This window comes from Anomaloglossus baeobatrachus, chromosome 4, assembly GCF_048569485.1.
Source record: "Anomaloglossus baeobatrachus isolate aAnoBae1 chromosome 4, aAnoBae1.hap1, whole genome shotgun sequence".
Taxonomy (NCBI): domain Eukaryota; kingdom Metazoa; phylum Chordata; class Amphibia; order Anura; family Aromobatidae; genus Anomaloglossus; species Anomaloglossus baeobatrachus.
In genome coordinates, this window is record NC_134356.1 from 73,586,657 (window position 1) to 73,658,745 (window position 72,089).

Below are 72,089 nucleotides of genomic sequence, written 5' to 3' on the forward strand. Positions count from 1 at the left end.
AACTACAAGAAACAGGAGGCAGACAAGGGAATGGAAGGTAAGGTGAGCATAATATGTGTGTGTGCGTGTTTGTGTGTGTTTGCGCGAACTGCAAGAGCGGGCCAGAGAGCGGTGAAAGTACGGAACCGGAAGTGTGTGCGGTGAGTATTTGCTCGTACAGCAAAGCTTGTTCGTAAACTGAGTTACAAATTTACAGCAAGCTTTGCTCGTATAGTGAAATACTCTCACACCAAGTTACTCATAAACCGAGGTTCTACTGTGTGCTGCCCCCTTGTCGGCAGCCTGCCGCTGGTCGGGTCCGGGCCTTCCGGTGGGTAGCTCGAGGGTCTCTGGACCTGGGGGATCCCGCGGACACTCCGAATGAAAAGAGTTGGGGGCATGGTGGATGTAGGATGTATATGTACGTGCTGGGCCATACTAGGTTTGTGATGCCACCCACGGTATGTGGTGAGTTTGGACACCACCGCTGCAGTTATGGGGGAGATGTTGTGCAGCAAGTTGTTAACCCCTCCGTGGGCAGGGATGGTGGCCCGAGGACCCGTTGGGTGCTTTGTTGGTGCACGGAGATGGGCAACCGTAGGGTGCTGGTGTACTCACTATTGAAGGAAACACACGAGTCTCTGGTAAACCAAGGTGATTATGGTCCGTGCCCGTAGCCGGCTGCGCTCTGGTTCCCCCACCCGGCTGGTGGTCTCTGTCTTTCTCCTGCACCTTTGTGTAATGGTGGACTGCCTGTGCTTGCAACTTCAGGAGTCCGGTCCCGGCTGGATGTGGCCTAAGGAGCCCTTGCCCGCAGACGCTGGCCCATGGGATCTCTGAGCCCTGGCGGTGGCCTGTTATCCCCCTCGTTGGGCTGTTGTCTTCTAATAGGGACTTTGGGTGGGACAGGACCTCTAGTCCTGGCCTCAATCGGTTAATTAGCTGGTTCCAGTCGCTTCTGGTCCCGGCTTCAGGGTCCGAGTACCCCCCTGTGTGCTCCGGTTTCCGAGTCGGTTCCCCGGGTCGGTACCGGCGGGCCACTACCCTGTCCCGGTCCACCTCGGTTCCACCGAGCCGTCTTCCTGGCTCCTGCCTCCTAGCCAGTGGCACCAGGGCTCCTACCCTGGTGCCGTTCAATTTGGGGTATTCGCCTCTGCTGGAGCTGGACACAGATCCAGCCCACACTCCTCTCCCACTTGAACTCTCACACTGTACTCAACTGAACTCAACTGACTACTTTCCCGCACCGGGCTCTCTAGACTCCTTGGTGCGCGTCTTACAACCGCCTAGTTCCGCCCCCTGGTGTGTCCATTTAGCCCTGAGGGGGGTGACTAGGGTTTTAAGGTTGGCTGATGTCACCAGTAAGGGAAAGGTGTAGTGCAGGGGCCTATCTGTGACTACCTGGCCCGACCAGGGCGTCACTCCCCCCCTTTGTTAAACACAGACCGTCCGCGGGCTGTCTGACCACCACCGGTTTATTTTGTTTAATTGAAAAAGATAAAAGGGGTAAAACATTTACAAGCATGATAACATATTTACATTCACTGATACTTTGGTTTCTTCCCTTAATGGGAGGCATGTTACTTTAACGTTGCATAATATTTTTATTAACCAGTACGGGACCGGGTCCTTTTCACCTTAGCCCACCCAAACAAACCTAGCCCTGGTGCCACCGCTAAGCATTGGTGCGCAACCCTTTTCCCCAGTCCAGGAAATGGGTTCGGGTCCGTGTTGTGCCCACACGGGCCGGGTAATAAGTTCCTTACAAGTCAGTCTCTCTCAGAGGCCCCATGTCCAGGGGACCCCTGACCCGGAGGATAGTCACCAGTTTCCATGGTGACGGGACCTCGGCCTACTCTGCCGCAGGCCCTTCCTCCAACCAGCCTCTCCGGAGACTGCGGCATGATGAAAAGGGTGGTCTGGGGTTTTGTACAAGACCCAATAGTTTTTGGGTTGGCCTGCAAGTTCTCAGCCATGTCTTTTTATAAGTGTATTGAAATGGGAAACATCAAAGGGTCCCAACGGGGAACTGAACTTGTCGGTAGCCGGGAACCACTACCTCTTTAACATTCTGAATCAGGTGAGAATTTCAGTCAATTGGCATTCATTCATACACCTATTTTCACAATTAACATGCAACACCCCTAGATTGCGGTCTCCCTGTATCTGAGCGGGGGCTGACCGAAATTAGGGCGTGTGGACCTTCTGGGCCCAATACTCTCGTGTGGGACTGGTGGGGGAGAGGGGACGACAGGTCCCTCTTCCCGAGTGTCGGGTATGGCTGGCAGAGATTTGCGGGGGCGTGGTGTAGGTGACGGGCCTCTCTGGCTCTATCTCTTGCACGGGTTGTGGGAACATTATAATGGGAATAATCACCGCGCCATTCTGCATAGGCCAATCAGCTGGAAAGTCACCCATCACTGTGTGGATCACCTCTTTCTTCTTTTCCACGCTCGGTGTAGGAGGGGGAACTTCTTCTACTAACATCAGGGGCTCTGGACACTTCTTCAGGTGGTCCCTGGAAACTGTGGCCGTGGTCTTCCCCTGATCACGACTGATTAGATACGTCCTCCTATCCTTCCATCCGGTAGGTTGGATGAAGTATGGGGTCCTTTCCCACTGATCATCGAGCTTGTGCGTCCTCCTTTTCCTCTTCAGCACCACATCTCCGGGTCCGAAAGGGGCAGCCTGAGTCCATTTGTTGAAGCGTTGCTCTTGCTTCTCCCGGCTATGGCGCAGGTTCCTTTCCACATACTCTTGGATCTGCCGGTACTGCTTCTGTCGCTTGATTTCCTAATTGGCAGTGGAGGGAAGAGTTTTAGGTACCTCGACATCCAATTCCTGATCCACCGGCAGTCTTCCAGGCCGGGCTCTCATCAGGTACGCAGGCGTGCACTTAGTGGAGATGCAGGGGATATTATTGTACATGTCCACCAGGTCGGGCAGCTTCTCGGGCCACAAATTTCGTATTTCCAGGGGCAGGGTCTTGAGGAGGTTAAGGACCAGGTGATTCATCTTCTCACACATCCCGTTAGTCTGGGCATGGTAGGCCGTGGTCCGGATTTTCTTGCACCCGTACAAGTTGCAGAACTCTTGAAACACCTCCGCCTCAAAGACCAGGCCCCAGTCCGTGAGCACCTTCTCCGGGTAGCCATGCGGCCGGCAGAAGTACGCCTGAAAGACTCTGGCTGCGGTGCAGCCCATTAAATCCTTGACGGGGACCACCACCATGAATCTTGAGTTGTGGTTTACGTTGGTCAGGGCATAGGTATATCCACTTTGGCTAGGCGTGAGCTTGACATGGTCCAGAGCGATCAACTCCAATGGCTGGCGGGTGACAATCGGCTGCAGCGGGGCCTTCTGACTAGTCTCATCCCGTCTTCTCAGCGCACAGGGGCCACACTCTCTGCACCAGGCCTCTACGGACTCTCGCATTACACTCCAATAGAAGCGCTCCCTCAGCAGCATCTCTAATTTCTTCCAGCCGAAGTGTCCGGCTCCGTCATGGTAATCCTGCAGGACCTTGGGTACATACGCCTGTGGCATCACCAGCTGGCAGATCTTCTCTTGCGTTTTCGGGTTCATCAATCCTCTGTACAGCTTTCCTTGCTGCAGGTAAAGGCGGTCCCTCTCTTTCCACAACCGCTGAGCTTCGAGGGAGGCTGTAGGCCCTAGTCGAGAAGCACCTGGGGCAATCATCATTTTGACAAGCTGGACCGCGGGTTCCTGATCTTGAGCTTCCTGCCACCCCTGGCACGGTAACGGGTCAAAGTTCGCTTGCTGGTGGCCAACATAGGGCTTTTCGTCCCTCGGCTGATGGAACGGGGGCAGCTCGATCTCTTCCAAACCATCTTCCTCCACCCCTTCATCGGATAGGTGCGGCATTCGGGACAATGCATCCGCATTGGTGTTCTTGCGGCCGGCCCTTTACTTATTGGTGAAGTCATAGTTGGCTAGCCTGGCCACCCATCGCTGCTCCAGGGCCCCAAATTTTGCCATGTCCAGATGCGTCAAGGGTTGTAGTCCGTGTAAGCGGTGAACTTCGCCAATGCTAGGTAATGTTTGAACCTTTCTGTTATTGCCCAGACGAGTGCCAAGAACTCCAACTTGAAAGAGCTGTAAATCTCGGGATTCCTTTCTGTCGGCTGAAGTTTCCTGCTTGCGTAGGCAATCACCTTCTCCCTGCCATCTTGCATTTGGGACAGGATAGCACCTAAGCCCACGTTGCTGGCGTATGTGTAAAGAATAAACAGGAGTCCATAGTTGGGATAGGCCAGGATTTCCTCCCCCGACAGGGCCGACTTCAATTGCTGGAAGGATTCCTTTTTTTTTTTGCCCCAGGCAAACGGGGGTCCGGGAGTTCTGCCATTCTTGGTCTGTCCCACGAGGAGGTCTTGCATGGGTTCGGCCATCTTGGTGTAGCCCTTGATAAAGCGACGGTAGTAGCCCACCAGGCCCAGGAACTGCCTCACCTCTTTCACCGTGGTAGGTTACGGCCAACTCTGGATGGCGATGATTTTCTCGGGGTCCGGGGCCACTCCTTCTGCACTCACCACATGCCCAAGGTACTGCACTTTGGGCTTCAACAGGTGGCACTTGGAGGGCTTTAACTTCATCCCATACTTGGAGAGGGCCACAAACACTCCCGCCAGGTGCTCCAGATGGGCTTCATATGTCTTGGAATAAACGATCACATCATCCAGGTACAGCAGAACGGTCTCGAAGTTGAGAGGCCCCAATCAACACTCCATAAGCCTCTGGAAGGTTCCCGAGTCATTGCACAGCCCAAAAGGCATACTGTTGAACCTGCAGAGTCCCATTGGGGTAGGAAACGCAGTCTTCTCGCGGTCCTCTTCTGCAACTGCCACCTGCCAGTAGCCACTAGTGAGGTCAAGGGTAGAGAAATAATTAGCAGCCTTCAGTGTGGCTAACGACTCTTCGATGCGAGGTAGGGGGTATGCATCCTTATGCGTTATCTGATTAATCTTCCGGTAATCCACACACATTCTCATGGTACCATCTTTCTTCTTTACCAGGACCAACGGAGCTGCCCAGCAACTACAACTATCATGGATGACCCCGGCCTCCTTCATGTTCCTCAACATACCTTTGGCGCACTGGTAGTGTGCAGGTGGGATCGGCCTGTACCTCTCTTTAATAAGTGGATGTATGCCTGTGGGGATATGGTGTTGAACCCCCTTAATCCTTCCGAAATCTAACAGGTGTTTACTGAATACCTGCCCGGACTCCTGCACTACCCGATACACCCCCTCCTTGTGATGTGTGGGTGTAGATTCGGTGCCGACGTGCAGCTCCCGGCACCACTCCTCTACTTGTTTGGGCGGGGTGTCACTATCTGACTGTGATGCTGTGATGGTGGAGGTCGCTACATGGATGGCGTCTGCGTCTACAGGGAACAGCTTAGCAATGGTGGCATAGCGGGGCAATCTAACCTCTTCCTCTCCGCAGTTCATCACTGTCACGGGCACTCTCCCCTTCTTGACATCAATCACCCCTCTGGCTGCCATTACTGTGGGCCAATGTTCTGAAGGCAAAGGCTCCACCACTGCTGGGTAATCCTGTCCCTGGGGGCCTACTGCTGCCCGGCACCAAATCATCATTTCGCTCCGCGGAGGCACCACTAGAGGCGCTGCATCCATCACTCGCACACCACCGATCTCTCCACCTGTCATTCTCACCTGTTGCCGCTGCAGGAGAGCCTGGATTTCGTGCTGCAGAGGCCTCTGCCGGCTCCCTCCCGCAGTGGCAGACAATTGTTGCAACAGATGTAGTACCTCCCTCATGCAGTTCTCAATCACGTTGGTCCCAAGGACCACCTTTGGGTTACGGTCACTGGGGTCATTCTGCACCACAATCATCCCCTGACGTTTCAACTCCACTCGCCCCACTGCCAAAGTCACTTCCTTGAACCCCACTTGGGTCATAGGGAGTCCATTGGCCGCAATGATGGTCAGACTGTCATTCGGAGGGGCAAGTTCACTGTCAGACCAATAACGTTGGTATAATATATAGGGTATAGTCGTTACCTGCGATCCGGTGTCAAGAAGGGCTAAGGTCGGGATACCGTCCACAGCCAGGGAGATGATGGGGCGAACTCCAACATACCGATCCCGCCAATCAGCTGGGCCTTGAGGGTCTATTCCTAAGGATTGGCCCTTGGCTTCAGGGGTTGCTCGTTTAAAGGACACCAACGGGAGTAGTGACCGGTCTTGTTGCACTTGTAGCAGACAGGTGGTCCATACTGGTTTTCGTTGTTCCTCCTCCGCTGCATCCACGGGACATCTTCCGGGCTGTCGGCGAGCTGTATCTTCTCCGCTGACTTGACTTTCGTCGGTAGCTGCTGGGCGGCGAGGATTCTGGCGACGTCATCACTCAGGTGCTGGACTTGCGACGACAGATTTTCCAGAGCCCCAGGGGTTGCTGTAGGGGCTGGCAAGGCCAACAGGGGGGGTGCTACCGAGACAGGAGCGGTGTCAGCCGGCCAGGATGGTGGGTCGGGAGCACCAGCATCTGCCGTCTGTAGTGCCTTAATAGCCCTCTCCTTTAGGACTGCAATGTTCAAGTTTGTGTGTTCCAGAGACCACAGCCGTAGTTGCTTACAGTATTCAGCGGACCCCAGCCCCTGCAGGAACTGTTCTACCAGCATTTTGTTACTGTCAGTCTCATTGATGGGGTTCACCCGCCTCAGCGTACGCAAGGCCGTTTGTAGCCGCAAGGCGTAGTCTCGGATACTGTCCCGCGGCCACAGTCGGCAGTTATAGAACTGCATTTGTAACTCCGCTTCCGTGCGGGTCTCAAAAGCAATCTGAAGTTTATAAAAAATGGCGGTTACCGAGACCCGGTCCGCGTCTACCCAAGTCTCCACCTCCTGCTTGATGGCGCCGGTCAGCTGCACAAGTACTACTGCTGCACTCTACTTGCCAGTCATGGCGTACAAATCGAGAATCGTGCATATTTTCTTCCGGAACACCTGCAAATCATCAGGCTTCCCATTGTACTGGGGTAGCCAGGCAGCACAGGTCACGTAGGGCAAGGTGATTGGCATTACCTGGGTGACCGTCGGGGCCGCAGCTCACCCCACTCCTGCGAGCGAGAGCCATCACATTCCCGTCGTCAGGCGCATCTGCAGGCGCCACCGCTCCAGCGGCCGGCGCCACTCCGCCATCGGGGTTTAGCGCGGACATCTTCCCACTTTTCCCCCTTGGTCTTTTTCCTGGCACTCCTCTTTCAGGCCGGTAAGTTTCGTTTTTCGACTTCCGGCCTTGATTTTCGGCCGTGTTCCCAGGGGGCGGGGCTTCGGCTTTTGCGCCCTTTTCTCGGGGAAGGAGACTCTGGGCGGGAATCTTCGCGCCAAAAGATGGCGGTAAGATGGCGGTTTCTGGCAATTTTGCAGCGGATCACCTCTGACTTCAATACAAGGCGCACTTCCACAAGGTAAGTAGATGGGTAAGTATCCTGTTCGTGACGCCAAGTTTCGGGGTGTGCCGCCCCCGTGCCGGCAGCCTGCCGCTGCTCGGGTCTGGGCCTTCCTGTGGGTGGTTCAAAGGTCTCCGGACCTGGGGGATCCCGCGGACACTCCGAATGAAAAGGGTTGGGGGCATGGTGGATGTAGGACGTATATGTACGGGCTGGGCCGTACTAGGAACGTGACGCCACCCACGGTATGTGGTGAGTTTGGACAAAACCACTGCTGCAGTTACGGGGCACCCGGGGGAGATGTTTTGCAGCAAGTTGTTAACCCCTCCGTGGGCAGGGATGGTGGCCCCGGGACCCGTTTGGTGCTTTGTTGGTGCAGGGAGATGGGCGACCACAGGGTGCGGGTGTATTCACTATTGAAGGAAACACACGAGTCTCTGGTAAACCAAGGTGATGGTGGTCGGTGCCCGCAGCCGGCTGCATTCTGGTTCCCCCACCTGGCTGGTGGTCTCTGTCTTTCTCCTGCACCATTGTGTAATGGTGGACTGCCTGTGCTTGCAACTTCAGGAGTCCGGTCCCGGCTGGATGTGGCCTAAGGAGCCCTTGCCCGCAGACGCTGGCCCGTCGGATCTCTGAGCCCTGGCGGTGGCCTGTTATCCCCCTCATTGGGCTGTGATCTTCTAATACGGACTTTGGGTGGGACAGGACCTCTAGTCCTGGCCTCAATCGGTTAATTAGCTGGTTCCAGTCGCTTCTGGTCCCAGCTTCAGGGTCCGAGTACCCCCCTGTGTGCTCCGGTTTCCGAGTCGGTTCCCCGGGTCGGTACCAGCGGGCCACTACCCTGTCTCAGTCCACCTCGGTTCCACCGAGCCGTCTTCCCGACTCCTGCAGACAGAGACCGCCGTCTGCCTCCTAGCCAGTGGCACCAGGACTTCTACCCTGGCGCCGTTCAATTTGGGGTATTCGCCTTTGCTGAAGCTGGACACAGCTCCAGCCCACACTCCTCTCCCACTTGAACTCTCACACTGTACTCAACTGAACTCTGACTACTTTCCCACCCCGGGCTGTCTAGACTACTTGGATGGCATCTTCCAACCGCCTGGTTCCGCCCCCTGGTGTGTCCATCTAGCCCTGAGGGGGGTGACTAGGGTTTTAAGGTTGGCTGATGTCACCGGTAAGGGAAAGGTGTAGTGCAGGGGCCTATCTGTGACTACCAGGCCCAGCCAGGCCAGGGCATCACAACTGTAATACCCAAATATAGGCCAATAAAATATTTGGTTAGGCCATTTATTTGTGACTCCCCCACGTCAGCAGCAGCCGGGCTGCTCGGATCTGGATCCGCAGTGTGGCTCGAGGGATTCTCCGGACCCAGGGGTCACACGGACACTTCAAATAAAAGGGGACGTATTTGTACGGGGTTTGCTGTAAGCACTTTGTGACGCCACCCACAGTGTGTGGTGAGGTGTAGCACCACCGCTGCTCGGGGGCGATGGGATATTAACCCCTCCATGGGTAGGGATGGATGCCCCGGGGCCCAGTGTCTCTGTGCTGAGGATGATGGCAGCTGGGGCCGGCGCACCCGATCGGACCGGGGAATGTTAGTTTATTCACAGTCAAATGAATCACACAAGTCCAGCAGTAAACCAAGGTGTCAGTGGCTGGCCTCCGCGGCTGGGTGTATTCTGGTCTCTCACCCGGGGTGAACGTCTGTGTCACATTCCTCTGCACTGTCTTTAGTTCTCTTTGGACTTCCCGTCGTGGAACACTGGAGTCCGCTCCCAGAACTACGGGTGGGAGCCTTGCCCGCAGATGCTGGCCCGTCGGATCTCTGAGCCCTGGCGGTGGCCTGTTATCCCCCTCATTGGGCTGTGATCTTCTAATACGGACTTTGGGTGGGACAGGACCTCTAGTCCTGGCCTCAATCGGTTAATTAGCTGGTTCCAGTCGCTTCTGGTCCCAGCTTCAGGGTCCGAGTACCCCCCTGTGTGCTCCGGTTTCCGAGTCGGTTCCCCGGGTCGGTACCAGCGGGCCACTACCCTGTCTCAGTCCACCTCGGTTCCACCGAGCCGTCTTCCCGACTCCTGCAGACAGAGACCGCCGTCTGCCTCCTAGCCAGTGGCACCAGGACTTCTACCCTGGCGCCGTACAATTTGGGGTATTCGCCTCTGCTGGAGCTGGACACAGCTCCAGCCCACACTCCTCTCCCACTTGAACTCTCACACTGTACTCAACTGAACTCAACTGACTACTTTCCTACCCCGGGCTGTCTAGACTACTTGGATGGCATCTTCCAACCGCCTGGTTCCGCCCCCTGGTGTGTCCATCTAGCCCTGAGGGGGGTGACTAGGGTTTTAAGGTTGGCTGATGTCACCGGTAAGGGAAAGGTGTAGTGCAGGGGCCTATCTGTGACTACCAGGCCCAGCCAGGCCAGGGCGTCACAACTGTAATACCCAAATATAGGCCAATAAAATATTTGGTTAGGCCATTTATTTGTGACTCCCCCACGTCAGCAGCAGCCGGGCTGCTCGGATCTGGATCCGCAGTGTGGCTCGAGGGATTCTCCGGACCCAGGGGTCACACGGACACTTCAAATAAAAGGGGACGTATTTGTACGGGGTTTGCTGTAAGCACTTTGTGACGCCACCCACAGTGTGTGGTGAGGTGTAGCACCACCGCTGCTCGGGGGCGATGGGATATTAACCCCTCCATGGGTAGGGATGGATGCCCCGGGGCCCAGTGTCTCTGTGCTGAGGATGATGGCAGCTGGGGCCGGCGCACCCGATCGGACCGGGGAATGTTAGTTTATTCACAGTCAAATGAATCACACAAGTCCAGCAGTAAACCAAGATGTCAGTGGCTGGCCTCCGCGGCTGGGTGTATTCTGGTCTCTCACCCGGGGTGAACTTCTGTGTCACATTCCTCTGCACTGTCTTTAGTTCTCTTTGGACTTCCCGTCGTGGAACACTGGAGTCCGCTCCCAGAACTACAGGTGGGAGCCTTGCCCGCAGATGCTGACCCGTGGGATCTAAAGGGGCCCTGGTGGATGCCCTATCCCTTGCGGTGGGCTGCTGGTCTGCTTTTCTGGGACTTTTGGTGGGACAGGACCTATAATCCTGTCCTCAACTGGTTAATTAACGAAGCTGGTGGTTCCGGTCCTGCTTGAGGGTCCAGATACCCCCTCTGTGCACTGTTTCCGGGTCGGTTCTCCGGTGTCGGTACCCGCAGGCTCCTACCCTATCCCGGTCCACCTCGGATCTCCGGCCGCCATCTTTCTGTCTCCTGACAGACACGACCACCGTCTGCCACCTAGCCAGCACGCCAGGGACTCAACCTCAACGCCTTTCCTCTCTTGCTTCCACTTGAACCTCCACTGCACTTTCTCCTCTCCTCTCTCACTCCTTTTTAAAACTACTTTTATGAACTACTTCTTTGAACTACTTCTTTTTCCACCCCGGGTTCTCTAGACCCCAGGTGGGTCTTTTCCTTCCACCTAGTCCCGCCCACTGGTGTGCCTTTCCTACCCTGTGGGGGTGACTAGGGTTTTGTTGGCTTGGTGTAACCCTATGAGGGAAGGTGTTGTGTGGGGGACTATTTTGTGTGTGACCACCTGGCGGCGCCAGGGCATCACACTTGGAAGCGTTGTCCCAACTGGTATTATGGATTGGGGTTCTTTTTCTCCCAACCCCCTTCACAAGCTTAATAGATCAGCTTCCATGTACTTGTATGTCTCCTTGCAACAGCATTTAGCTGTTTGGTCTGTATCTGTGCTATAGACCAAGATTTCTGGATGAATAGTTGTCTTCAAGGTGACCAAAAATAGTGATTTGCATTCCTCTACCTATACTCCAAAAGTATGGATTCCATTGGGGAAGCTGTTCTCACCCTAAGCTTGTTTGATACCTATGGATGCATCCTATTTAGCTTTTAAAGTGACTCTGTCAGGTGCAATATGAACCTAGAACCATGAGCAGTTCTGGGTGCATATTGCTAATCCCTGCCTAACTGTCCCAGCATTTACTAGCATACATAAAGAGATCTTTAGAAAAAGTATTTCTAAAGATCCTTTAGGATATGCTAATGAGCGCAGGGACTAGTTGCAAAGGCGTTATGTCCCCTGACTAGTTCGCCCTCTTAGCATGTTAGTACGCTCACCGGGGTGTGCTAACATTCTATTCAATGCCCCTTGCCCTGCATCATAGACGGAGACGCATGTACTTGTGTCCATTCTGACTGCCTCAGACGCTGGGTTTAGGCTCAGTGCACATGATCAAAAGTCCCCAGTACTTCCGGTCATGCACACTAGACCTCTCTGAAGCACACGCACGACCAGAATGTCTTTCAGGGTTTTTGCTCACATCAGGTGGCAAGGGTGAAATGTTTGTTTGCAGCGTGGACCAGACGATTCTTGCTGCTGCTTTCTGTCGCCTATGGGCCCCCTCGTTGCTGCGTGACTCCGGACTCTGTGTGTGGTTGGTGGTAAGCTTGCAGTGCTCCTACCGGTAGGTGAAGCAGGCCAACTGAATGGGCCCTTGCTCTGGGTACCTGTACCCCGTGCGGGCAGGGTCTCCTGGCAGTCCCCGTTCTCAGCCACCTCTCTCAGGTGGTTTTCGGGCGGCACTACCAGTAGCCCTTTCTCCCCCGTCAGCAGCCACGTACGGTGCAGTGTCTGGAAGGGCTCTGCTCCACTTTGCTCTGCCCTCACCAGACATGACTTCTCTCCTCCACTTCCTCTCACTGACTGCCTCTGCACACTCTCTGTTCCCAGTGACACCACCCACTAGCTGGGAGGCGAGGGCCACGCCCCCTCCCTGAGTCTGCTCAGGGGTCCCCTCTAGCAGTGTGTGTGCCCATGGTTACTGAGTGTTCCGTGTGTCCACACCCTATTCAGCCTCTGGGATTACCTGTGTTGTACTGCCCCCAGCATGGGTGCAGTACTCAGTGGTGCCTGACCAGGTTAGGGGCGCCACATTACCACGTGATGTGAAAGCCGCAAGGTATTATAGGGTAACCGCCTGTCTAAGCCCAAAATAATTTGACCCTTTTATAGCTGATGCAATCTGCTGCAATGTGTAAAATGGTGGTGGGTATGTTAGGAGATTCGCACAAAGTGAATTATATATTGTTCAACTTCGATGGGTTTAACAAATTACTAAAAGTTCGACACAAATTCAGTTTGCATTGCATTTACTTGCTCATGTGTAGTTTCATCTATTCATTTTCTGTGAAGCAGCTCTCTTCTGGTTCCAGCACATTGTTTTCTTGATCAATGGCTTTTGCATTTCCTTCACAGAAAGTAATTTTGAGATCTATTGTGCAATTAGTAGACAAGTTTACGATTAATGTTTATGATAAACCTACTTTCAAGAAAGGTTTCCAAACCTTCTAATAAATTAACCATCGCATTATTACATGGTAGAGGTTTTAATAGCTTTGCTTCCAATGCTCCATCTGCTTCTTCCTTCTATTAATTGGTGCTGAAATCTGTATCAAATATTACAAGAGCATTTTGATTAGTGATTTACATAAAGCTGAAACTATTGTGCCGCCCCCACGTCAGCAGACGGGCTGCTCGGATCTGGATCCGCGGTGGCTCGAGGGGCGTCCGGACCCGGGGGTCGTGTGGGCACGCGAATTAAAGGGATATTTACAGGGTATGGTGTATTTACAGTTCGTGACGCCACCCATGGTGTGTGGTAAGGTGGAGTACCACTGCTGCAGCTGGGGAGTACCCGGTGGTGATGGAGTGGGCATCCAGGTGTTTAACCCTTCTACGGGTAGGGGTGGGAATGCCCCAGGACTCGGTGATGGTGACAGGGATGTGCCGTTGGGGCGGTAAGGGTCACTTGCCTACTCACTCAGTCCAATGGTTCTGACACCGACAACTTAGTAAACCAAAGTTCTGGACACCACTGCTGCTGAGGGGGAGCACGTTTGGGACCCGTTTCTGCTGGTGTTGCCTGTTGATTTGTGACCTTTCCCTTGGCACTTTGTTCTATTCTTAGTTGGCCACTATAGCTTGAAACTAGTCAGGTCCCGCTCCCCAGTGTGGCTAACTGAGGGAGCTTGCTCTCCGGGTTCACGCTTTAGTATTTCCTGGACCGTTTTAGTGGAAATTCCTATCCCCCTCGTTGCGCTAGTTCCCCGATTTTGGAGCGGGTGGAGAGCGGATCTTGAAGGCTTCGTTCTCATCGGGTGAATTGTCAGGAAGCTACTCCCTGACCTAGAGTCCACATACCTCGTCGTGACCTGGTCACAGCCGGTGATGGTACAAGGCCGTTGGCTGTCCTCCACGAAAATACCGTGCACCTTGTCACGATCCCCTGTGACTGGGGGTTCAGCTCCTACCAGGCCCAGACCAATGTCTGCCACCTAGTACTTCCAAGGAGCCCAGCTCATGACCTCCTCTCTCCTTCACTTCCAACACTACACTGGCCTACTCTACACTCCTGACCTTCCCTTACCAACACCCCAAGTGGGCAACCCTATTCCACTCAGGCCGTCCACTAGTGTGTCTGGTGGGTGTGGTGCAGAGTGTTCCTAGGATTTTGAATAGCTGGTTTTGGCAACACCATTGGTTAAGGACCCGTAACCAAAGAGGAGGTGGATATTGCACAGAAGGGCAGATTGCACAATACCCTGTGATGACCTGTTAGGCCAGGGCGTTACACTATGTTTTCATGATATGCACAACATTTTTAAATTATTGTGTTGGTCTTACCATCAGCTACCTGGCATTGATTAGTATACCGTGTTTCTCTGAAAATAATATTTTTTGCTCCAAAAGATGGGCTAGGGCTTATTTTTTGGGGATGTCTTATTTTTTCTCCATGAACAGCAATCCACATTTATTCTTGAAGAAAAAAAAATGGTAATTTTTTCAAATATAATCATATTGCGTTTTAGAACATCAACATAACTCTCCAAATGGTGTAAGTAACACATTTGTCTGTCTGTCCACCCACACACTGCGGTGTACTGCTGTAGAAGCATTTGGCTACAGAAACTGCTCCCTGATATTATATTCTTCCGTTTGTGATGTAAATGGTATCCTATGTAACTTCTCTGCTTGGGGTTTATACCTTTCCTGTTAGGACCCTGCAGATATCATCACCTTTCAGCTACTAATCATCATCACTTCATCTTGTGTCTTAAATACTCATATCTTCCTTGGATGTTTGCTGGTGATAAAGTTATATTCCTATACAGGTCTTGCATGCAAGCAGGTGGCTTGCAATCATCTGAAGAAACATTGTCATTTGTTACTGTTTCTCTCTGAGTCTTCTTGGAAATAAGTTATTCGTTCACTCCTCCTGTTTATGCCACCTATGTCTTCTTTAGAGCTTAGTGGGGTTGATTAAGTTCTCATCCCATTCATTCCTTACCTAGGCCCCAGATCAGGGTTAGCCAGGGCCAGTTATCCTGCTTGGCGCAGAGGTGCATGACCTATCTAGTGTGGTCAGGGAAGCCAGGGACCAGCGGAAGGTTTGGTCACGGGTCACCATCTCCCCCTTTCCTACACACAGGGACTCTCTTCTCTTCCCTGTAGCTGTACGTGTGGTATTTACCCATGACTAGCGTGACACACACACACTGCAAATACATATCTACTTTACTCCTCTTCATCTTTAGACTCCAGCAATTAAGAGATCTTTGTTACAACTTTCTTACGTGATGTCAAAAAGGTCCTTAAGCAGTCTTATAATCGGGAAATAAACTCTGGGGCCCTTAGGAGAGAGGGAACCCTGTGAAATTGGCCAATTTTCACTTCCTTCTCTCTAATGCCAGTCTTGCATACAAGGCTGTCTCGTGTTCAGGTCTTTTCAACTCCTGCAATTAAGAGACCTTTGGTCAGATGACTAAAGTCACAAAGGTCCTTAAACACTCTTAATCTCGTAATACAAACCTTGGAGTCCCTAAGGGAGTTAATGACCTAAGAAATTGCGCAGTTTGACTCCCTTTAACGCTGACCCTGGCTGTAATTAGGGATAATTTTGGAAGTGGGGCTTATATTAAAAACATACTCCAAAACTACTGTAAAATCATGCTAGGGCTTATTTTCAGGGCAGGTCTTATTTTTGTGGAAACAGGGTAGTTGAGTTTACTACTACCAATAACATCCATCCACTAAGTATGGGCAACTATTTTCATGTTATTAGTAGAGATGAGTGAATTTTGTAACATTCGAATTTACAAGATTTGCCAAATTTCTAAGGAAATTTGTTTCAGAAGAACAGGTCACAATTTTCTTGTTACTAGTGCATAATCTATTCAGTTATAGTTCCAGTGTGTCGCCCAGGGCTATGGGGTACTCCGGTCAAGCGAGGTTAGAATAAAGTTTATAACGTGAAGCCACTTTCGGGTTGCGGCTATGTAAATGGAGCCGCCGCTGCACAGTTCTCACTACTGGGGCTGGTGTTGGTAGTAGCCTGGATGTTAGGCCCTCCGCAAGCAGGGCCAGGCCCCAGAGGATAAGTGATGTTGATGGGTGCGGAAAGAAGGTAGGCCACACAAGGGGTTGCAGTATAACTTGTGTCTTTACTCACAGTCTCTAGTGAACTGCGCACCTGAGGAAGGCTGGTCTTAACCACTGGTCTCTTTAGTCCCAGTGCTATTGCTGTTGACCTGGTGGCTTCTTTCCCCTGCACCTGTGTCAGTTTGGTGGGTCCCCGTGGCTTGAAGCATCTGGAAGGCCCCTCCTGATAGTCTCTCAAAGGTAGTCTGTATGATGGTAGTGTCGTGGGCGGCGAGGACGCCGTCGCTGCTGCGCTCTCGCTAACGCTCGGGTCCGGCGCTGCTGCGGCTGCTGCTGCTGCTCGGTGGCTCGAGCGGTGGGCCGGATCCGGGGACTCGAGCGGCGCTCATCGCCCGTGAGTGAAAGGGGTGGTTGGTTTGGGGGATTTAGTCCGTGACGCCACCCACGGGTCGTGGTCAAGATGGGCACCACCGCTGCTGGTGACGGGGATCCCGGGAGCGATGGTAGGGAGCAGCTGAGATGTTGTTTTCCCCCTCCGTGGGTAGGGGTCGGTGGTCCCGGGGCCCGGTGATGTTGTGACGGGGAGGTAGGGTCGGTGAGGTGCAGGGTTGCAGAGACAGCGTGGCGCGGTGCTGGATGGCACGGGTGTACTCAGCAAGAAAGGTACAAAGTCCTCGGTAAACCAAACGGCTGGATGGACGGGTCCCGCAGCCGGCTGCAGTGCTTCTCCCCGGACAGGTGATGGTGGCTGTCTTTCCCTGCACCTTGATGTTCTCTTTCTGACTACTATGGATTCCCAACGGTAGTCCGCTCCCCAGTGTATGGGTACGAGTGGAGCCCGTTTGCCCGCAGACGCTGGCCCTTGGGACTCTAGCCTTAGGCGGTAGCTGTATACCCTCACGGTGTGGGCGGTTGCCTTCAATCGGGACTTTTGCTGTTGTGAAACCCCTGGGGTTCCAGTCACATTCGGACATGACTATTGTCGGCGGCTCCAAGCCTGGTCGGGGTCCGATGGCCCTGCCTGTGTGTGCTGGCTTCACTTCGCTCCCCGGTCGGTACCAGTGGGCCGTCGCCCGTCCCCGGTCCTACGGTTCCACGTTGCTCCACCACTTCTGCAGACGGCCACCACCGTCTGCCAACCTTGCTGTTAGTGCCTGGGCCACAAACCCAGACACCCAAGTGCTTACTCCTCACTCCTCAAACTCCAACACTCCACTCCTAACTGTCACTTTCCTTGCCTCCAGGCCTGTGAACTCCTCGGTGGGTGGAGCCAACCGCTTAGCTCCGCCCCACCTGGTGTGGACATCAGACACTGGAGGAAGGCAACAAGGATTTTGTGTTTGGCTGGTGTCCCTGTCTAATGGGGGTGGGGTTGTTTGGATGTTATCTGTGACAACCTGGCTAGGCCAGGGCGCCACAGTAGCTTGAACACTTTGGGGTCAGAGTCTCTTGTCCTGCTCCCCAGTCTCCCGTTGCTACTGTGTACCGAACTTAAAGGTCAATGGGGTCCTTGATGGTCCCCTCACTGTGCAGATTTTATCAGATCTACCTGGAGCGTTAGCCTGACCTAGGATTCTGTACCCCATTGGTGCTATGATTCCGGGAGTACTCCACCATACTCCACCGGCAACCACACGCTTGATCCTTCAGGTCACCGTCCCACTCCTGTCAGTGCTTCCACACTCCTTCACTGTCACCGACTGACTACCCACTCTCCACTGTCTGCCTTCCCAACTGGTCGTCTAGTGGACTGGATCAGCTCCACCCTGTAGGTGGCCATCCACTGGGTCCAACCCTAGTCTGTCACCAGTCTTTGGGGAATTTGGGGACAAAACAAGGTTTAACTGGAATGTTTTGGTGTTACCGGAACTAGTCTTCTAGGTCCCTGGGGGTAGGCCCTGCATCCCAGAGGGGATGCAGTACCTTTTAGCTCCCTGATGGCTTCAGGGGCACTACACCAGCATATATTTATCTTGATTGATGACTTTTCTACCACTTCCAGATTCATTGCTCCTGTAGGTACTGGAAGGGTTTATGTTTCTTTAGGAGAAAATACATAAGAATAGGGTAGATGCACTCCAGTAGTTTTCAGAAGCATCATTGACAGCCAGTGTTTTGGTCTGTTCCACACCTCGATCATGGCATGTGTCGTATGGTTCATAGCAGATGCAGGAGGTGACTGAGCAATTAACAATTGTATTTACTAAGAACCATAGTACATAGGTTATGATCAAGTTCTGAGACAGACTGAAACGTTGATCGCCCTTTCTCTTTCCCCATGCTGATTTACCAATAAAACTTTAATTGCATATTCTGTTGTGTTTTGCCCTATTGTTTGGAGAGACGTCCCCTACTACAGGACACCAATGTTTTCTAGCTACGAGTGCCGACCAGAAATTTGATTGAAGATTGGGATTTAACTGGAGAGGTCCAAACCATACATTAAGTGGGCCGAAAGGCTAAGTAGAAGGCTTATAAAGAATCAGCTAATCCCTTCATCTATGCCTTTTATATCAGCTAAATGTGTTTACTCATTGCTTTATTTTACTTTATAAAACCCACAGCTGCAAGAGGCAGTGAATATACACTAATTATACCATACCGGGAATGTTGAATCAACTATAGCAACTCTGACTCATCTACAGTATGGCAGAAGCAAATCAGCAGATTAAACTCAGAATTAGATTGGATTGAAGGAGGAACACATCACTTTATACATGTTAAGTCATTCATTGGAATATGCATTTAGCCTGAATCCATAAAGTGCTCCAATTAATTCTTACCCTACTTGTATAATGCGGCATTCTATACTGTGAACTTAGCGGAAAATCTTTACTTATCGACACGATACTAGAATACTTATTCATCTCTTCCCACTGCTATCATCTGCTTTACCTCCTACATTATTGAACACAATCCTTATTCCCTGAGCAGAGATTATTGTATGAAAAGTTTTTACTTGCTGTAACATCAGATATCATCTCTACCCACTGACAACATCCATTGCCAACAGAACCCACTAACACCCGCACCGCACGATGAGTTGTCATCCGTACAAGGTTACATAACATGTCATTATAAATCTTCACTGTTGAGATAACCATGAATCATTCACATCAATAACAAAGTGCATAACTAGTAGAAAACTATCTAAGCTTCCAAAAAAATAATTGTTTATATGGCCTTGTAATGCCATCGAGGGGCAGTCATGTCAGAAGCCATGCCCTTCCAATTTACGTTTGCCTGTTTTGTTGTGGAACCTCAAAACTGAATATGTGGCCTGTTGAATCATTTATGGTCATTATTATTATTATTCTTATTGGGCTTGTTTTTTAAAATGGAAGAAATAAATTCTGCATGGAGAACTATTTTTTTTATTCTATAAAAATAGAGACCAAATGGCAACATGTCACTTTGGGAAAATGCTTCTTACCTGCAGATATGGGGTTCATCAAAATGCATAGCTGCCTAAATTAAAACACGGCCATGGGAGTTAATTAACTTATTTCCTTCTGGAAGTCACCAACTCTCTGCCATGTGCGTGTACATGAAGCGGCTACAGTCACCGCTCACATCAGTGAAGGGAGGTGGGCACGCCTGCCTGGAGCAGCTCCACACTCCTTTGGCAGAAAGAGTGCATGTCTGTATATCACGTCTTCTTCTGAGATGTGTGACACTTACTTTTCTATTCAGGATTAACCACCACCTTGCAGCCAGGCACCATTATGCATGTAGAATTGCCACAGACACGACATGGGTATTCTCTGGGCAAACCAAACTTAGACTCTTTATTTTCTCTTCTACCATAGCGACAGATATGGTCTCCTTTTCAATGGTTCTGCTATGGTTACTTCCTTGGGTACTCTTTCTCAGCCTATCCCCGTTTTCCTTGGCTTCTTGTCCGTAAGCTGCAGGGCCTTTGCCTCCATTCCCCCACTCTTCTTAGCACTACTGTCCACTGTTGCAACGGCTATCCAGTCACGTGTGTTCCCTAAGCATGTACGGTGTGAGCCATAGGCTCTGGACCCTCCAAGGTCCTGACTGGCTAATCTGCCTTGCCACATCTTCCTTACTTGAACCCTTCTCCAAAACCAGCACGTCCCAAGACCTGTCTCTCAACCCAACCCATTGGTCATCTGTCACTCCTCGCCTCTTGACTCTAAGCTTCCCAATAACCAGGAAGTGTCCACCAGCTATACAGGCTAAAATCTTCATATCACTCTAATATTTATCCAGCTAATATATTTCACTATACATCATTAATACATTAACAGCACATAAAATATCACATAACAATATATTTTGTCTTACCAGTCTTCAGTGCTAGATGACACCGGCTACTGTGTGAGCCCAACTCTGCTATATCAAAACACCACATCTAACACATACCGCACACTTAATTAAAACTCTTCTATAGGACCAAAGGGAATGGCAAACCACGATGGGGGTAAATGTGTGACGCCCTGGGCAAGCCAGGGGTCACAGGTCATTACACCACTACACCCTACACCCCAGTTAGGAACACACAGCTAACCACAAAATCCTTGTTGCCTTCCTCCAGAGGCTGATGTTCACACCAGGGGGTGGGCCAGGCGGTTGGCTCCGCCCACCGAGGAGTTCACAGCTCTGGAGGCGGGAAGAACCAGGCAGATTAGCTCATGGAGAGCTTGAGTGAGGAGTAAACAAGTAGTGAACAAAAGTGGTGAAGGAGGAGTAAGAGAAGCTGAAGGAAGGCGAAAGGTGACAGAAAGAAAGCCTGAAGTGAGTCCAGCTGTGTGCAGGACAGGGTCAGCAAGGTCAGCAGACGACGGTGACTGTCTGGAGAGGTGACTGTTCGGGAGTTCCTGGAAGGACCGCGGACGGGTGGTGACCCGGCGGTCTGGAGCAGCGTGCAAAGGACAGTCAGCACCAGGGCAGGGGCCTCTCGGACCCCGGCAAGGCTAGGAGTCGCCAAATTTGCCGAATCCGTCAGTGAAGGGGACGTAGATCCCTCAACAACCAAGTCCTGATTGAAGGCAACAGCTCAACCATTACAGTAGAGACACCGCCACCGCCAGGGCACCAGTTTCTAAGGGCCAGCGCATGCGGGCAAAGAGTAGAGCTCCTCCGGTCCAGCTTGAAGCCGGGGAGCGGGTTACCGGTGGGGACCCATCGAAACCAACACACGAACATTAGGTGCAGGACAAAGGGACATCACCGTTACCTACTGGGGACCGCAAGTGCAGCCGTCCGTGGGAACCGTCTTTCCAGCCGTGTGGTTTACCGTAAAACTGTGTCAACGTCTCAGGCTGAGTGAGTACCACAGTGCCGCAAGGCACAGCGCTGCCCCCGCGTCCCCGCTCCCACCAGGCCCTGCATCTAACCCCATCACCGGGCCCCGGGATCACCAACCCCTACCCACGGAGGGGCAACACAACAACTCGCTGCTATACATCATCACTCCCGGGATCCCCATACCAAGCAGCGGTGGTGAAATCACCACATCCGTGGGTGGCGTCACGGACAATATCCCAACACCCAAATCCCCTTTCACTCACGGGCGAGGAGCGCTGCTCGAGAACCCCCGGGATCCGGCCCACCGCTCGAGCCACCACTGAGCAGCAGCCGCCAGACCTGAGCAGAGGGGTGAGCGCAGTGCTGACACCCTCCTCCCCGCCCGCGATAACTTGGCGTCACGAACAGGATCTTACCGCTCTGTCGTTTGGTAGAGGTGCGCCTTGTTACCCCCGGAGGTATCTGGCTGAAAAATTTCAGAAGCCGCCATCTTTGGCGCGAAAAGTCCCCGCTCGAGCGTCTTCTCAAGCAGTAGAGGCGCGAAGGCCAAAACCCCGCCCCAAAAGGGGAGTGGCTGAAGAGAAGCTAAGGGGGACGCGATGGCGGCTGGCTGCATGTAACCGCAGCTATAAAAGCAGGGACGCCAGGACTCTGCGGACATACCGTTCCTGGAAGAAGAAGTCACCATGTGGATGCCGTCCCGCGACACCGTAGCCCCCGCGCCTGGAACCGCGGCGTGGGTGGAGATCCGGACCACGCAGCTCTACCAACGGCTGCAGGTCAAGATGCAGCTCCTCATGGAGGAGTGGGAGACCGACATGGCGGACGTTATAGCAGCCGTGCGGAGACGCGAGGAGGAAGCGGAGAACGGGAGGGTGAGTGACCCACGCCCCTATGTTCCTGAGGGACCGGTCGCTGCGGCTGAGGGATCCGGTCCAAGCCCTCTCCCCCCGCTGCCTCCCTCGCCACCCGTTCCGGAGGCCGTGACCCCGCCATTAGGCCTGCTACCACCGCAACCGGTAGCAATACCCAGCGACTCCGCCCAGGCGGGCCGACCTGTAGCCGGAGCCCGTGGCAAGCCGGAGGTGTTGCCGTGGAAGGTCCCGAAGGTTGAACCGGAGGCATCCCCTAAAAAGTCCCCCGAGCCGGAGCCGATGACCCGCTCCGAGCCGAAGGCCCAGCAGCGGAAAGCACCTAGGCCCATCCCCCACACCTCGGCTGAGGTAGCGCCGGGTTGTTGCTGTAAGGCAGCGCCCAAGGCCAAGACACCGCGGGACACGCCGCCCAGATTCCTGACAGTGGGCAACGTACAGGATGTCCCGCGGGGCCCGACCCAAGCGCCGGAGCTCACAGCAGCGCCATATTGGGATAGGGAGCCGGTACCGCTGGGCCTGGAGATCGGTGAGAGGGAACGGAAGAAGGCCGAGCTGGTGGCCAGAGCGATAAGGGAGAAGGAGAATCTCCGCCAGGCCACGTTCCGTGTCCGGGGCCCGTTGTACGAGGGGCAGGTGAGGCGGTTTGATGTCCGCCGGGGCTACGGGTTTATTTATGAACCGGGCCTGGAGGCCGAAGTGTTTGTAGCCCGGCGGGATGTGAATGCCCACCTGCCTGAAGAACATCCCGGCCGCAACCTGATGCCGGGCGACATCGTGCAATACACCCGGCACTGTGGGGAGCCGGGGTGGTTCGCGCTGGACGCTAAGTTAAGGGGCAGCAAGGAGTCCCAAGTGAGCGCCGCGCCCCCTCCCTTGGAAGAAGCTGAAGCCGATTATCCGGAGTAGGGCAGCGGATGCCTGCAGCCACAGTCCCCGTTGGGACCACCACTGAGTTTAAAGAGTTGTTTTGTTTGTTTGAAAGTTTGGAAAAATGATAAGAAAAATGATGCCGTGTACCTAACCTGATTAACTACCGTGATTTGCAACCGGCCGGAGCCGGCACCGTTGTCCCCGTGGGGACCGTTTGAAAGTTAGCATGGGAACTATCCATGGACAAGCCCGTGAACTTGCAGGGCAACCACAAACGTTAAGTGGCTTGTAAATAATTGTTTACCGTTACCGTTTTCCGCAATGCCGCCTCCGGAGAGGCAGGTTGGAGGGAGGGCCCGCAGCAGAGCCGGCTGGGGCCCAGCCACCACAGGAACCGGTGGCTACTGTTACGGTTGCTGCGAGCACTGGAGACTATGTCCAGATTTCTTGCTACTGCACATGTGCGAGCGCTGGAGACTAAGTCCAGATTTCTTGCTACTGCACATGTGCGAGCGCCGGAGACTAAGTCCTATCTTGGAGCCATTGCACATGTGCGGGTGACATCATCGCTGACACGAGGTCACATGTCTCTGACACCTTCTATGCCGATTGGTCGCTGGTCATGTGCTTGTGACGCCTTGCTCGGTGATAGGCCAGCATGACGTCACTCCTGTCGTTCTGGCAGCGGATTGGCTCTGGTGTCCTCCATCTTGGATGAGGCACAGAGTCTATATAAGACCCTGACACACGCCGCATGGTGCTCAGTCCTCTTGGTTCATGCATAAGAGTAGACGCTCTGTGCGCGTTCCTCTAGGCATTCCTCTGTCTATGCTAGGTGAGCGCTACCGGCAGGGTAGCGTTCTTATACCTTACAGCTTCGGCTGCTGTCCGTATCCTTACCTCTTAGGGGAGCGGACATAGGCAGGTGCCTGAGGCACATGGTCTGGCTGGGCCTTGTGATTCGACTCGTAGGTGGACGTTGCCGCTAGGGTAACATTCCTTATACTGCGTCTGGCAGTTGTTCGTATCCTCGCACACTAGGGGAGCGAACAGAGGTAGGAGCTTTGTGCGGCTTACGCTGCTGTTCGTCTCTTTTGCACCACTAGAAGAGCGGACCTAGGCAGGTGCCATATCTAGTGGTTCGTATCCTCGCACACTAGTGGAGCGAACGCAGGTAGGAGCTTTGTGCGGCTTATGCTGCTGTTCGTCTCTTTTGCACCACTAGAAGAGCGGACCTAGGTAGGTGCCATTTCGCACACATTGCCTTTGTATCTGTGATTATTAATAGAGATCATTCTACACACCCTCCAAGTAAGGGAGGAATTGCTTTACTTACTTATTATATCCTTCTGTGAGTTAACGGAGGTATTGCACTCTGCCATAGTCTGCAGCAAAGTCTTTGCACGGTGGACCCTGACTGTCTGATACTCCTTTTAGGTTATTATCAGACAGCCCCCCGTAACATTAGGACTGAGCCAAGGGTCTGGCAGTTATGGCAGAATATCAGCAGTTACACCGTTACATACAAGTACTTGAGTCACGGCTCAAGAGTATAGAGGATAAACCTCAGACCATGGTGACAGCTGCACATGATCCTCGACTTGCTCTGCCAAACAGATATTCTGGCGATGCCAGATCATGTCGTGGTTTCATTAGTCAGTGTCAGATACACCTTGAGGTCAACTCTTCTCGCTTCTCTACAGAGAGGTCCAGAGTAGGCTTTATCATCTCCTTACTTCAGGACAAAGCCTTAGAATGGGCGACTCCCCTATGGGAACGCTCTGATGTGGTTACTCTGAGACATCAAGACTTTCTTGATGCTCTTAAGGCGGTATTCATGGGTCCGCAGGTTACCCATGATGCGGCCCTGAGACTGTTAGATCTATTTCAGGGTTCGTTATCCACTAGTTCTTATGCCATTGCTTTTAGAACTCTGGTGGCAGAACTAGATTGGCCAGAGAAGGTGTTGATTCCTATCTTCTGGAGAGGGTTGTCAGGCTATGTCAAGGATGCTCTTGCTACTCGTGAGGTCCCTGCTTCTCTGGAGGACTTGATCACAGTAGCAACGAGGATCGATGTACGCCATAAGGAACGTAGACTCGAGGTCTCTTCCTCACGCCCTAAGCATCGGGCTATTCCAGTTGTTGAGGGTCCACTACCATCTTCCTCAGCATCTGAAACATCTCCCACTCCTATGGAGTTAGGTCATACGTCCTCCAGACTACGCAAGTCTGGTCCTCCTATATGTTACGTATGTCGTCAGGCTGGGCACTATGCCAACAAGTGTCCTAGTCGTCAGGGAAACTCCCTGGCCTAGTAACCATTAGAGGGGGGTTACTAGAGACGTCTTCTGCACCCTCTAAGTGTTGTATCCCAGGTCAGCTCTCGTTATCTGAGAATACATGGCCTATTATGGCTTTTGTGGATTCCGGAGCTGACGGGATTTTTGTGTCCTCAGGATTTGTAAAGGGACACAATATTCCCTCTATCATGTTAGAGGCGCCTATTCCTGTCCGTGTTGTTAATGGAACTATGTTGTCTGACTCCATTACATTGAGGACAGTTCCCTTGCGCCTTTCCCTGTCTCAGGGTCACATAGAGGAGATTTCTTTTCTTGTTTTGCCTAAGGGTATAGACGACGTCCTTCTGGGTCTTCCATGGCTTCGGACTCATGCTCCTCACATTGACTGGGAGTCTGACAGCATTATTAGTTGGGGTTCGAAATGTCAGTCCCGATGTCTTCACTTACCACCTAAGGTCGTTGCGGTTGCATCAACTGATCTCTCTCCCATACCTACACCCTATTTGGATTTCGCTGACGTGTTCTCCAAACAGGGTGCTGAGGTTCTTCCACCCCATAGGCCGTATGACTGTGCCATAGACCTTATCCCAGGTTCGGTTCCACCTAAAGGCAGAGTTTACCCCCTGTCGATACCTGAGTCGGAGGCCATGTCGACCTATATAAGAGAGAGTTTAGAGAAGGGGTTCATTCGTAAGTCTGTCTCTCCCGCGGGAGCTGGGTTTTTCTTTGTTCGGAAGAAAGAGGGTGATTTGCGTCCCTGCATAGATTACAGGGGTCTCAACGCAATCACAATAAAGAACAAATACCCATTACCTTTAATTTCGGAGCTCTTTGACAGACTGAGAGGAGCTCAAGTTTTTACGAAGTTGGATCTGCGGGGTGCGTATAACTTGGTACGAATTCGAAAGGGTGACGAATGGAAGACCGCTTTTAACACCCGAGACGGTCACTATGAATACCTCGTCATGCCTTTTGGGTTATGTAATGCACCCGCAGTATTTCAGGACTTCGTAAACGATGTGTTCAGGGATTTACTGTTATCCTCAGTAGTGGTGTATCTGGACGACATCCTGATTTTTTCTCCTGATCTGGAGACTCATCGTCAGGATGTCGTTCGTGTCCTTTCCCGTTTAAGGGAGCACTCATTGTTTGCTAAGCTCGAGAAATGTGTATTTGAGCAGTCCTCATTGCCTTTTTTGGGTTACATTATCTCAAAAGAGGGCCTGGCTATGGATCCTGCGAAGCTCTCTGCTGTCCTGCAATGGTCCGAACCTCATTCCTTGAAGGCGGTGCAACGCTTCTTAGGATTCATAAATTATTACAGGCAGTTCATACCCCATTTTTCTACTTTGGTGGCCCCTTTGGTGGCCTTGACTAAGAAAGGTGCTAATCCCAAAGCCTGGTCTACTGAGACATCTCAGGCTTTTGAGACAGTAAAAAGACACTTTTCAACTGCTCCCGTTCTTCAAAGACCCGATGAGAGTAAGCCCTTCCTCTTAGAGGTTGATGCCTCTTCAGTGGGTGCTGGTGCGGTCTTGTATCAAAAGAACGGTGCAGGTAGAAAAAGGCCGTGTTTCTTCTTTGCGAAAACCTTTTCACCGGCAGAGAGAAACTATACCATTGGGGATAGGGAACTGCTCGCCTTGAGATTAGCCTTGGAGGAGTGGCGTCACTTGCTGGAAGGAGCGAAACATCCTTTCCAGGTCTATACAGACCATAAGAATCTGACGTACTTACAAACCGCTCAGCGTCTGAATCCTCGCCAAGCCCGCTGGTCCTTGTTTTTCTCCCGCTTTCACTTCTCCATCAACTATCTGTCTGGGAGTAAGAATAACAAGGCAGACGCCCTGTCTCGCTCTATGCTTTCTACCCAGGAAGAGATTGACGAACCTCATCTTATCCTTCCCTCCAGGGTTTTTCATACGCTCTCCCCTGTGACGTTAGACCAAATCCCACAGGGCAAGACCTTTGTTCCACCTGATCGACAGAATGATATACTGTCATGGGCCCACACCTCAAAGGTGGGTGGGCATTTTGGTATTAGGCGGACACGAGAGTTACTGGAGAGGTGGTATTGGTGGCCACACTTAGCCAGCCACGTCAAGAGATATGTCGGTTCCTGCTACTCGTGTGCTCGCAACCGTCCATTACGGCAGAGACCGGCTGGGCTCTTGCATCCTTTACCAGTGCCAGATAGACCATGGGAGGTGGTAGGCATGGACTTTGTGGGTGATCTTCCATGTTCACAGGGACATAGATTTGTGTGGGTCATTACGGACCATTTCTCCCGGATGGTTCATCTCGTACCGTTATCGAGAATCCCATCTTCCAGGGTACTAGCCAAACTATTCCTCAAGCATGTCTTTAGGCTTCACGGGATGCCAGATCGTATCATTTGTGATAGAGGCCCTCAATTTACTTCCCGTTTCTGGCGAGATCTTTGTAGCCTTCTGCAAATTGAGTTGAATCTCTCTTCGGCGTACCATCCGGAGACCAATGGTTTGGTTGAGCGTACCAATCAATCTATGATTATATACCTTCGACACTTTGTTGCTGAGAACCACGATAACTGGTCCTCCCTCCTACCCTGGGCAGAATTTGCCCTTAACAATTCGCTGGCTGAGGCCACTGGGCAGACACCGTTCGTACTCAATAATGGGCAACACCCTAGGGTACCGGTACCGTTTCCCGCTGCTGCACCTCCTCCTCTTGTGGCCGACTGGGCAACTAATGCCAGAGAGGTTTGGGATCGGACTCAAGAGTCGATCCAAGCAGCTAAGGACCGTATGAAGACGGTGTCCGATCGGTTTCGGCGCCCGGCTCCTATCTTTTCTCCAGGGGACTTTGTGTGGCTCTCTGCAAAACACGTGAGACTTAAAGTGAGCTCTGTCAAATTTGCTCCTCGCTTCCTGGGTCCTTATGAGGTTCTTCGACAGGTAAATCCTGTAGTCTACCAATTGAAGTTACCCGTCCATCTTAGGATTCATGACAAATTCCATGTCTCACTGCTAAAGCCGGCTATTTTACCTCACGCTCGTGAAGTGCACTCTCCTGCCTCTGATTCCTCTCGCTCTAGCTATGAGGTACGAGCCATAGTTGGTTCTAAGACGGTTAGAGGGCGCAGGTTCTTCTTGATAGATTGGGAGGGCTACGGCCCGGAACATCGCTCTTGGGAGCCTGAGGAGGCTGTCCATGCTCCCGACTTAGTTGCCGATTACCTGCATCGCCGGGAGGGGGGCCCTTGAGGGGGAGGTACTGTTACGGTTGCTGCGAGCACTGGAGACTATGTCCAGATTTCTTGCTACTGCACATGTGCGAGCGCTGGAGACTAAGTCCAGATTTCTTGCTACTGCACATGTGCGAGCGCCGGAGACTAAGTCCTATCTTGGAGCCATTGCACATGTGCGGGTGACATCATCGCTGACACGAGGTCACATGTCTCTGACACCTTCTATGCCGATTGGTCGCTGGTCATGTGCTTGTGACGCCTTGCTCGGTGATAGGCCAGCATGACGTCACTCCTGTCGTTCTGGCAGCGGATTGGCTCTGGTGTCCTCCATCTTGGATGAGGCACAGAGTCTATATAAGACCCTGACACACGCCGCATGGTGCTCAGTCCTCTTGGTTCATGCATAAGAGTAGACGCTCTGTGCGCGTTCCTCTAGGCATTCCTCTGTCTATGCTAGGTGAGCGCTACCGGCAGGGTAGCGTTCTTATACCTTACAGCTTCGGCTGCTGTCCGTATCCTTACCTCTTAGGGGAGCGGACATAGGCAGGTGCCTGAGGCACATGGTCTGGCTGGGCCTTGTGATTCGACTCGTAGGTGGACGTTGCCGCTAGGGTAACATTCCTTATACTGCGTCTGGCAGTTGTTCGTATCCTCGCACACTAGGGGAGCGAACAGAGGTAGGAGCTTTGTGCGGCTTACGCTGCTGTTCGTCTCTTTTGCACCACTAGAAGAGTGGACCTAGGCAGGTGCCATATCTAGTGGTTCGTATCCTCGCACACTAGTGGAGCGAACGCAGGTAGGAGCTTTGTGCGGCTTATGCTGCTGTTCGTCTCTTTTGCACCACTAGAAGAGCGGACCTAGGTAGGTGCCATTTCGCACACATTGCCTTTGTATCTGTGATTATTAACAGAGATCATTCTACACACCCTCCAAGTAAGGGAGGAATTGCTTTACTTACTTATTATATCCTTCTGTGAGTTAACGGAGGTATTGCACTCTGCCATAGTCTGCAGCAAAGTCTTTGCACGGTGGACCCTGACTGTCTGATACTCCTTTTAGGTTATTATCAGACAGCCCCCCGTAACAGCTACCCTCTGGAGGGGAAGGACAGATCCCGCTCGGGTACCGTGTGCTGGACTGTGGGTCAAGGGGTGCTGCCTGGGTTTTAGGGGCAGCATCAGGGCCAGGTTGCTTGGGTGGGAGAGAGTGGAAACCGTAACCGTAAACCGTTTGAAACGTTTAAGAAATGTGCCTCCCGTTGTGGGATGATGTTATGATTTATATGTTACCGTTTACCATTTTATGCTTTTACAGAAAAATAAAACCGGTGTTGGACGGGCAGCCCGCGGACGGTCTGCATTTTGCTAAGGGGGAATGTGACGCCCTGGGCAAGCCAGGGGTCACAGGTCATTACACCACCACACCCTACACCCCAGTTAGGAACACACAGCTAACCACAAAATCCTTGTTGCCTTCCTCCAGAGGCTGATGTTCACACCAGGGGTGGGCCAGGCGGTTGGCTCCGCCCACCGAGGAGTTCACAGCTCTGGAGGTGGGAAGAACCAGGCAGATTAGCTCAGGGAGAGCTTGAGTGAGGAGTATACAAGTAGTGAAGTAAAGTGGTGAAGGAGGAGTAAGAGAAGCTGAAGGAAGGCGAAAGGTGACAGAAAAAAAGCCTGAAGTGAGTCCAGCTGTGTGCAGGACAGGGTCAGCAAGGTCAGCAGACGACGGTGACTGTCTGGAGAGGTGACTGTTCGGGAGTTCCTGGAAGGACCGCGGACGGGTGGTGACCCGGCGGTCTGGAGCAGCGTGCAAAGGAAAGTAAGCACCAGGGCAGGGGCCTCTCGGACCCCGGCAAGGCTAGGAGTCGCCAAATTTGCCGAATCCGTCAGTGAAGGGGACGTAGATCCCCCAACAACCAAGTCCCGATTGAAGGCAACAGCTCAACCATTACAGTAGAGACACCGCCACCGCCAGGGCACCAGTTTCTAAGGGCCAGCGCCTGCGGGCAAAGAGTAGAGCTCCTCCGGTCCAGCTTGAAGCCGGGGAGCGGGTTACCAGTGGGGACCCATCGAAACCAACACACGAACATTAGGTGCAGGACAAAGGGACATCACCGTTACCTACTGGGGACCGCAAGTGCAGCCGTCCGTGGGAACCGTCTTTCCAGCCGTGTGGTTTACCGTAAAACTGTGTCAACGTCTCAGGCTGAGTGAGTACCACAGTGCCGCAAGGCACAGCGCTGCCCCCGCGTCCCCGCTCCCACCAGGCCCTGCATCTAACCCCATCACCGGGCCCCGGGATCACCAACCCCTACCCATGGAGGGGCAACACAACAACTCGCTGCTATACATCATCACTCCCGGGATCCCCATACCAAGCAGCGGTGGTGAAATCACCACAACCGTGGGTGGCGTCACGGACAATATCCCAACACCCAAATCCCCTTTCACTCACGGGCGAGGAGCGCCGCTCGAGAACCCCCGGGATCCAGCCCACCGCTCGAGCCACCACTGAGCAGTAGCCGCCGGACCCGAGCAGAGGGGTGAGCGCAGTGCTGACACCCTCCTCCCCGCCCGCGATAAATGCGACTATCAAATTCATCACTATACTGTGAGCGGAAGTTATAAGTATGCCCCAAGATTTTGATTGACAGCTTATACTGCACAGATGCACTGCAGATCAAGCTGTAGATCAACATATTGGGTGTGTCTACAGCCGCTGCTCACAGTACAATGAGTGGTACAGTGACTCAATGGCTGAAAGCCAGTGGCTCCTGGAAAAAAATAAGTTCATTTTTTCCCAGCAGAGGCACTTCCACTAAGGCAGCCGGGCAGCTTTATAACACTATTTTCCTGCAGAATGACCCTATATGTTTAAACGAATACCATTTTGACAGGATCTCTGTAAATAAGACGTCTGCTGCAGACTTGCTACAGTGATGAAATCCTGGAAATGAAATACGTATATAGCCAATCAGGGCTACACGTTTATTCTTCCATGGCACTGAATGAACTACAGTATCCTCCTGCACGCTGCATTGATAAACTTTCTTTTTCAGATAACTGCTTGACTCCTTTCTGCCATTCATTGTTGCTTTGGTCATTTCAATGGTGCTTCTGCAGCAGAAATAAGGGACATAAAGTAATTGACTCAGTCTCCCTGTCAGGTTGAGGGACAGCTATTCTGGCCAATCCAAGCATTTGGACAGGACAATCATAGGCATTGGTCAGTGGACCAATCAGAGAATGGATTGAGCTGCCAATTCTATTTACTACTCTGTTTGCTGTGCCAATTGCCAGTTACTCAGTTCTTCTTCTGTTCTTTTTGGACAGTTTGCTACTGTTTTTAGTGGGCTGTTTGACAAGTCTTTTTCATTAACGGTGGCATAACTTTAGTGGAAGCATAATATGTTGTTGGATTGAGCGACGTGTGGCCTAAAATTTGCCTTTAGCCCATATTATTAGACCAATGCTAAAAAAAACCCATGACAGTTGAGGGATATGGCTGATATTTTGCATTGGGGTAAACAAGTTTTAAGTTACGCCATTTCCTAGATTCCCACTTGGATTAAACTTTGGCCTTTTTGACACTTTTTTCTAGATGCAGTACTGTGCTTGTATTCACTACACTGATGAGCAAAAGGATAACAATTTTTTGAATTTTTGACATTCAAGCTTCAAACTGTTCTCACATTCCCTAATAGTTCAATGTGTTATTAGGATGAAGTGAAAGGTCACTGGTTCGAATCGAGGAGCAACCATGAAGACGATTTCCCAAAAGAGAAACACCATTATCCCGCTTATTGAAAGCCATCTCTCAGCAAAGAAAATTGCCAAACTGCATCATGTGATTATCATAACAGTTTGAAGAATACGAAATGAAGTCTGTCCATACATTCAAAATTCAAGAGGTGGTAGTCCAGGCAAAGCATCGGAGTTAACAAGTTGTTTCTTCACAAGGTCCATCAGTTCTGGTGTACTTCATAATAGTGAGATAAAAAATAATTTTAAATTTCAGCCTACCGTCATATCCATAGTACTCCTCAGTTCCTGATGAACAGAAAAAAAACAGGTCTAGTTGTGGAGTTTTCCTTCCTCAAAATGAAAGTTATATTATGTCTCTCACACTAGTCCAGGTTACCTATGAGTAAAGGCCCCATCACACGCAGTGATATCGCTAGTGAGCGTACCCGCCTCCATCGTTTGTGCGTCACGGGCAAATCGCTGCCCGTGGCGCACAATATCGTTTCGGAGCCGTCACATGGACTTAGCTGCCTAGCGACGTCGATGTGGCCGGCGAACCGCCTCCTTTCTAAGGGGGCAGTTCGCACGGCGTCACAGCGGCGTTACTAAGCGGCCGCCCAATAGAAGCGGAGGGGCGGAGATGAGCGGCCATAACATTCCACCCACCTCCTTCCTTCCTCACTGCCGGCGGACGCAGGTAAGCTGTTGTTCGTCGTTCCCGGGGTGTCACACGTAGCGATGTGGGCTGCCGCAGGAACGACGAACAACCTGCGTCCTCAACAATCAACGATTTTTTGAAAATGAACGACGTGTCAACGATGGACGATTTGGTGAGTATTTTCCATCGTCAACAGTCGCTCGTTGGTGTCACACGCAACGACATCGCTAACGATGCCGGATGTGCGTCACGGAATCTGTAACCCCGGCGACATATCGTTAGATATGTCGATGCATGTGATGGGGCCTTAAGGATCAAATTTGTTAGATCTGAAACATGTCAGGTTTCCTAGAATTTTAATATATCTGTGTATGGATTTTAATATGGGATCCAATAAAGCTTCAATTTTAATTTATAATGAAGCCTTTTTTCCCAGGTGCTGGATTAATATCTTATGGTGTCTGATAATAGTGAGATCACAGATGTCCATGAAAACACTGTGCAACAGATGACTCCGCCCACCTGGTGTGCCTGTCTAGCACTGAGAGAGGCAATCAGGGCTTGATTGACGGATGTTATCTTCCTAGTGTGGGGAGGGGGGGGTGTGGTGTGTGTAATGACCTGTGACCCCTGGGCTCCAGGGCGTCACACAGACATTACAGTAGTCAGGAATGGTAGCCCGAAAAAAAGGTGAAGAAGCCTAAATTTCAATATCATCATAAGAAGCATTGGCTTGAGCTTGCTAAAAAAGTGTAGAAGATAGGAAGTGGGTGATTTGGAGAGATGAAATGAATGTCAATATACTAGGCGCTGATATGTGTAAATGAGTCTGGAAAAACAGGGAAATAAGGGCTAATAGATTGAGAAATTAAAGGAACTGTTAAGTTCAGAGGAAACCTAATGAAATGGGGTTGTTTCACAGCTAAAGGCGTTAGATACTTCACCAGGATCAATGCCATTCTCAATGGTGATCTATGTTTCCAGCTGGATAATGACCCAAAACATATTGACAAAGAAATGGTTCAATGACAATGAAGTAGAGGTGCTGGATTGGCCCCCACAGTGCTCCAACCTGAACCCAATCAAAGACTTGTGGGTAGAGTTAAAGAAAAACATGTATGTATACCCAAATGAGTCAACCAGTATGCACCAACATTGGGAGAATGCACAAAAGACCTGGGATCATGCTTGAATCTGCTATACAGCATGTCTAGAAGGTGGATTTACTAAATAATAAAAGTTTAAATTTAGATTTTTAGGAGCAAAACAGGAACAATGCTTTGACATGACAAGAATCTGCATAACTAATCATATGCTAAAGAGTTGCAAGTCAAATTTATGTATGAGATAGCCAGCCAAGATGATTGTCTATAACACGAAGGTAGTCTCATGCTCAAAGCTGTAGTGGATGGTGTGATATGGAACCTGAAAGCCAAAAGTTCAAAACATTGTTACTCCTTTCCTCGTCAGTGTATACCAAGCTTTTTGGTTCTGATTTTGTCCCTGTCTAGCATTTTCTGGCTCTGATTCAACCCCATTTATTTATTCCTCAGTTTGTTCTACCAGGCAGCAACCACTGAGTATTGAGTCCATGCAGAAAAGTACAGATACCAATGAAGAGCTTAAAGTGCTATTCCCATCTCAACCATTTATGGAATATCCAAAGGACATAGGGCTCCATCACATTATCAGAATTCCCATACAATTGAAAGGGAATTTGGACTACCTCTTCTTTGACAGTGACACACATCAGAGTCTCGTTTAGATGCAGGTCTCGTTGGTATAACCCTCATCTACTATACATATAAAATGGGCATGCCAATAATGCATGAGATGGGTATATCCTTTAGCGATCACTCACGTGTGCGTGTAATATATAGCTCTGTTGTTGCTCCTGAAGTGTCTTGGGGTGAGATGTGAGTGACATGGGAGTGTCATTCCGTATGTCATGTGTGTGCTATTCAAGTGTATTTTTCCCCCTTGTCTAGTCTCTGTGTGCTATCCATCTGATATCCATGTGTCATCTATTTGTCATCCATGTGTCATTCATGTAATGTCCGTGTCAACTGTGTGATTGCCATGTGACATGCGTTTTTAACATTGAGTTTTACATACTGTCAAAAGCTAGATAGATGAATTGATAGATAGCTAGATAGACAGACAGATAGATAGACAGTGGTCACCCCACTATGTTGACTTAAATTATTTAATTAAAATAAAATAATAAAAAAGTGGGGTCCCTCCACAAATTGAATTGCCAGTCAAGGTGAGGTTTGGTATTCTCAGGCTGGGGAGACCCATGGTTATTGAGCCCTCCCCAGCCTAAAAATAGCAGGCTGCAGCCACCCTAGAAGTGGTGTATCCATTAGATTCGCCAATCCTTGTGCTTCGCTTATCCAGTTGCCCTATTGTGGTAGGAAAAGGAGTAATATATGGAGTTGATGACAGCTGTGAATTGCCAGCTGGCATCAAGCCCTGGTATTAGTAATTTGTGGGTGTCTTTCAGAAACCCCCATTACTAATCCAGTATTTGTAAATGCAAAAAATACATAAAAAATATTTTATTTATAATAAAACCTCCAGACACAAGCCTTTATTAACCAAATTATATATATAAAATCCTTTCAGGTCCACCATAATCCATAGAAAGGTCTCACAACATTACTCCAAAGTGAGCCTGAAAGATATAAAAAGAAAGAAATATTAAAGAAAAAAGACAAGAGACACTCTCATTCACTAATATATTACCATTCAAAACCCTAATCTAGGTCTGCGCGTTTTTCTCGCACCTATTGGTGAGGCACACAGGCACTCACACCATGCTGTGATCAACTTTTGCAGAGGGAAAACTAGTAAATGTAAATGTGATCTGCTCTATTGTTTAACATTGGTGCAAGTGCAATGCTATTTTATACATAGCTGTGACCGAACCTTTAAAGGGTGTATGCCAGCGTGCTCCTAAAGGCCGCTTTACACGCTACGATATATCTAACAATACGTCGCCGGGGTCACGTCGTTAGTGACGCACATCCGGCCTCGTTTGACATATTGTAGCATGTAACACAAATGAGCGACTGTGAACAAGCAAAAATACTCACCTTATCGTTGCTTGTTGAGACGTCGCTCATTTTCAAAAAACGAACGTCCGGTTGTTCATTGTTCCCGAGGCAGCACACATCGCTCCGTGTGACACCCCGGGAACGATGAACTGCAGCTTACCTGCGTCCCGTCGGCAATGCGGAAGGAAAGAGGTGGGCGGGATGTTTACGTGTCCGCTGTGTGACGTCGCTATGACGCCGAACGTCCCTCCCCCTTCAGGAAGTGGATGTTCTCCACCCACAGCGAGGTCGTTCGGGAGGTAAGTACGTGTGACGGGGGTTACTCACTTTGTGCGACACGGGCAACAAATTGCCCGTGCTGCACAAACGATGGGGGCGGGTGCGATCGCAAATGCGATCGCACGACATATCGACACATGTAAAGCAGGCTTTAGATTACACCTGCAATTGTATGTATTGAAGGTACAATTATTTTTTTTATACTATTTGATTTTTTAAATCAATGTTGTTTTACTGAATTTGTGTATGTGTGTTTTTTCAAATTAGAAACTTTTTCTTAACAATAGTAAATTTACCCCTAAGTTTCCCAAATTTACTCTCCCCAAAAGGCCTATATTTATAAAAAGAATAATTAAAAAGCTTTAATAGTTTCACCAAAAAGTTTTTCTTTTAAGTATAATAAAACATAGAATCTCTAAGTTCTGCATTAAGTTTTGCAGTCATTCAGGAGGACTAGTCATTGTTTACTGCCAGAGAATAGAAATCTGTCATCTTCATATAATAGCCGTGAATAAGAGTAAGCCGAGAACTTAAAAATTCCGATTCAGAAAGCATATTGGAAAGTTATTGGAAAGTTTTCTTACTTTTTCTTATAAAGTAAACCGTTTATTCTTTATAAACATTTTTCTATGTCAATTACATCATAGCGTTTTTAGTTGTAATTTATGTTTTCTTACTTCCACAAACTGGTTATTCTTTCTTCTAATTTGTTTTGCTCTAAGTTGATTTTTATTTCTTTTTTTTTTAACACTACTCTCGTTGAGATTATTGTTTTCTAAATCCATTTTCTTTAGTTACTGTTAGATTATTTTATGTACCGTAATCCAATTAGTATATAAATGGTGTTTTCAAAATATATTTACTTTTTTATTTAAGGAAAACCTCTAGAAGGCCCCTTCGTCTTGTTCTGGAAGAAAAATGCAGTTCATTTCCCGGTAAAGCATTCCTAATATAATTTAGTCACTGGCAGGATTGCTGTATTGTGTGAGCCCAGGCATACAGGATGGAAGCCTATGAATCAGAGCCGGGTGTGGCTCCGTGCAGCTTATTCCAGTGTTAGTCTACGTTACCAAATTCCGGATCAGCTGAGTTTTTGATCCTGCACAATTTCTGCACCATCTCTGCACCTTAGTTTACTTGCTTTTTTCTTTTTTATTGCTTTTTTGTTTGAATTTTTGACACTGTGCTTTTATTGTGTTTTTGATGCTGTGTGTTTTGTTTCTGTTTGGTGTGTTCTTGTTTAAATAAAGCTGTTTATTTTTTATACTTCCTGCTATTGACATCATTAGGTGTGGATTACTTGCATTTTTGACATGTTTCTGCCACGTAAAGACACCAAAAGCGCATCTGCGTTTTTACCTGCTGAATTTCCATATCTAATGTAAGTGTATGGTGAAATTCTGCACAGAAGACTCAGCGTACCGCAATAGAAATTTACATACTGTGGCTCGGAAAAACTGAGGTTAGTTTACGCAGCGTTAAAAGGAAGCACAGTGGACAGGAGATTTCTATAAATTGCATTCACTTTGCTTGTATTGTAGTACATTTTTGACGCAGCAAAAATACACAGCATCCAAAACACAAGTATATCTCATTGTGAGCACTTGTACTTAAAGTTTATTTGCTGGTACTTTTTAGGCTATCAAACATGTAGACTGGGACAAAGGGCGGGCTGGTATAGGGGGCAGAGGTGCAAATGACCCCCAGGCCGCTCCTCCTGCAGCTGTGCAGGTTAATTACCGGGTTGCCTGAAGCTACTCCCCGACCTAGAGTCCAGTACCCTGCCATGCTTCCGGTCCCGGACCGGGGATTAGACTCGAGCTGCTGACAGTCTTCCAAGACCAGGTCTAGGCACCCAGCCTCAATCCCCTGCGACCAAGTCTCCGACTCCTCTGGGCCCAGACCATCGTCTGCAACCCAACCTCTTACTCCTCGGAAGCCACACACTCCCCTCTAGCTCCTCACTGCTCGAGAGCTACCACTCTTCTGTTCTACTTCCCTCCCACCAGTCTGCATGAATCCAAGGTGGGCGGCCCTATTCCAGCTCAGCAGCCCACTGGTGTGTCTGACAGGGCGTGGTGTGAGGTGTGGTTGGGATTTGGATGCGGATGGATGCAGTACTATAGGTTGGGAACCTAGAACCATGGGGGGTTGAGTCCTGCACTAAGAGGTAAAGAGCGTGCAGTACCCTGTGACATCTGATTCCTGACTAGTCCAGGGGCGTCATATTAACAGTCATAACCAGATTGCGGCTCATAAAGGAACCACAGTACTGGGTGGCATGATGGCTCAGTGGTTAACACTGCAGTCTTGCAGCGCTGAGGTTCTGGGTTCAAATGTCACCAAGGACAATATCTGCAAGTAGTTTGTATATTCTCCCCATGTTTGCGTGGGTTTCCCCTGGGTTCTCTGGTTTCCTTCCACACGCCAAAGACATACAGATAGGGACCTTAGATTGTGAGCCCCTATGGAGACAGTGTTGCCAATGTATGCCCTGTGGAATTAATAGCGCTATATAAGTGAATAAATATTATTATGATTACTTATTAGGCACAGGAAAAATTACAAATAATCATTCAGGTACCTTGTAGGTGACATCTTCTCTGATTAGAGTTTTTCCCCATGCGTTTTGTTTAGATTTAGCAAAGACACCATTATGATAATTCATGCAAGAGCTCGTCTTTGCAGATTTCCCTCTTCTCTGCCTTTAGCAGCACATACTGACACAGTGCCCTTAAAAATAAATGTATCATTATACTCCTCCATAAATAAAAATATCTCCCATATTTTGCCCCTGAATTAAAAAATTGCTGTTCTTCCTGCACAGAATATCCCCACCCACACCTCCTCTCCATAATTTTCCTCTCACACTGCCCCCTGTAAAATATGCCCCCTCACTGCCCCCCACACACTCTCCCTCTCCAAAATACACACACACACACACACACACACACACACACACACACACACAGTGACACCCACAGGCATCTCAAACACACAAGCGTACAGTGCCCCCACATGCAGCACACACACACACACACACCCACACACACACACACACACACACAAACAGTATCCCTCACAGGCAGCAAAAACACAAACATTAATCCCCAGAGGCAGCACACATACTGTAACCCACACAGGCAGAACACACACACACAGCCACACAAAGTAAACCCCACAAGCAACACACGCACACAGGCAGCACACATATATACAGTAACCCCTACAGGCAGCACACACACACAGTAACTAGTGATGAGTGAACCCGTGGATATTCTGGTTTTCTGAACCAACACGGACCCAAAAACAAATCGGGTTCGGCAGCCGAACTTGGCCCCAGACAACGATCATCATACAAGTTAATGGGTAACTGAAGTTCTGGGCTGAAAAAATGGTCATAGTAAAGGCTAGGGGGCTGCAAAAGGAAATTAATTGGGGGTAAGAACATGCCAATTGACTTAAGGTTCTGTGACGCCCTGGGCAAGCCAGGGGTCACAGGTCACAACACCACCACACCCTACACCCCAGTTAGGAACACCAAGGCTAACAAAAAATCCTTGTTGCCTTCCTCAAGGGGCTGATGTCCACACCAGGGGGTGGGCCAGGCGGTTGGCTCCGCCCACTGAGGAGTACACAGCCCTGGAGGCGGGAAAACCAGGCAGAACAGTTAGAGAACAGCTAGGGAAGTGAAGGAGTAAACAGTGAAGTGGTAGAGGAGGACAGAAAAAGTGAGAGTTAAGAAAGCCTGAAGTTGGTCCGGGTGTGTGCCCCGGACTGAGACAGCAAGGTCAGCAGACGGCGGTGACTGTCTGCAGGGGGACTGCTTGGAGGTTGCTGGAAGGACCGCGGACGGGTGGTGGCCCGGCGGTACCGGAGCGGTATACGAAGAGCAGTCAGCACCATTGGCAGGGGCCTTTCGGATCCCGGCAAGGCTAGGAGTCGCCGTGAATTTGCCAAATCCGTTAGTGAAGGGGACCTCTGGGTCTCCCAGCAACCAAGTCCCGATTGAAGGCAACAGTCCAACTGTTACAGAGAGACACCGCCACCGCCAGGGCACCAGTTTCTCAGGGCCAGCGCCTGCCGGCAAAGTAGGGCTCCTCTGGCCCACAGCCAAGCCGGGGAGCGGGTTACCGGTGGGAACCCATCGCAACCATCATCATCTTAGGTGCAGGAAAAGGGACCGTCACCGTCAACTACTGGGGAAAAGCAAGTGCAGCCGTCCGTGGGAACCGTCTTTCCAGCCGTGTGTTTTACCGAGAACTGTGTCATCGTCTCAGGCTGAGTGAGTACCACAGTGCCGCAAGGCACAGCGCTGCCCCTGCGTCCCTGCACCCCACCAAGCCCTGCATCACCCACCTCATCACTGGGCCCCGGGACAACTACCCCCTACCCACGGAGGGGAGAACCAACAACTTTGCTGCTCCCTATCATCAGTCCCCATACAGAGCAGCGGTGGTGTCAACAAATCACCACAACCGTGGGTTGTCACTGGGCCCCGGGACAACTACCCCCTACCCACGGAGGGGAGAACCAACAACTTTGCTGCTCCCTGTCATCAGATCCCCATACAGAGCAGCGGTGGTGTCAACAAATCACCACAACCGTGGGTGGCGTCACGGACCATAAACTATCCCAAAAACCAATCCCCTTTCACTCACGGGCGAGGAGCGCCGCTCAAGTCCCCGGGATCCGGCCCATCGCTCGAGCCACCGAGCAGCAGCAGCAGCAGGCCGCAGCAGCCGCAGCTGGACCCGAGCAGTGGGAGAGCGCGGCGTCCCCTCCTCCGCCCGCGACAACTTGGCGTCACGAACAGGATCTTACCGCTCTGCCGTTGGGTAGAGGTGCGCCTTGTTACCGCCGGAGGTATCCGACCGGAAAATTTCCGAAGTCGCCATCTTTGGCGCAAAAAGTTCCCGCTCGAGCGTATTCTCGAGTAGTAGAGGCGCGAAGGCCAAAACCCCGCCCCGATAGAGGAGGGGCCGAAAAAGAGGCTAAGGGGGACGGAATGGCGGCTAGCTGCATGTGAGCGCGGCTATAAAAGCAGGGACGCCAGGACCCTGCAGCCATCTTGTTCCTGGGAGAGGCCGCCAGCAACATGTTCATGCCGTCCCGCAGCACCGTAGCCCCCGCGCCTGGGACCGCGGCGTGGGTGGAGATCCGGACCGCGCAGCTCTACCAGAGGTTGCAGGTCAAGATGCAGCTCCTCATGGAGGAGTGGGAGACCGACATGGCGGACGTCATAGCGACCGTGCGGAGACGCGAGGAGGAAGCGGAGAAAGGGAGGGTGAGTGACCCACGTCCCGATGCCCTCGAAGGGCCGGTCATCACGGCTGCGGGACCCGGTCCAAACCCTCTCCCCCTGCTGCCTCCTTCGCCACCCGTTCCGGATGCCGTGACCCCGCCACTAGGCCCGCTACCACCGCAACCGGTAGCGATACCCAGCATGTCCGCCCAGGCGGACCGACCTGCAGCCGGAGCCCGTAGTCGACCGGAGGTGCTGCCCTGGAAAGCCCCGAAAATCGAACCGGAGGCGTCCCCCGAGAAGGTCCCCGAGCCGGAGCCGATAGCCCGCTCCGTGCCGAAGGCCCAACCGCAGAAAGCCCCTGTGCCCATCCCCCACACCTCGGCTGAGGTTGCGCCGGGTTGCCGATGCAAGGCAGCGTCTAAGGCCAAGTCACCGCGGGACCTGACGCCCAGAGTACCAGCAGTGGGCAATGTCCAACAGGTCTCACGGGGCCCGACCCGTGCGCCGGAGTTCGCAGCAGCGCCGTACTGGGACAGGGAGCCGGTACCGTTGGGCCCGGAGATTGAAGAGAGGGAAAGAAGGAAGGCGGAGTTGGTGGCCCGTGCAATCCGGGAAAAAGAGAGCCTCCGTCAGGCAACTTTCCGTGTCCGGGGCCCGCTGTACGAAGGGCAGGTGAGGCGGTTTGATGTCTGCCGGGGCTATGGGTTTATATATGAACCGGGCCTGGAAGCCGAAGTGTTTATAGCCCGGCGGGATGTGAATGCCCACCTGCCTGAGGAGCATCCCGGTCGTAACCTGATGCCGGGCGACATCGTGCCGTACACCCGGCACTGTGGGGAGAGGGGGTGGTTCGCGCTGGATGCTAAGTTAAGGGGCAGCCAGGAGTCCCGTGTGAGCGCCACGCCCCCTCCCTCAGGTGATGGCGAGGACTCTGAATAACGGCAGTGGAGCACCGTTGCACCGTCCCCGTTGGGACCACCAGTCTGAGTATGTTTACAAGTTGAAAAGGTTTTGCAAAAATGAGAATGATAACCGAAGATTACCTGATTGTCTACCGTGATTGGAAACCGGCCGTTGCCGGCACCGTTGTCCCCGTGGGGACCGCTTGAGAAGTTGTTTGCATAGAAACTTCTATGGACAAGCCCGTGAACTTGCAGGGCAACCACAAACGTTAAGTGGGTTGTAAATAAAAATCTGTTGTTGCAGCTAACCGTAGCCGCCTCCGGAGAGGCAGGTTGGAGGGAGGGCCCGCAGTGGAGCAGGCTGGGGCCCAGCCACCACAGGAACCGGTGGCTACCCTCTGGAGGGGAAGGACAGATCCCGCTCGGGTAACTTGTGCAGGACTGGGGTCAAGGGGTGCTGCCTGGGTTTTAGGGGCAGCATCAGGGCCAGGTTACTTGGGTGGGAGAGAGCGGCAGCCGCAACCGTTTTAATGTTACCGTTTGCAACGTTTAAGTACCGAACCTCCCGATGTGGGATGATGTCATAAGTTGTATTATGTTTACCTTTTTATATATTTTTCAGAAAATAAAACCGGTGTTGGACGGGCAGCCCGCGGACAGTCTTCATTTTGCTAAGGGGGAATGTGATGCCCTGGGCAAGCCAGGGGACACAGGTCACAACACCACCACACCCTACACCCCAGTTAGGAACACCAAGGCTAACCAAAAATCCTTGTTGCCTTCCTCCAGGGGCTGATGTCCACACCAGGGGGTGGGCCAGGCGGTTGGCTCCGCCCACCGAGGAGTACACAGCCCTGGAGGCGGGAAAACCAGGCAGAACAGTTAGAGAACAGCTAGGGAAGTGAAGGAGTAAACAGTGAAGTGGTAGAGGAGGACAGAAAAAGTGAGAGTTAAGAAAGCCTGAAGCTGGTCCGGGTGTGTGCCCCGGACTGAGACAGCAAGGTCAGCAGACGGCGGTGACTGTCTGCAGGGGGACTGCTTGGAGGTTGCTGGAAGGACCGCGGACTGGTGGTGGCCTGGCGGTACCGGAGCGGTATACGAAGAGCAGTCAGCACCGTTGGCAGGGGCCTTTCGGATCCCGGCAAGGCTAGGAGTCGCCGTGAATTTGCCAAATCCGTTAGTGAAGGGGACCTCTGGGTCTCCCAGCAACCAAGTCCCGATTGAAGGCAACAGTCCAACCGTTACAGAGAGACACCGCCACCGCCAGGGCACCAGTTTCTCAGGGCCAGCGCCTGCGGGCAAAGTAGGGCTCCTCCGGCCCACAGCCAAGCCGGAGAGCGGGTTACCGGTGGGAACCCATCGCAACCATCATCATCTTAGGTGCAGGAAAAGGGACCGTCACCGTCAACTACTGGGGAAAAGCAAGTGCAGCCGTCCGTGGGAACCGTCTTTCCAGCCGTGTGTTTTACCGAGAACTGTGTCATCGTCTCAGGCTGAGTGAGTACCACAGTGCCGCAAGGCACAGCGCTGCCCCCGCGTCCCTGCACCCCACCAAGCCCTGCATCACCCACCTCATCACTGGGCCCCGGGATAACTACCCCCTACCCACGGAGGGGAGAACCAACAACTTTACTGCTCCCTGTCATCAGTCCCCGGGATCCCCATACAGAGCAGCGGTGGTGTCAACAAATCACCACAACCGTGGGTGGCGTCACGGACCATAAACTATCCCAAAAACCAATCCCCTTTCACTCACGGGCGAGGAGCGCCGCTCGAGTCCCCGGGATCCGGCCCATCGCTCGAGCCACCGAGCAGCAGCAGCAGCAGGCCGCATCAGCCGCAGCGGCAGCCGGACCCGAGCAGTGGGAGAGCGCGGCGTCCCCTCCTCCGCCCGCGACAGTTCCATGTTATAACTATATGCAAATACCTGTTATCTCCGTTATAATGAAGCGTCAACTGTAAAATACAGGAGACACCTGCAAATCTGCTGTGTCCACACCATAACTGGGATGTCAAATTTCAGTACTTTGCATTAAAGGGGTTCTTTTGTGAAAACAAGTTATTATCAATCATTGAGATCCACAGGATCAGTGATAGCTTATTAATTGGTGGAATCAGACTATAGGAAGCGGCACCAAATGGAAGACTGTGGAACTTTAATACGTGACAGGGCACTTTTATTGCTAAAATACAGCGACAAGTCAGATCTCTGACCACAGCTCCATTCATCCTCTTTGGAGCTGCCAGAAAAAGCGAAGTACAGCGAGCGCAGACACTGACAGAATGAATGGATCAGGGGTCGAGCCGTAAATGAGCTCCAGTCTAATGGGGATAAAAGTTCCCAATGCTGACGATCGGTGCAGACCCAGCAGTAGGACCCTCACCAATCAATATGCCATCACTTAAAATAAGGAGAAGCAATTACTTGTTTTCACTTGAGAATCCCTAGAAGTGCATCTCTGCTGATATATAATAGCCATAAGATGCAGGGAAAACAGCCCAGAGTCCAGGCGCTCACACTCTACACCCCTATAAGTAAGGGAGGCCTGGGATACCCCTCAGTGGTCCGCTACTACAGAGCCGCATTATTCGAGCAGCTACGATTCATGTGGAACAATGATGATGACCGGCACTGGATAACCATTGAGAAATATCTGATTGGAGCCACTAGTGTCTCAGCCTTTTTCCATGCACACCACACTATAATCCCTGGTAGGAATTTTAACATATCCCCAACCATAGACGCAATCCTGGAGCTATGGAAGATGTTAACTAATAAATTAGGCCTTATACAAATCGCACTCCTTAAGGCCCCCATAGAGACACTGGAGCATTGTATCCCTGACCTAAAGCTTAAAAACTGGAAACTATGCCAAATCCCATCTATTGGGAATCTGTATGATGGGGAGAAATTAATCACCTTCTCATCATTGCGAGATAGATACAATATACCACAAAGGGACTTCTACAAATATCTGCAGATTCGACATTTCCTATATGGAAGGAAGGAGCAGATGACTGCACCGCCATCTAAGCTGTACTCTATGTTACTGAACCCCACCTCACAGATGAAAGCATTGTCTATAAGCTATGATTGTATGCTAGAGAATACCCTGCCCTCGCTAACCACATACCTACAAAAATGGGAAAGAGACTTAAACTGTACCTTCACACCGGATCAATGGCGAGCATTCTTCTTAATTATTGGAAGCCAATCTAAATGCACTAACCACATAGAAAACGCAAGGAAACTATTATATAGGTGGTATCTCACCCCCCATAGACTATCTAAGATGTTCCGCAATTCCCCGGACACGTGCTGGAGATGTGGAGACCCCAGCGCAGACATCTTACACATAGTGGAAATGTAGTAATGTCAGACGTCTGTGGGAAGCAATAAATCATTTAATATTTCAGATTTATGGTGTACGAATGACGCTATCCGCACAGCAGGCGCTGCTCGCCATCGATCTGGACTCACCAGATCCGCACAGTGATTGTACATATCATTGTGGCAACAAGACTCAAAATCGCAAGTTACTGGAAAAACCCCCAATGCCCCGCATTAACCGAAGTCATCTCACTGATCAATGAGAACTGCCTATCAGAGAAGATACTCGCTTCATCTAACAATAACATAGCGCTATTCTATAAGAAATGGAACAACTGGTTATCTTTCCGATTAAATACTGTTATCAAATAAATCTACAGATGTATATATGGAGAATGTGACCCGGAAATTGATGTGATATCACCATTCCCCATCCCCTTCTCCCCCTCCCCCCCTCCCTTGTTTAATACCCACATTATTGTGATTTTTGTTGATAATGTGATGACAATATGATGTATGATGTAACATCTGACATTAATTACTAATAAAAAGTTATGGTTAAAAAAAAAAAAAAAAAAATAGCCATAGGACAAGGAGAGGTTAAACTTCCAAGTGTTTAATCTCAAATGGAAAAAAATAATCTTCCCCTAATTAATGTCAGAGAGAACAAATGACCGCCATACATAACACAATCCTCTATACCAAGGCCAATAATACACATATAAATACCGCCACACCGTGACCAGACCACATATTATCGCCAGACCACAAATTATCACCACATAATGGCATTGACAGCTTATATTGGACGGTGTGCCTATACAAGCCTGTGGATGCATGCAAAACATCAGACTGCACTGGTGTCACCTAAGTGTAGGCCGATGTACACCGAGACAGACAAAGGAGAATATTGAGAAGTTAATCTCTCCATCTTCTCCGCACCTGTGCTCTGTTTCACACATGCAGGCAATACTTGGAATGGCTGTGAAGATTACGGAACTACCCACAACCTAAAAGCTTGCAGATTGGCTGCTCTGCAACCTTTCAACAAACTTTGTTCAGGTGACAAACCCTAACATGAATCGGACATACAGTTTAAAGTCTGTTTGGGGCTCAGCAGTGGACACAAGATGTCTGGTACATACCTCGAACTTTACAATTCAGGTTTGTTTATTCCTAACAGTAACCCCCACAGGCAGCACATACACATACAGTAACCCCCATAGGAAGCACACACACAATACTCTATCACAGGCAAAACTGTGCTCCATTTCACAATTGTTCCTCCATTATGTTCCCTCATAGTAACATTTACCCCCTCCCTCCCATCCAAACAAGGTATATAATCTCCGGCTCCATGATGGAACGTTTACTTTTGCTTGCACCTTCTCCGCTGCCTCTGTGCTTCAGCGGCAGCAGCAGTGTGATGAGGTCACAGAGTACTGAAGGCATCACTCTGCTGCATGTATAGGTTGGGTATGACTGGAGCTCTTCAACTCCTTTGCACCAAATCCATTGAGGTAATGCTCGTGTACTCGTGTCTGAAAGACGCAAATACATTTGAACATAGAACAAAGGAGCAGCGTCTGCCAGACAGGTTCTCTGGCTGCAGAAAAACCTTTGGCAAGCTGCACGCACCCCGTAGGCCGTATGCTGTGCAGGCCTGCTTTAGAAGCCATTTGCCTGCAGAAAAACCCTATATCTGCAGATAATAGCATTTCCAGAGCTGACAAGTTTAAAGAGATGTATAGTACACTTGTAGGATTTCACGCTGCTTCCTAACATTTTGTAATGTACTATCAGTCGGGATGAGCGAACCTGAACTGTAAAATTCGGGGTTCATACCAGATACCTAGATTCCAGGACTTGAACGCCAACACAGACTTTTCACAGAAGTCCGTGTCTCAGTTTGGAGTTCTGGTGCTGTTCGCTACTGAATTAAGCTTGTTGAAAGGCTGTGGCGCAGCCAATCAACAAGCTTCTCAACATGGGAAAGATGACTGTACACTGCTGTGAACAAAAAAAAATGTGTGGTCTCCCCTATTTTTGATAACTAGCACAGGTAAAGCAGATAGCCAATGCTACGAGAGGGGGACTGCTAGGGCAGATGGTGACGCAGCTTGGTTAATATAGCTCTCCACAGGTGGAACTGGGCACCTGGGCTGTTGGGGGTAGTAGTCTTTGTAATTGATGGAGGGACTTAATGTTGGGGTGCAGGACTGAGGACCCTGATAATAACTGGACAACACAAGGGCCGTAGTTTCCTTTACCTTTTACTTTGTAGGTGATAGTACAGGCTCGGGAGACTGGTCCAGCAGGTAACAGAGGACCGGTCAGCCTGGAAGCAATGGAGGGAATTCACCTAGCCAGGTGGGTTATAGGCCTTCCTTTTAGCACTCTAATGTGCGGGTCCCTGCAGCTTGGAGCTACACTGCGACCCTCTTCCTCGTGGTGGTAGTCGTTCTTAACCGTTTGAGCCTTTCACGGGTACCGCTCCTTCTGTCGCGGTTACGGGCTCTACTTTGCTGCTTTACCTTTGGGTGTTCTGTGGGGCCAGGAGATTTGCAATCTCCTGCCCTCCGGGTTTAACTGATGGGGTTTTAGCACCTACGCAGCCTAGGACCCCGGTATCCAGCTTCCTGCACTTGTTCTTGAGAGAACTATGTCGCAGCTCTCTTCCCAGAGACCGTCTTCACTCTTCTCCTGACTTGTTCTGATTAGTTTCACTTTCTGTGTATGTGTGTGTGCATAGGGAAGCTCCCCAGTCACTGGGTTTGCGAGCTCCCCCTTATGGTCTGGAGTAGGAAGTGTTGAGTGCTGGTGTACTTAGCTTGGGAGACCCCCTTGCTTCCAGGCATACAATCACCCCCTGTGAGGAGGGCAGTGTTACTATGACAACCGGTCCACTGCGGTGCCACATAAGAAGCTCGGTTCTGTTCCCATATCTATAGTAGCATGGTGGAGGGTATGTATTACAAAGGTGGTGTAAATCTGGATGCCCATTTTTGTACTTATAATACCATGATGCTTTTAAGTGTGTTCCATGAACAGGTTTTATGGATAGCTGAAAAGATGGGTGGGTCTTACTATCCACATACCTCTGCCCATGCGTTTGTCTGATCTGTGAAGATGGTGACTGTTTGTTTGCTTGCCACATGGGTAGTGTGGGGAAACTAGGATGTCTTCAGAGAGGAATCCTCTGGAGGAGAAGGGGGAATTGGCTTGTCCTGACCATGTATGTGTCTAGATGTTGTGATGCCTCTCGAAGGGGTTCTCTGAAGGAAGAGGAGGATTGCTTCATCTAGCCAGGGTCAGTGTATGGAGGTTTGTGAAACATCCGGAAGGTACCTCATGCATGTATACTAGCCTGGATCAGTGAGTGGAGGCTAACATAACTCCATTGGGATAGTTGAGTTGAGAAGTATATCTGAACCTATGCGGGCATACTGTGTATCATTGTTTTATGTCCTGTGAAGCTGAAGGAAGGCTGGTGTAATATTTCCAACAGTGTGTTTTATGTGCTGTTTTGTAAACTAATTGGACTATTAAATGAAAAGTGTTCCTGTTGCTACCTTGAGGAAGTAAGAACAGTGAGTTACTCATAATTGGTGGAGAATGCAGGCAGCGTTCCAGGAGAGACCTGTAGTGCACATGTAGTATTCAAATAAACTATTTTTTTTTCCTGTGTGTGGTTTTATTTTGGATTACTGGATTAGTTATGGGGGTACCTGATAAACACCTCTGCATTAATATCCTCTGAGCTTGATGTCAGCAGACATTACACAGCTCACATCAACCCCCCAAAAATATTTCCTCAATTGTTACTGCACCAGGGCAATTGGGAAGAGCCCAGCAAAGCAACAGAATTGGCCCATCTATTAGATGGGCCAAGTCTAAGGTGACTGTAGGCTGGTATTTTTAGGCTGGGAAGGGCCAAATAACTATGGACCTTCTCTTCTCAGCCTAATAATATCAGCCACCAGCTGTCTGATTTACCTTGATTGTCAAAAATGGGGGGTACACCAAGTCTTTTTTTTAATTATTTATTTATTTAGTTCCCAGCAGCAACCTGGGATTCAGAAGTGCATCCAGGTGTCTTCCTCATGCTGTTTCCATTCTATTTGAGTGCTGTTCCCAGCCCTCCTCAAGTTTCCTATTAAAGTCTATTATACTCATTACTCGAGTTGATTCCGTCCGGGTGTCTGACCTGCTCGATTCGAGTAATGAGCACTCAAGCATTTTAGAGCTCGCTCATCACTACTATTGACAAATTACATTTGATGACAGGTAAAGGCAAACTCTAGAACTGAATGAATGATCTGATCTATTCTGGACAGGCTCTTTGCTGTTAGAAGAAAACAATGAATGTCTCTATTAAGAGTATGGAAGTAGGGATCTTGAAAACACAAAAAGTATATAGTATTATTTTAAGAAACTTCTTTTATACAATGCAAATAATTGTTTGAGAGAATATGTAGGTGCCAATGAATATGCATAGAATCCAACGGATATAGGATGAGAAGAATATGTCATAGAATAGAATAGGCTTGTATGAAACAAAAAAGTCTATGGCTATGTGCACACTTTGAGGTTTTTTTCTGCGTTTTGGCTGCGTTTACAACTGCACTGTGTCATTGACAAAATGCATGCATTCTGATTCCCCAGCAAAGTCTAGGAGAATCATGCAAAATCTGTGCGCACTATGCTTTTTGAAACGCAGCGTTTTGATTGTCAAAAATTTGTCAAAAACCCATGCATTTGAAGAAGCAACATGTCAATTGTTTTTGCCATTTTGGCTGCGTTCTACACCCATTCAAATCAATGAGTTGTAGGAAATCGCTACCAAAATGTGAAGCAGTGCGCTTCCATTGCATTATTGTTGCGATCCGCATGTTTTTTAACATAACAAAGGCAGGTCTTTCGTCTTTCTCTCTCTGTTGGTCGGTCTGTCAGTCGCTCTCTATCTCTATGTCTCTATCTCTCTCTGTCCATGTCGGTCTCTGCCTCCCCCTCTCATACTCACTGATCCACGATCACTGGCGCGGCGCTGCCCAGCATACACACTGTGGCGGCTTCTTATCTTTTGAAAATGCCGGCCTCTCATTAATCCATTACGTATTCCCTGCTGCCCCCGCCCTCCGTCGCCTATGATTGGTTGCATTCAGACACGCCCCCCGCTGAGTGACAGCTGTCTCACTACAACCAATCATTGCCGCCGGTGGGCATGTCTATATTGAGCAGTAAAAAAAAATAAATAAATAATTGAAAAAAAAACGACGTGCGGTCCCCCCCAATTTGGATACTAGCCAGGGTAAAGCCACACGGCTGAAGGCTGGCATTCTCAGGATGGGGAGCTCCACGTTATGGGGAGCCCCCCAGACTAACAATATCAGCCAGCAACCGCCCGGAATTGCCGCACCCATTAGATGCGACAGTCCCGGGACTTTACCCGGCTCATCCCGAATTGCCCTGGTGCGGTGGCAAACGGGGTAATAAGGAGTTAATGGCAGCAGCCCATAGCTGCCACTAAGTCCTAGGTTAATCATGGCAGGCGTCTCCCCAAGATACCTTCCATGATTAACCTGTAAGTTAAAGAAAATAAACACATACATCCAAAAAATCCTTTATTTGGAATAAAAGACAAAAAAAACACCCTCTTTCACCACCCCTCAAAAACACCTCCAGGTCCGACGTAATCTGCGCAAGGTCCCACGACGTTTTCAGCTCTGCTACATCAGAAGCTGACAGGAGCGGCTGTAGAACACCACCGCTCCTGTCAGCTCCATGCAGCAACTGAAGTGAGTAGCGCGATCAGCTGTGCTGTCACTGTGGTTACTCGCGGCCACCGCTCTCAGGTGGAGGACTGCAGCTGTGGCCGCGAGTAACCTGAGTGAAAGCACAGCTGATCGCGCGGCTCACTGCAGTCACTGAGGGGATTTGCGATCACAGGTGAGTCCTTCACGTGTGACCGCAAATCAATTATTACTGTGCGTGTGCCGCGGATTGATTTGCGGTCACACGTGAAGGACTCACCTGTGATCACAAATCCCCTGAGTCACTGCAGTGAGCTGGGCGATCAGCTGTGCTTTCACTCAGGTTACTCGCGGCCACAGCTGCAGTCATCCACCTGAGAGCGGTGGCTGCGAGTAACCACAGTGACAGCACAGCTGATTGCGCTACTCACTTCAGTTGCTGCATGGAGCTGACAGGAGTGGCGGTGTTCTACTGCTGCTCCTGTCAGCTTCCGATGTAGCCGCGCAATCACAATGAAGTCTGGTGAAGTTCATCCGAGTTCATGCTGATTGCGCGGCTCTGTCTCGCAGCCAGCCATGCTCTTTTTGACAGTGCGGTCCCACTCGGCTCTGCTGCAAGTCTATGACGATGCTGTAGAGCCGAGTGGGACCGCACTGTCAAAAATGTGAGTTCTGGATGCTTTTCCCACTCTGTCTATGGCAGAGAAAGCATCCAGAACACATGAATTCTCCAGGGATGTGTTCACGTTGCGTTCTGTCGAATGCGTCTCAGAACGCAGCTTTTTCGGCTGCATTCTGAGACGCACAGGCAGTGACTTAGGCTGCTTTCACACTACGTTTTTTTAGCATGCGTCATGAACTTTTTTTACTGCAAAAGCGGATCCTGTTTTTGCAGAGAAAAACGCATGCAAACCCATGTGTTATTTTGCAGGATCCTGTCACTTGAAGTTTATAGGCGGGCATTGGAGTCATGTGATCGGGAGTGAGGGGAACTGAACGTGAGACAGGGAGCTGGCATCTGACAGCTGCGGAGGCTCGTAACCAATGTAAACATCGGGTAACTTGCTTGGATACCCGATATTTACCTTGGTTACGAGTGTCTGCGGCTGCTAGGAGCCGGGCTCCCTGCACACGTAACCAAGGTAAACATCGGGTATCCAAGCAAGTTACCCGATGTTTACCTTGGTTACGAGCCTCCGCAGCTCTCAGGCTGGGGAGAGAGGGAGGGTGAGAGAGAGACTGATCACACCAGGCTGGTTTCTGGGCATGCTCAGTAGAGCAAGCAGGATCCTGTCTATCAGCATGCCAGCGTTCACATACGTTTGCGTGCAGTATAGTCAGGATCCAGCAATTTGCAGTATTTGGACACAGCTCATAAACGATACAAGTAGTGTTTTTGAAAAAAGTTAAAAAACTGCAAGTCGCTGGATCCTCACTATAACGCACACAAACACAGGTGAACGCATGTTGACGCAAGTCCATTGCAAATGCATTGAAATGAAAATGCATTTGCACTGGATCCGTTTTGCGTTAAAAAAACGTTCAGTTAAAAAAAAAAGGTTTTCGTACCGTGTTAGCCAGTTGAAAAATTATTGATTGCTCTCAGTGAGAGAAACAAAATTAAAATTTTGTAGTTGTGATACCTTTTAGTTAGCCATTAAAAGGTATCACAACTACAAAATTTTTATTTTGTTTCTCTCACTGAGAGCAATCAATAAAAAAACGTTAAGGTCGCATGTTAAAAAAACGTAGTGTTGAAAGCAGCCTTACACGCTGTGGAATTGAACGCAAAGTGCGCACATAGCCTAAAAAACACATTATTTCTTGAAGCAAAAAATAAGCACACTATGCAGTCCCAGCCTCCAGCAGTAACTCTCCTGCCAGATATTACTTGGACCGCACTAGGAGCCTGCTGCTTAATGTTATTACAGATGGAGCATTTTAATTCCAAAACACAACACATCCTGACCCCGAGTAGGATCTGCTAATATGGGGTGATCTTATTCACGTTCTTCACAATACCATATGTTAGGTTGCAGTATTTTGTTCACAAATAATATATAACCCTCTTTTATTATTGCCCACCTTGGTTTCATTAATATCAGATTATTGTGTACCAGTCATGTAACCAGCATCAGTGATATATGAAAACATTTGTTCACTTTTCAGCCATTTTTCTTAAGTGAGCTAACTATATCTTGCTTGCCAGCTCTAGAGTCGAAATGTCAAGAAATAAATGTTTTTTTCTAGACTAATTGTTTATTATTAAAATACTTTTTTACCGCTGATTTAAAAACAATGCTCAAAAATGACCACCCCTGCTCCTCTTCCAGAGCTGAATTCATATCCAATGCTTCCTCTTCCCACTGAATGAGACAATAATTGATTTTAGGGGACACATGCTCAATTTAAGGGCCCGTTACACGCTGCGATATCACTATCGATATCGCTAGCAAGGGTACCCGCCCCCGTCGGTTGTGCGACACGGGCAAATCGCTGCCCGTCGCGCACAACATCACTTACACCCATCACACAGACTTACCTTCCCTGCGACGCAAAAGCGTCGTAATCGTATCATCGGTGCAGCGTCGGCGTAATCCAAAATTACGCTGACGCGACAGTCCGATGTTGTTCCTCGCTCCTGTGGCAGCACACATCGCTGTGTGTGAAGCCGCAGGAGCGAGGAACATCTCCTACCAGCGTCACTGCGGCTTCCGTAGGATATGCGGAAGGAAGGAGGTGGGCGGGATGTTTACATCCTGCTCATCTCCGCCCCTCCGCTCCTATTGGCCGCCTGCCGTGTGACGTCGCAGTGACGCCGCACGACCCGCCCCCTTAACAAGGAGGCAGGTCGCCGGCCAGAGCGATGGTCGCAGGACAGGTAAGTCCATGTGAAGCTGCCGTAGCGATAATGTTCGCTACGGCAGCTATCACAAGGATATCGCTGCTGCGACGGGGGCGGGTACTATCACGCTCGGCATCGCAGCATCGGCCTGCGATGTCGCAGTGTGCAAAGTACCCCTTAGAATCAAGAAGTCAAGAGATTTTTTCAAGACTTATGCGGGCGTCACACGAGACGATCTGTTGTGCGATATGTCGTTGGGGTCACGGTTTTCGTGACGCATATCCGGCATTGCTTGCGACGTCGTCCCGTGTGACACCTATGAGCGTCTGTAAACGATCGCAAATCGGTTATGAATCGCGAATCGTGTACAGGTAGCTCATTTTTAAAAAATCGTTTATTCTACTTTGCGCTGGTTGTTCACCGTACCCGGGGTAGCACACATCACACTGTGTGACACCACGGGGACGATGAACACAGCTTACCTGCATCCCGCGGCTCCCGCCTGCTATGCGGAAGGGAGGAGGTGGGCGGGATGTTTACGTCCCGCTCATCTCCGCCCCTCCGCTTCTATTGGTCGGCCGCTGTGTGACGTTGCTGTGACGCCGAACGTCCCTCCCCCTTCAGGAAGAGGATGTTCACCGCCCACAGCGAGGTCGCACAGCAGATAAGTATGTGTGACGGCGGTTTAACGACTTTGTGCGCCACGGGCAACTAATTGCCCGTGAGGCACAAACGACGGGGGCAGGTACGATCGCTCGTGCAATCACACGATAGATCGTACCGTGTGAAGCCCGCATAATTGTTGAAAGGCTTTACTTCCACTTTTAAAAAAAATGCTCAAAAATTATCTTCCCTTCTACTTTTCCTCCAGTGTTTCTTCTACCCATCGATTGAGACAGTGATTGGCAATAGGGATTGCGTGCCATTCTGACTAAAGCAGGTAACGCAAAGATTGTAAAGGGACAACGCTGAAGGAGGAGCATCAGGAAATTAGTAAAGCAAGTGCAGATTATTTTAGATTTTTTAGCATTTTAGGCAGTTTTTTTCAAACGAAGAAAACACATTAAATTCATGAAAAAAAGTACTTATAATCTACCTTATTACTGAAAACTGAACAGATCCTTTGCTCCCGAGTTAATTCACATGATCTTCATTTAGATATTCACAGTGATATGCCTGATCATGTGCCATTCTCCACATCACTCAGGCCAGGACAATGACGGTTGGAGAGACCGCCAGCTTGATCACAAATCCAACTATGAGTTTTTTAACTGCAACAGCTATATTGTACGAAATTAGGCTCTGTTTGGGGAACTTGGAAGACAGGCTCTCTCAGGGGCCTTTTTTTTTTAAAAAAAAATGTTGTTCTGTGGGGGTACCCTTCCAATCTTGGCTGTGATAGTGAAATGTGAAAACGGGGTCAGCAGGGTGTAATGTAATGTGGTCTGTGGGGAAAATGTTTAAGTGCATGTCCTAATCCCACCGAGGATTAGTGCTCATTTGTCTGTCAGTGTTTGCTCTTACTACTACTCTACTTTGTCCACCTCCTCCTCATCCGGTCAGCGTAACACCTGCAGGACCAACCTCAGCTCAGCACAGCCAGAGAGAAATAACAGCAGGCTGTTTTGAGACTCAGCTGTTCGGGGTTGAAATTCCCCACCGAGCTGGAGCTGTGGACAGACTCTGTATGGGCCTTTTTTAAAATTGTTTCTCGACTGTGTGGGTCAACCAGGAATACAGATTACATAGGGTAAATTTGTTAAACTTGTTACTCTGTGGGGGAAGTCAGACAATCTTGACTGTGTGGGTGAACTAGGAATAAAGGCTCTGTAAGGGCCCTTTATTAAATTGTTGGTTTGTGGACTATCTCTGAAATCCAACTCTGTGGGGGTCACTGTTAAAAAGTTTAGTTTCTACATTTGCTTGCCATGTAACCATAATTTCTATGGTGAGAGAAGCCCTTTAAGTTATTTACCTATAAACATTTGTTTGCAGGGCAATTGTCCTGCTCTTAGCCCCATTTAGGTTCCTTTTACAGCCCCCTAGCCCTTACTACAACCATTTTACAGCCTCAAACTTGGACTCCACATTGACTTGTATGGGGTTCGTTCCTCGAGGTCAAATTCGCCTGCCAACCCTGATTTTTTTGGGTCCACGCTGGTTCAGCGAACTCGAATATCCATGGGTTCACTCATCACTACTCATCTCTAATCCTAATAGGTCATTTTGTGACTCATTCCCTTTAAACTCCAGAAATTTGCTGAGGTTTACAAAGAATTGCATTAGTTTCATAATCCTGTGGTAATAATGGAGTGCACTCCCCTATATAGTGAATATTACAATGGAGTAGACGGTATGAAACATCTGGTGATTAGCGACGTCCATCCACAGACAAATTAGAAGCCACACCTAATTCAATAGAAATCTGTGCTGAATATCTTCACTTTTAACCAGTGACGGTAAATGGTACTGATGACTCCATCGGCTCGTACTAGTCACAAGCATTTGCATACTGCACCGGACACAGAGCCTGCTGCTCAACAAAGATAGTAATTGTCCGGGTCAGTGGAAGGATTGTCCCCGACGGTTCATCAAAGTAGATAAAGAAGTCTTTAGCAGAGATGACAGGGACGCTTTTGTGCTCTTTATGCCTTCTTACAATGCACCAGTATTTCTTGTGTAATTCAGCACAGTCGTCTATAGTCAATAGCTTGAGTCAATGATTCATAGCGCTCGGATGTGGTTTCCTGAATCAACCCTTTAAATCACAGTGGCCATCTGCACTTAGACCATGGTCAAACACATAAATATTCAGAAGAAGAGCCAGTTTCCAAACACAGCCATTTATATGCTGCCTCTTACAGTAGAATACTGTGATTCTAAATAAAACCTTTGCCTATTCTCAAGAGGTATTCTAAGAAGTAGGAATAAGTCATATTATTACTGAACTCTGCACTTATTTATCAAGACAAATAACCTTTATAATGTTACTACCATGGAAAGTAATCTAGTGCATAGGGTCAAATGGAAAAGCAATTCTAAAATGAAAAATAAACAAACATAGTTTTACTACTGACCAACCCAACCACCCAAAATAAGAACATTTATTTTAATTATTAATTTTTTTTACTCACTTATATTGCGCCAATGACGCGCCCATGGGGTCTTGGGGATTACTCGTCACCGGGCCGGTGCAGGGTTTGGGATGTCACAGTGGCCAAGCCCGGCTCCTTGACCCCAGCGGTCTCAATAAAGATGAGGAGATGGGGTGTATTTACAGGGGAGAGTGTTTGTATTTGTGATACCACCTCTGGTATGCAGCTAATACTGCAGGAGGTATCCTTTGGGGGCAGATGGTAGCGCAGCTCGGTTAGTACAGCTTTCCACAGGCAGAGCTCAGGCCCCCGGGATGTTGGGTGTAGTGGTAGCCAATGGCGCCGAAGCGCGAGGACGACGGTGCCGGCAGAGATTGGATGACACAGAGGTTGCAGTCAAAGTTCTTTACTCACTGAGGTGTCACCGGCGCCTTTGGAATGCTGATGTTTCACCATGATGAGCTCCAGCTGATCCCAGATAGTTCGGAGATCGAGGCCGGTGTTTCCTTCTGTGTGTCCTTTCAATTGGTATTCCCTCCACCCCAATGCCTGGTTATTGGAATGGGTCATGGGTGCCTGTCGCACTCCCCGCGAGCCCTGGGATCCCCCTTCTTCCTAAAGAACCCAGGCCGAGCCTTCAGCTTCAAGCTACGGGTCCCTTGCTCTTCTGTGTCCTTTCCTGTTGTCTGCTGCTGCCTGGACCAAGGTCCAAGCTCAACTCCCTCTCCTGACAGACTGCCTGACTGACTGAAGTGTCTGAGTTCTGTCCCCTGACTCTCCCTGGTGGTGCTCCGCCTCCCAGGTTGCTGAACTAGTGGGCAGGAGGTCCCATATCTCATGATGGCCACTCCCAGCACCTACCCTAACCCAGTCATAGTGGGAGGGCAACTAAACTGAGTTTTGCATGGTTATGATGGTTACCGGTGACAACCTCATCCATATCGGGGATGAATACCGCACCCCAGCTGAGGTGCAGTACCCTGTGGCGCCGCAGGGGCGCCACACCAATAAATCCACAGCACTTCATAGACGTGATCATCACTGTCCCCATTGGGGCTCACAATCTAAATTCCCCATCAGTTTTGTCTTTAGAGTGTGAGAGGAAACCAGAGTATCAGAAGGAAACCAAGAGAACCAGTAAGAAACCAAGGGAACCAGGAGGAAAGGAGAACCAGAAGGAAACTGAGAGAACCAAGAGGTAACTGGCAGAACTAGGAGGAAACTAGGAGAACCAGGAGGAAACCAAGAGGAAACCAGGAGAACCAGGAGGAAACCGGGAGAACCAGGAGGAAACCGGGAGAACCAGGATGAAACAAAGAGAACCAGGCAGAAACTGGGAGAATTAGGAAGAAACTGGGAGAACCAGGAGGAAACCGGGAGAACCAATGGGAAAGCCACACAAGCATGGGGAGAACATACAAACGTCTTGCAGATGTTGTCTTTGGTATAGAAAAATAATCAATAAAGGAACATAAATGGCATATGTAAGATAGGTTCCATCCATTCAGCTGCTATGGGATCTATGAAAGGGCTCCACTGGTAGGTGGTGTAAATCCTTCATAAATTTGAAGAGATGGACTAGAGGCCACCACTGTGGAGAGTTCAATTATGGTACCCAAGACAAGGTGGTAGTAATAAGGGTACAGCTTTATTTCCAGACAGGAGATAAGCATTTATGAAAGTGCAATGGGGTAAGCAATCAAGTGACAGTCAAATTTACAGTACTTTGCTCTGCTTTTTGCAGGGCAAATCAAAATGCGCATGTGCAGGAGCACAATGGAAGCCTCTCTGTGAATGATGCCGGTCGCGTCATGCTCACGAGGCTGGGCAGGGGGACCTCCCAAAGAAGCTCACGCGAAACGTTCATAGGGGTCCTGGAGGTGCATCCCCTCGCTGATTAGAAGGTACTATCGGTTAGTGTCTCTCCATTGTGAGCTGCCTTGTGTGGAGCTAATGATGCAATTGCACTTTATGAGGGGTGAATACTGGTAACCTTGCACTATGTGCTGCTTTCAACTGTTGCTATTGCACATATGCACTTTTTTGTGGGCCAGACACCCCTCCGTATATTTAAACACTGAAGCTGCTACTTTGCATAGGCACTTTACACCCACCTCTCCATTATTTTACTGTCAGCATCTGGGTGCCTTCCATTTTTGTATCTTCACCAGCACTTGTGTCTTTATTATATATGTTTTGGTGTTTTATGATTGACTCATAAATAAAATTACATATTGGTTTGCACTAAGGTACTTTTTTGACTCTTTTCTTGCAACTATAGGTTTATACTGTATACTAGTTGGATCTCTACCAAATACTTTCATGTTATAGTCCTTGTGTGGGGTGAATTGTGGTCCACTACCAAGGTGGTAGTAACAAGAGTGCAGCTTTATTTCCAGACAAGAGATAAGCATTTATGAAAGTGAATTGGGGTAAGCAATGGGGTAACAGTCAAATTTACAGTACATTGCTCTTCCTTCAGCAGGGAATATGAAATTGCGCATGTGCAGGAGCACAATGGAGGCCTCGCTGTGAATGATGCCAGACACATAATGCTCACGAGGCTGGGCAGGAGGACAGTGATCACACAAGATGGAGGAGGCGCCGGACTGAGAGCAGCAACACCTATTGGACCAGACCGCCCCTAGGTCAGTATAATAAAAGTGTTGTTTTGCATTATACAAAGTGGTCTTGGCTCTTATATACAGTATTCTGGAATGCTCTATATAATAGCTCAACGGTGGTGGCTGCAGGTCATATGGGAAAAACCTGGTGACAGGTTCCCTTTAACACATTCATTCACATCAACACTATTTACATCATTGTCTTGTGTCGACGATTGACATTGCAGAACCAGGAAGTAGGGGAGGGGACTGACCAAGGGACTCATCAGCATTGACTTTGTAAGTTTTGGTCATCTTTGCAGTAGTTCCCTTTGAATACTTTGCTTTTCTCCCACATTTCATTCACATACCAATATGATTTTTATGAATTTGACTCTTTTGTATCTCATAGTCCTATAGGGGACAAGGGCTGACAGTGTGGCGCCCCTGAATATATCAGGGTGCCACAAATAACTGCATCCTTACCCAGGGTGCAGGGCCTACCCCCCATGGTTCCAGGTACAAAAGAAACCGGTGTTACTCCCATCTGCACTACAAAACCCAATCACCTCACATCAGTCACTGCCAGACACACCAGGGGTGTTGGACTAGCTGGAAAATTGGCCAGCCACTTGGGAACTGAGCAGAGTGTAAGAGGGAGACAGAGGAGAAGTAGGTTCCAGAGAGTGAGGAGCTGGGAGTGTGAGCTCCTGGGGAGCTAGGGAAACTGATTGGGTCAAAAGCAGTGATCCGGGTCCAGAGGAGTCGGGGACCGGTTGCAGGGAAGTTGGACAGGGGTGTGACGGACATATTTTTGGAGGGACTGTCGGCACCAGAAGGGCCCAACAGAACTGACCGGTACCGAGCACGACGGGGTAGAGAACCCTAGGTCAGGAGCCGATTCAACGTCCTGACAATTCACCTGAGAGGGAGAGCATCTTCAAGGACTTCCCTAGACGCTCAGAGATTGAGGGCATCAGCACAACGAGGGGGACAGGGTTTTTCCAGACACAGCAACCCACTGAAGTCCCAAGTGCCAGCCCTTAAGAGCACATAGTGAGCAGGGCCCCCAACAGCTTCAAGCCATTGGGACCATCAATGGACAACAAATTGTGCACGGAGGCAGGCTCCGAATCACTAAGTGACATTGGTGGGACCAGGTACTTGGATAGGCTCCCGGCAGCGGCAGCTGTACTCAGAGACTTTGGTTTACCGGTTTACCTACAGTGTGCGTGTCTCCTTTCTCCGTCTCATCCAACACCACGACTACCTGCAGTGAGTACCCTGGTCCCTGTACCCTGTCCTCACAAATCTACCAACCCCCTGAGCCCGGGGCCTTCCCTACCTGTGGAGGGACTGACACCTTGCTGCTTTACACCATCTGCCCCTGTCCTCCCTCCAGCAGCGGTGGTACTCCCATTACCGCAACCCGCAGGTGGCGTCACAAACTTTTCCCGTGTAAATAACCCCTTTTACGGATCAGAGTGTCCGCCAAGCCAGGTCCGGACCCCTCGAGCCACGACGATCCCGGATCCGAGCAGCCCGATTAACACTGGGGCGGCACAACAACAGCAATGTGGAATTTTTAGAGCTCTAAATTGGTACATGAAAGTGGTGTTTCTGTTTGGTTCCAGCATTTGATCAGTCTCTTCATGCTCCAGTTGCTGGAACTAAAGGAAAGGTTGCGTCTAAGGGGTACTTTGCATGTTGTGACATCGCTAGCATCGGCTAGCGATGCCGAGCGCGATAGTACCCGCCCCCGTCGCACATGCGATATCTTGTGATAGCTGCTGTAGCGAACATTATCGCTACGGCAGCTTCACACGCACTTACCTGACCTGCGACATCGCTCTGGCCGGTGACCCGCCTCCTTCATAAGGGGGCGGGTCGTGCGGCGTCACAACGACGTCACACGGCAGGCGGCCAATAGAAGCGGAGGGGAGGAAATGAGCGGGACATAAATATCCCGCCCACCTCCTTCCTTCCGCATAGCCGGTAGAGGCAGGTAAGGAGATGTTCCTTGCTCCTGTGGCTTCACACACAGCGATGTGTGCTGCCGCAGGAACGAGGAACAACATCGTATCTCCTATTGGTGCGACATTATGAAAATGACCGACGCTACACAGATCACCAATTTTCAACGCTTTTGCGATCGTTTATCGGCGCATCTAGGCTTTACACGTTGCGACGTCATTACCGGTGCCGGATGTGCGTCACTTTCGATTTGACCCCGACGATATTGCAGTAGCAATGTCGCAGCGTGCAAAGTACCCCTAAGTTTAATGATTGCTGCTAAAGTGCATGTGCCTCTCCTGAAAAAACGAGAAGTATTGTTTATGATTGCTGTACTTGTCCCTATTATGTATACCCCTTTACCATATAAAGCGCCATGGAATAAATGGCGTAATAATAATAATAATAATAATAATAATAATAATAATAAAATAACCATAGTGAAAGGGCAGAATTTCTCAGTTCTTCCAGTACAAATCATGATATGAAAAAGCAAAAAACAATTATTGTCAACATTTAAAAATAAAATACATTTAACATAAAAACCTTTAGTAGGTCATTTTCTAATTATACATTTCCTCTAAAATTTAGAAACTGATAGAGTGGTGCCTTATCCTGGTCTACATAAATTGATTTCAGTGTCATCAAGGGGTCATTTTACGGTCAGTGAATGCCAGGAACATCCTGCACCAGTGAAATTTTGCTCTTTCCCTTATATGAAGCCAAGTCAAGATGGCATTCTGGAAAAAAAAAGACAATTCTAGAAAAATGCTAACTGGAATTATGTCCCCATTGTGTTGTTTGTGTGACGCCCTGGCACCGCCAGGTGGTCACACAGAATAGGCCCCCGCACAACACCTTCCCTCACAGGGTTAAACCTTGCCAACCAAATCCTAGTCACCCTCCCCAGGGTAGGAAAGGCACATCAGTAGGTGGGACCAGGTGGACGGAGAACGCCCACCTAGGGGTCTAGAGAACCCGGGGCGGGAAAAGAGTCAGTTAAGTTGAGTGGAGTTAAGTCAGTAGAGTGGAGTGGAGCAGGAGGAAAAAGTGCAGTCTAAGAGCAGAAGCGCCGGCGTTGGAGCCCCGGTGTATTGGCTAGGTGGCAGACGGTGGTCCATGTCTGACAGGAGATGGGAAGACGGCAGCCGGAGATCCGAGGTGGACCGGGGCAGGGTTGGAGCCCACCGATACCGACACCGGAGACCCCACCCGGAAACCATGCACAGGGGGGGTACTTGGACCCTGAAGCCAGGATCGGAACCAACGGCCTAGCTTATTAACCAATAGAGGGCAGGATTACAGGTCCTGTCCCAACCAAAGTCCCAAAAGCAGACAACCACCCACAGAGAGGGATAGGGCATCCGCCAGGGCCCGGTAGATCCCACGGGTCAGCGTCAGCGGGCACGGCTCCCAACAGAAGTACCGGGAGTGGACTCCCGTGTTCCACACCGGGAAGTCTACCATATCACAACACAGTGCAGAGGAAAGTGACACAGACCATCACCCCGGGTGAGGGACCGGAGTACACCAGGCCACGGCGGCCGGCCACCAGCACCTTGGTTAACCATTGGACTTGTCTGATTTATTTAATCGTGAGCAAACTGAGACTCCCTTGTCTGACCAGGGGCGCCGTCCCCTGCCATCACTGTCCCCTGCACTGAGCAACTGGCCCGGCGGCAACCATCCCTACCCACGGAGGGGTTCACAACCAGCTGCCATCCCATCGCCCCCGGGTGCCCCACAACAGCGACGGTGGTGCCACACTTCACCACACACCATGGGTGGCGTCACAGACTGACTACGGCAAATCCCGTACAAATTTGTCCCCTTTCATTTGGAGTGTCCGCGTGACCCCCGGGTCAGGAGAATCCCTCGAGCCACACTGCGGATCCGGATCCGAGCAGCTCGGCTGCTACTGACGTGGGGGCGGCACATTTGCTTAAAGAGGTTGGCCACTACTTTAACATTCATGGCTCATCCTTAGGTCATCAATGTCTAATTGGCTGGGATCCGACACCCTGCACCCCACCGATAAGCTGTTGTCGGTCCCAGCCGTGGTGGGAGGCAGCTGAAAATTCTCAGTTCCGGAGCTGCTTTGTCCACTGATAGTGGCCACTGTTGGGTACTGCACTTCCGCCTCTCATTCATATCAATAGGAGACGGATGTGCAGTATTCGGCTGCGGCCACTATCAAAAGGTGGGGCAGCTCCAGAATTGAGTCATTACAGCTGCCTGCTGCTGACACCGGCACTGAGAATAGCTGGATGGCAGGGGTGTAAGGTGTTTGACCCTGGCCAATCAGATATTGATGACCTACTGTACCGCCCCGCGGGCTCGGCTGCGACTGCCGAGCCGCTCGGATCCGTGCTTGTACTGCAGGGGGTGGCTCGAGCCTCTCACGGACCAGGGGGTCACGTCGCTCTGCAAGGGAGTTGGCGCTATACTCGGGGATTTGGGTGAGGAGTCCCACGGCCGGGGCTGTGGTGGTTTGGTTTGAGATTATAGTTCGTGACGCCACCCACAGATTGTGGTGATTGTAGACACCACCACTGCGGTGACGGTACGAGGGGCTCCCGGGAGTGGTGTAATGGCGCAGCTAGGTGTTGACCCCTCCGTGGGTAGGGGGTGTTGGTCCCGGGGCCCGGTAGGCGAGGGCCGGGGTGCAGGGTGAAGTATTGCGGGACAGTGCGGTGCGGTTCCTGATGGCACTGGTGTACTCACTCTGACACAAGACACTGGAGTCTCTGGTAAACCAAACGGAGTGATGAATGGGCCTGCAGCCGGCTTCAGCTTCTCACAGAATAGGTTGGTGGTTTCCGCCTTTCTCCTGCACCTCTGTATGTAAATCGTTGACTCCTATGGCTAGACACCGGTAGTCCGCTCCCCAACTTGTATATGCCGTAGGAGCCCGTTTGCCCGCAGACGCTGGCCCTTTGGGTCTCTATGCCTTGGCGATGGCTTTACCATGTATGGTTGGACTGTTGTCTTCTAACGGGACTTGTGTGGGATAGGTCCTTAAGTCCAGTCCGCAATCAGTTGATTCGACTCGGCCCTGTCGGTTCAGGGCTTTGTACTGGGTCTGAGTACCCTGCCTGGTGCTCCGGTATCCAGTTGGCTCCCCATTTCGGTTCCGGCGGGCCACTACCCTGTCCCGGTCCCTTACGGTTCCAGCGGTCGTCTTCCCGGTCTCCTGCAGGCGTCCACCACCGTCTGCCTCCTTACCAAGGGTGACTGGGCCCCGACCCAGCCACGTGGTCGTCTCTTATCAGGGCACAGACACAGGACTGCCCGTGAACTTGACTGCTCTCGACTTGTCCTTGAACTAGTGTGTTCTAGTCCCTGAACTTGACTTAACTGTTTTCCTGCCTCCAGGCCTGTGAACTCCTCGGTGGGCGGAGCCAACCACCTGGCTCCGCCCCCCCTGGTGTGGATATCAAACCTGGAGGGTGGTGACAAGGTTTTTAGTTTGACTGGTGTTACCTAATCGGGAGGGGGTGCGGTGTTGTGTGTAACTACCTGGGATGACCTGACTAGTCCGGGGTGTCACACTATCTTAAGGATAGGCCTTTAATGTTAAAGTAGTGGACAACCTCTTTAAGGAGTGTGTAAAAGTTGAGCAAAATGGAGAATCTCATCTAAAATTATCATACATGTGGTAAAATTTAAGAATGAAAGATGGTAGACTGTCATAAAGTGGTAAGAGCTCAGCCATGTTTACAATTTTTGCCCACTATTCCACGAAAGATCTTTGCTAAAAATTGAGCCAGCTTCTCTAAAAAATATCTAATTTTTAGACCCTGCAAACTTAGATTTAGTTTAATTCTTTACAATGTGCCAAATTGACCACATTGGTTGATGCTGTTTGATTCTTTTAGTGAATTTACTTTCTAGTTTAAACCACTTATCAGTTGATTTCATTTGTGCCAGAAATTTATGGCAAAATTTTGATGGTGTCCACATTTAGGCAAGGTTCAGATGTGCGTATACAAAATTGTCCTATCATTCAACAATAACAAAAAAAAATAATAAAAAAATAATTTTCATTCATATTGTCATCCAAATGCCATCCGCATGTCCGATTTTTACATATCTTTGCACTTTGTGTGTTGGTGCAAGCTATTGAAGTGACTTGCATTGGTCAATGTATCGTCTGAATGCTATCAGTTTTGGACAGGGGCAGCACACAGAGTTTATTCAGATGAGTGAATAATCGTACTAAGTTATACATTTTCCCCTGATGCCATGTCTCTTTCCCCATAAGGTGTAACAACACTCTAAATCACAGATTAAATATGGCATAAAGCAAGTTGGGCAATTTTTGTTTAACGTAAATTAGCTTTAAATGTGCCTTCTGGCACATTTAGCTTTATAACGATCCCAGAATCTTTCCAGAAACATCCCTCATCCTCCTGCCTGTTATCAGTAATTATGTACGGGCAGATTGAATGACTGTAATGGACAATATGGACTAAAATGTGTATGGCGTTGTCTGACTAAGGATTGTTCACTAGTCAAGCTTTCATTCAACAGTTTGTTTAACCATCTACAGTTATAACAAAGTGTAACGCCTGCCTGGATCCACAAACTCAGACGGGCTGTAATGGACAGGCTAGAGGGAAGCCACTCACCAAGCAGGACCCCTAGAACCCTGAAACCCTTTAACCCCTATACAGGGATTTGGTATTACACAGGGCCCAAGGTGATCACTACCTGTGGAGGGCTGCAGTCCGGAGAGTAGTCGTCAGGCAGGAATTGCAGAACAGGGACAGAATCGTCAGGCAAGGACGTAATCAGCAAACGAAGGAGAGGTCAAAATCCGGATCAGGCAGCGAGGTACATAAACGACAGGCAGAAGGGTAGTCAGAACACAAGCAAGGTCAGCGCACAGGAATCACTATACAAATAACACAGGAACCAGGAATAGAATTATCTCTGGCAGTGGTCACATGATAGGAGGGGGAATAAGAAGGGTGTGGTGTCTTCCCATTGGCTGCAGGTGAATGATGGCAACTTCAGGTGGAAGACACACGCCACCTACAGTCAGCCAGTGGTACTGCAGGTTCCAGGGAAACTCAGCATAGTGGATGAGCGACGCCTGTGCTCAGCAGAGCCACGGGCACCAACTCCTCTCCCATCACCAGCACTATCCATGGTGGGAACCCGGCGTCGCCTGGCGATCGGAGCAGAAGTCGCAGGAACGGACTCTGGTGGGGACATGACACAAAGGTTACCTTGACTAAAGGGTACTTTGCACGTTGCGACATCGCTACTGCGATATCGTCAGGGTCAAATCGGAAGTGACGCACATCCGGCGCCGGTAACGACGTCGTAATGTGTAAAGCCTGGGAGAGAAGATGAACGAGCGTGAAACAGTCAAAAATCGCTGATCTGTGTCACGTCATTCATTTTCATAATGTCGGTGCATCCGCAGGTACGATGTTGTTTGTCGTTCCTGCAGCTCCACACATCGCTGTGTGTGAAGCCGCAGGACCGACAAACATCTCCTTACCTGCGCTCGCCGTCCACTGGCTATGTGGAAGGGAGAAGGTGGGCGGGATGTTTACATCCCGCTCATCTCCGCCCCTCCGCTTCTATTGGCCGCCTGCCGTGTGACGTCACTGTGCAGCCGCATGACCCGCCCCCTTAGGAAGGAGGCGGGTCGCCGGCCAGAGCGACGTCGCAGGGCAGTTAAGTGGTGTGAAGCTGCCGTAGCGATAATGTTCGCTACGGCAGCTATCACAAGATATCGCATGTGCGACGGGGGCGGGGACTATCGCGCTCGGCATCGCTATCATCGGCTAGTGATGTCGTAACGTGCAAAGTACCCCTAAGAGTACCAAATGTGAGTCATGATAATCTTTGCTACATCTGTAGCTACTCCTTTCTAATATTTAAAGCCTCCTTAATTATGCTGTCTTCTGATCGGTGGAATCATACACTAATAGCGAAGTGACCCCATACCAATCACTAATAAGGATTGAGCATGTTCATCTCTTTCTCTCTCTCTCTGTCCTGTTAGCTGTCCAGGAAAAATTGTCTGGTTTCCCATTGACTTATATTATTCTCGGTACTAGAGTCGAGCCCCTATGAGCGTTCCACCTGCTTGATTCAAGAACCGAGCATGCGAACATTTTAGTGCCCGCTCATCACTTCCAAACATCTAGGATGTATCTTACAAACGTTACATTTTCCTTTCATGTTCGAGCAATTTTCTGTGGCTTCCATACTTCTTCCCTTGTGCTTTGATCACTACTCCTTCATGAATAGAGAATTATTAGGATCTGTTCAGTGTCTCTATTGTTAGATTTTTTTTTTGCATTCAGTATCATTGACTTCTGTTCTTCTTCTTGGTTAGAAACCTCTACAATAAGACTCTTTCCCGGAGCTAATTTGAGACATAATTACATACAAGTTTGGAGAGCTGGAGAAAGGAGGTTGGTTCACAAATCCACCCACGTGAGGTTGCTGCGGGCTTGGAACAGCAGCTTTCTTTCAGAGAATTTCACAAGTCTCCTGTTAACAGTTCACTTGTGATGAATGACATCAGCTCTTTCTGGATATTTCTATATTAATGTTCCAGTGAAGCCTCGAGCACAGGAAGTTCCTGCTGAGTCAATGATAGCAGTGAGCCAGAACACTGACCTAGTCATGGACAATGGCCACATCTCGGGGAAGGTCAAGTAGGTCAGGTTCCCCTCATATGACTGTAGAACAGAAACCCCCATTCTTATGTATCTGCCTGCAAGCACCAGAGGAATAGTAAGACGACAGACAATATCGAAGTTCTTCAGAATGTACTTCTCCTGCCAGTGCCCAGCATTCATCTTGGCATCTTACTTTTCTCATTTAAAGCACTCGCTAGCTGTTCTTTATTTCATTACCTTCCCACGCTCTTCACAAAGGGGCATGACACTAGCAGCCGGGCTACCGAATTTAGGCTAGATTCTTCATGGAAATAAGGAATGCTGGAGAGATTTTATAAGCCTATAATTTCACTTTGAACCTTTTAAAATGCAGCCAACATTTCTTCAGTATATAATCTCTTCAGAAAGCTTTAAAATGTGTTTTATTAGAGGTAACACAGTTCGAAAAGGGGAAAAAGGTCTGCCTGTAACATAAAACTTTTGTCATGAGACACATTTACCATAAATACAATTTTGGTCAAAAATGTTCATCAACATTCTAACAATGAATGTTCAATTGGTTTGAAGCTGAGTAGATAGGCTATATAATGGTATAGATTACAACTTGGATACCTAAAGTACTTTTTCTAGAAGAATATGTTTATCTTCCATAATGACGAGTGTGGGCTCTGGCTTGGATAGTCAGAATTACCCTCTTTACGACCAAGGACATACTTATACGTCCTAGGTCGTATCTGTCCCTTTAGGCTAAAAGCACACGCTGCAGATTTGGTGCAGACATTTTCTGCACCAGATCTGCACGTTGTGGCAAAAAAATGCGTCCAGGAAAAATGCTTGCGTTTCCCAGTGACTTCCATTATACTTGGTACTAGAGTCGAGCCCCTACGAGTGTCACACCTTCTCGATTCGAGTACTAAGCGTGGGAACATTTTTCTGCTGGCTCATCTGCTTGCTCATTTTACTGCTTGCTCTTTTTTACTGCTTGCTTGTGGTTTTGGTGCAGTTTTGATGCAGTTTTACTGTGATTTTGATGCTTTTTTTGAGCCATCAAGAAAGTCAATCAATTGAAGTCAATGGGTGAAAAAAAACGCTGCTAAACCTGACCAATAATTGAAATGCTGCAGATTTTTTCTGCACCAAAACCATATGGAAAAAAAAACACACCGTGTGCACAGCAACTCTAAAATCCCATGGACGTTGCTGGCTTCAGGAGAGGCATGCAGATTTTGATGTACATTAAAAAAAAACTGAGTCGAAAAGTGCATAAAAAAATACAGCATGTGCACAGGGCCTTAATGCAGGCTTGTGGGGCGAGTACATGCCGAGTAGAGCATGGAAGAGCTCAGCCTCTGAAATGAAGGTCACTGATGATGCCAGATTTCAGGGAGGGGTCAGAGGCTCCAGTAGTAACCGCAGCCTCTGCCCACTGATGATGACTCGTTTGAGCATGCAGTCAAGCACTGAGGGCTCTCAAACAAAGCGTCATCAAAGAAGTTGTATTAATACAGTAAGAAAAAAGGTGGCACTCACCTTTACATAATTATTTCATTAATAGAAAAACATGGATGCAGGGGGCAGCGTTGTAGACGACGGCCAATCGATAACCACCATTCGCCTCAACAGCTCTGGTGTGCGCGAAATGGCCATTGTCTACAATGCGGCTGACATTTTCTTTTCTAGCCCATTATACTGTATGTAGGCCCATTATAATGCATGGAAGGCTGTGTGGAGGTCACAATTGGTGATCATACTGTTTTGGGGCCACCATACTTTGCTGGGGTAGTTGAAGAGGATAGAGTAGAGTCAACATACTGTGCGTGGGGACGGTACTGTGAAAAAATTCACTGTGGGGTATCATACAGTGTATGAGGGGCACCTGTGTTGGCATCATACTTTCTGGGTGCAATGAAAGGGTAATCTAGGGGCATCCCTGGGGCGACACACCTTCTCTTTTGGCATCACAAACAGGCTTACCTGGAAGTACTGTCCCAGCATGGGTGCAGTACTCAGTGGTGCCTGACCAGGTCAGGGGCACCACATTGGCTGTGTAGGCTTCAAAGGAATGGCGCCCGGAGTCAGTGTGTGCGCAGATTGAGCTATCAGCTCAATGACAAGCTGAGATCTCATCTGCGCACGCGCCACCTCCGGGCGCCATTCTCCTTAAGTCCGCTGCTGGAAGATCAATGGGCTGGAGACGGCGTGTGCGCAGATGAGATCTTGAGCCGAGATCTCCATCTGTGCACGCACCGCCTCTGGCGCCATTACTTGAATCTCGCACCACCAGCATTTTCAGGATGCCTCTGCCTCACAGGCCGCCAGTGCACAAGCCACAGCACAGCTTGCCGCCGCACAGGCCCCAGCATAGCCCGCCGCCGCACAGTTCCCGGCATATACACCGTCGCACATGCCCCATCATAGCCTGCCGCCGCACAGGCCCTAGTACAGCCCGTCGCCGCACAGGCCCCAGCAAAGCCTACCGGTGCACAGACCCCATCACAGCTCGCCGCTGCACAGGCCCCAGTATAGCCCCTCACCACACAGGCACCAGCATAGAGCCTGCCTCCTGCGACCCCTCTCCACCACCTCCCGGTAAGGTGTATTCGGATTTTAAAATGCACCCTTCATTTTCCTCCCAATTTTTTTGGGAAGAAAATTGCGTCTTATAATCTAAAAAAATACGATAATTTGATGATACCTGACTGGGAAGAAAAATGATAAATAAGTCCAATACATTTCATCATTCAATACAATTTAATGGTTGCTACTAGATGACCTAATTTTCATCTGCAAAGAGAGTGAGGACCAGGCAGAAAAATTTGTTACACGTATTAATGCAAATTCTTTTAATCTCAAATTTACATATCTTTTTGATACTAAATGAAGGAATTGCCTAGATATCACTTTACCAGTAAAATGTCCTGATAAAAAAATCCACGTGATTCCCTACAGAAAATCAACTAATAGCAATTCCATACTAGAGGCAAATTCGTGTCATCCTTCAAACATGATTAAAGATATTCCGGTTGGGGAACTAATCAGCACAAAACACAGTTGTTCACATTCAGATAGTTTTTTTGCAGAATCAAATAAAGTTATGACAAGAATATAAGAAAGTGGATATCCAAAACTGATCATGAAAAGTCTTCTCACACAAAACAGAAGAGTTTCCCATCAAACATTTTATAATTTGTAGCACAACTGGAGTCTTATATCTAATACAATGTTCCCTGTGCAAAATATAGTATATATGATGCAGTATAGGAAAAACTGCATCAGGGCATCAGGAGACATATCTCGAATAGAGATGAGCGAGCCTCTAAAGGCTCGAGTTCGGTTCATCGAACGGAGGCCACGTTCGAGTTCGGTTCGACGAACCGTTCGACGAACCTCTCGAACCCCATTGAAAACAATGGCAGGCAAACACAATCACATACAGTAGAAAACACCTTCAAAAGTGTCCAAAAGGTGACA